Genomic DNA, 52,352 nt, shown 5'->3' with positions numbered 1-52,352 from the left:
TAGAAAGCAAAACAGGCACATGTAAAATATCTTCTACTGGAATAACCATCTCCTTTTAATCACTGTCTCCAAGAGAGTCTTGGCTTCATCCTTTCTTTAATAGTCTCCTTCTGGGTTAAAACGCACCAGTCTAGGCTGACAGTACTCCTAGACAGCACAGTGTACCCATTATTTGGGACCGATGACACTTAAAGCAGAACCAATCCTTACTAAAAAAAATTCGTAGTTCGAGTTTGCAATTGTTTTTTGTAATTAAAAAACAAAATTACCTCTCCAATAGCAGTCTTCTGTGTACCTGTCAGTGTGGGGTCAGTCACTGACTCCTTCCTAAACTGGTCCCAATCTAAAATTGCCCAACTAGGGGTAATGATCCTAGCATATCTGGCTGCTGGAAATGAATGATCTCTCATGTGCATGTGTAGGATTTTTGGCATTCCGGCTTGGCTAATCAAGGTGGCTGAGGATCCCGAACTTGGAAAAATAAAGGGTGAGTATTAGATACAGGTAAATTCTGCTTAAAGTGAAACAGATTCCACAAAAAAAAAAAATTGTGATCAGGCATCGCTGCCCTCTATTTACAAAATGCATGAGGGGCTCAATGTACAGCGCCTGGATATGCTGGGAATGCCACCACCCACAGGGCTGCTGGGACTTAACAAATGTTCCTTATCCTTGTCTGGCCAATCAAGATGACCGAAGATTGGAACCAGGAGGAATAAGAGAAGAAACTGGCGGCACATGCACCGCAATGGGGACAGCTGGGGGGTTCCTTTGTAGAAAAATCTGATCATATGCCCAAAAGAAGAAATGCTTTCTCTTGCATGCAACAAGCTGAAGATGCTTTCTTAGCTAAGGCAAACTAATTGGACTGGGGCTCGAGGTCTGCTCTATAAAAGCATTTTTGAAAAAGGATTACGGTATATTGTGACATGTCAATGATATATGCAAACATATAAAGTTATTGAAAGGTCCATTTTAATACCCATGCATATGTACCTAGTAGTTGATATTGGGGCCATTTGTACACATCTGATGGGCCAGATACTATATGCCAACTATGACTTGTGTCATGTCAAAGAACAAGAATTAAAAATCTGAACCTTCCCCGGAGTTGTTACATTTTTGCTGTAGAGGAGGTTTTGCAGTTTCAGAAAACATACTAAAATGTTATCTATAAATGAATGTAAATGACTTTCATTTAAGGGGCCTAGAATACAAAGATAAGCAGAAATTGCCCTGGGCACAATTATGAACAAGAGGAAAACCACCATAACCATGGACAATTACAGGGTCCGCAAGGTCATTATGGCTACTGTAACCCACAGTTATCTGACAAAGTAATTTATGATGCAGGCTATCTTCAGTCATCTGTACATAGAAGTTCAGTCCACCCCTGTAGTCCAAAGTCTTTATAAAGATTTCTTGCCCCAGGGCAAATTGCCCTGACTGTATAAATGGCCATTTAGAATTATTATAGAAGGCATTGGTATATGTACCATTTCCCTACATTACATTTTCATTTTATAAATTACAAATAGCACTGTATTTTATTTACTCAGAATCGTCTTTATAGAAAGGAAAAACCGTTTTGTGTTTATTACATCACACTGATGAGAAAACTGCAGCATGGGGATCCCAGGTGCGAATTGAAGATATATATAACTTTTTTTTCGGTGCCTTTAATGCACTTGAGCTGGAAATAAAGAAATTGCATAGAAATACTCCAGACTGTTAAGCATATGGTAAATAAGCTAAAAGTGGAATTATGCTCTTGGCCCCGGTCCTATTCAGGATCAGTGCTGCATAAGTACAAGAACCTGAAATGGTAAGTGCTAGGATAAAACCACACTGCTCATCACCTCCCACTCTATGGATTTAAACAGTAGGGATCATTCCTCTCCTTAATTACCAGCTGAAAGAAGAATTTCTCAAGTTACAACTAATACTGCATTTGCAAAATTGACCCCAGTCATGGACGTAGAAAAGTGTAAATAGGCTATACATTTTCTAACAATCACTACACACACAAACTTATTCCCTTTTCTTCTTAAAAATGAAAGGTTACATACAAAATAAGAGACATACAGACTGTTTTAAGAAGAATCATTGTTACAATGGGATACCACTGACCCATGTATCTGTGCACTGTATATTTCGTACCTCCACCAGGTGAGGATTACTAAACAGTATTTGTCACATTGGGAGAACATGATCTTTGCACTCAAACAGGACTGAAAAAGATTATTTACTACAATGTTTTGTAGGTCAAGCTTTTAGCAATCTTATATTGGAAAGTGATAGTTAAAAAAAAAAAGTGCGTCACGGTGCCTGTGCTTGGCCATGGCCTTTTATGTCAATAGATAGTTGTACATGATATATTCAGTCTTAACCCGTATCCATTCCTCGCTTTCCTTGATGAAATTGGTAAACAGAAAAATAAAGAAAAGTTCAAGTAAGGTTATCGGTCACATGCCACTGTTGTAAACAAGAACACTAACTTCTACGTAAACTTCTCCCATGCTTCTTTTGGTAAAATTTCTCATGAAACCTCTAGTTAAAGCTAAAATACGATTTATGCATTGTTCCTTTTTAAGAACCAGTGATTCAATGTTTTTCCCTGTAAAAGACCGTGGGAAAAGTTATTTAGTCAGGCATTCTGATGGTTAATAAAGCGTATGGCTTGTGGGATAAGGACATGTGGGCAGAACCAAGTTTCCATAACTCAGCCCACCCCTGGCTTTTATGAATAGACAAAATGGTGTGATTAGTATGGTGTGATTTTACTCATTGCTGACCACCCCTAAGACGAGCAAGCCCCCTCCCTCACACTTCACAACAGACTTTGTCCTGGAAAAGCACACTGCATTCCCGCAATCCTGCATTTTTCATCACAGATTATATTTAGAAGTAGACATTGGGAACTTTCCTGACTTACAAACAAAAAAAATGTGTTCAAATAAATCAGTGATCAATTTTACAAAGCAATATATATATATAAATCAATCAAACACCATGTTGCACAGGTATAATATTAATATATTAATTTGTACCAGTAATGATTATTTCTATTATTCTGTTTACTGCACTTTTTTCTCTTTTAAAAAATAAAATAAAGAAAGCAATGTTCACAAACCAAAAGCATTAACTTAGCTGTACTCTGCAGAAACATTGCCTAATTAATTATACCTACAGATTTAAATTTTAATTGAACTTTCCGTTTTATTGAACTAAGTTCATTACAAGGTACATCAAAGAAAACATGTTCAAAGTCTTACAGCTTGTCTTCTTTAACAAAACGTAAAGCTTGTCACCTGCTAGAAAATGGTACAGAAAGACATTTGCATTGTTTCAAAGCAGAGCTCTTTCTACAGAAGTTTTTGACACCCCTCGTGCTTAGCAAGGTGCATATAGCTTATCCTTCTTGGAGATCGGAGAGCACTAACTCTGAATGGCCAACAATGGGCATATTGGATCTATGCTATGTTTCTATACAGAGATCAAGGGTCCTTCCCTTCAAGATACTGGAAAAAGATAGGCGTTTCTACGGTGTTTTCTAATGAAATGATTTGTATGACCTTAAACACCTTTCATTTTAATAAAACGCAATCTGTTTAGCTTTAGCTCAAATTTTAGTTGGGTTTTAGGTGGCATTGTCTGGGGAGAAAATTGGATCAGTTTTAATAATTCTAACTAGACAATTCATTAATCAGGAGGGCCTGAAGAACACAGCCAGATTTACCTATAAACAGAGATGTGGTGCAAATTCTACTATATCTAATAGAACCTTAAGCTCTGCTATTTGTGACCAATTAAACTTTGTCTAAGGTTGTTCATGGATCAATTGGATTAACATTCTCTACAATGAGTTGGACTGCAGAAACTGAAATTATAAAAATACACACCCCCACTCTAAAGAGATATATATATAGTCTATTTTGTAGACCCCACATCCGCTGCCCAAATGGCATTGACCTGTCAAGCCATGGAACTTAGATCTTAAGGGGCATCCATAAATTTGATTTGTTTTTCAGGATGTCCCACAGATGTTTGATCAAGTTAAGAAAAACATTGTTAACCAGAATCCATAACCAGAATGGTTATGATGGTAAGAATAAAAAACAGACTACAATTCTTATTTTGTGCCGCTAATGATAGACATTTCAGTCTGAATAATATTCAGCAACATCATGTGGATTGATACAAAGGTACTTACATAGCACATCACCCCTTTTTGGCAAGTCCTTAATATAACCTATGGTAGATAACACCCAGGCACTAAAGCTCATGTGAAAACATTAAAGATCACCTATGGATGGCTGTTGTGATTTCTGTTAAAAAAAAAAAAAAATGTGCTAAAGTACATATTGAACAGGTCTGGTTGCTAAGGGTCACAAATTCCATTTTAGTAAATCATACCTTTTTCTTTTAACAAGGACAGAACACTGTATGTGCCTTGTACTCATTCAAGACATTTCTCTTTCTGCTGCAATCAAGGATTTTTTTTATTACATGAGAATTTAAGAAGTGATTTAGACCTGCTTCAAAATGATAACTTTCATGGCCATTTATTTAATTGTGGAAAAAGAACAAGTGATTTTTGATGATGAGTGAAAAATAGATTATAGACTTCATTGGCACTTATGATAACATTACCTTCCATTCTATAATGAAGTCTGAAAAATGATGTATGGTGCTGGCTTTTAAAGATACATTTTTAATGCAGAACCTCGATTGGGACCAATACTTAAGCTACGTACACACTTCCAATTATTATCGTTGGAAAACGAACGACGAACGATCCTGCACGATATCTACGAACGATCGTATAGCACCGATCCTGCACATAGAGTTAACGACACGATCGTTAGTAGATATTGTACACACAATAGATACGATCGTTTGAGCGATAGAGGAACTATGTGCACGACAGGAAAGTGAACGAACGTTCGTTCATTACGCATGCTCAGGCCATGGACGATCAACGAACGACCGTACACACGAACGATGTTCAACGATCGTCGTCCAATCCGATCCGCCGGTCCGGTCGTTCGTTTCCAACGACTTTCCTCGTTCGTCGGCGTCGTTGGTTACTTTTTTACGAACCATTTTTTGCCCAATCGATCGTTCGTTTTGAACGATAAAAATTGGAAGTGTGTACGCACCTTTAGTTTGGCTATCAATATATCTTAGGGAAACAAAACCCCTTAAAGTGTTTCTAAGCCAAAGTAGCGATGACCTGTTCTATTCCAAACACCCTAATGTTTAATTTGTTTTGGGTTTGAATGGTTCAGTTCTTGCCCAGGCAACCACAAGCTCATGGGAATGTTCCCACGGTTTACCTTAATAATGAATTTCCAACACTCTACCCCTCATCTTGACATATGAGCTTTCAATGGCAACTACACATGACAGTCTCAGCACACACAGCACAGACATGGTTCACTTTTGTGAGACCTACCTAAAGAGAGCCACATAGCCAGCGCTGGAGTATATGAATGGAAAGACAAAATGTCTACAAACTGGTGTTTAGTTTACATTACAAAGAAAGAAAAATAGTGACCTACCACTGCTGATCTTTCCAGAAAATGCTACTTACCTAGCATGACATGCCGATGCTTGTAATAACCATACAGATCACACACTAAAAACTTTACCTGCTGCACACTTCTTTTGGGTGATTCACACAGCAATTGCCAGGCATTTTACTTTTCCAGGAACTTAGTAATGTCACCCAACATAGCGATGGGATTTTTTACTAGCATCTTAGAATGGGTTTCTATCCTCTTGCTGGTCATTCTACATAATTTCCCTACTGTCCTATTCGTAATCTCTAACATTTTAAAAGTCTATTCTTAAATTTCAGCCTATACAGCTGTCACACTGGAAGCAGACATTTAAAATTCACACAGGATCTTTAAGTAAAATTAAACCTGCATAACATGTCAAACTTGGGGCTCCAGAATTTGCATATAGGTAATAAACATTTGTGATAGTCTAAAAGCTAACGCATTGTCTTGTGCACAATTTGTTAGTCCTTTTTTATTCCACCAAAAACAGTCACCGATGTGGTATACATAGATATGCATGAAACCTTTGTCATGGTAGCACAGGTAGCAGAATGTATTTTAAACTGAGCATTATAGATGCCATACATGTCTCAGTAGACATATTGCAGAAAACATGATGGAAAATTACTTCCAAACCAATGGCCCTCATGCAGAGGCATAGTGAACACTTTGTAGGTCACCATCATTTTTAGGTTTTTTACATATTTCCTTTAAACACTATGTGCCTAAAAGGTTGAAAGTACCCAGTGAGACACTCCCCAGTCTGAGGGAGGGTGGGCATGAAGCCTCAAAACACCAGGATATAACTACAATTAATTACACAGGGTGCTCTGCTGAAAGACAAATATTTGGACATTTTGGAATGATCGTGTGTGTGTGACAAAGCTGCCGAAATACAGCCAAGAAATTACATTATGGCACAGAAGAAAGCCTCTTTGCACAATGTTGTGTCAGCACAAAAACAAATTAATTACAGAATTTGTATTATTAAAACGAAAAAGTAGAAACTGGAAACCAGCTTTTAACATCACAAAAGTTTAATAGAGCAGGCAGGCACAACTGTAAAAACTCTTCGCAACCTCTTCTATGGTTTTTACAATAAAAGAAGTTATTTTTCAACATCACAATTTGCAACAATTTGACAAATGCACAAATCTGTAATACTGAGCACAGGAAAGCACATAACAGTAATCCAATGCTACAGACTAACAGCAAAGCAAATTGTATACAGTATATATATATCTAGAGTTCATCAGCTGAAACATCCACCAAGTTATGTAATGTTCTCCACATATGAATGACAGTCCTAAAAAAGAATAGCGATATTGTATCTTTTAGCGGAGAGAAAGCTTTATGAGTTATTTTAGGACAATGTGGTCCTGAGAAAAAAAAAATTGCCCCCTTCCTCTTCCAAATAATCTATCACCAATGGGGATACCCCAAAGACAACGGATTCAATAAATCGATTTGCTCCCTGCAGAAAGGGGCTTAAAGCTATGTCAGATGATTGTTGCCCCGTGTGTACAGCAGTTCCCAGAGTTACTCATCTGTCACTGGAAGTGATATTTGAAAGAAAAAAAAATAATGGTATGGTGATTTGATGTCTGTACAGACTTTAAAATGTTTACAGGGATTCAGGATGTCCTTAAATTTCCTTCCCAAACACAGACCCTAAAAGCTCTATAGAGTGTTAAAGATACAGTAATATACAAAATGCCATTTACCAAAAAACAAATCTGTCATTTTTATGTTCATTGGGAAAATACGACTATTATGGCAAAGAAAATCCTTACCTACTGCATACAATTCTTAAGAATACAATGTTGGTCAAATATAGTATTCAAGGACTGTAGCATCATTTCATTTCCCTTTGGTGAAGCTGCAGGACTGTCTGAAGGTGGATTAAGATGCCCATTACAGACCTCTATGTATAAACCACAAAAACACTGCAGAAGACAATCTCTTAACATCATATGTAAATGATTAACCCCCCCAGCGGTATTCCCGAGTGTGACTCGGGGTGGATTTTTCATTTCAAAAAGCGCTAATCCTGAGTCACACTCGGGGGGTTGCCAAAAACAAAAAAAAAAAAAAAAAACACCTTGTTCCTTTGGAGTCCCCTGGCATCCTGCTCCTCCATGCAGGTCCTGGGGACACGTCCTTCTCCTCCGATCTTCAGCCGGATACTGCAGAGGCGTTCACCAGGGTTTCCTGGTGACGTCAGTGCGGGCGGATTATTCAAGCACCCTTGTTTTAACAGATTTTTTAAAGGTAACTATATTTATTGTTTCCTTACAAGAAATTTGTGCACTTGTCACATAGGTGACAACGAAAGGTAGTTTCTATGCATGCTGAGAAAAAAGTCGAAATATTTTCACCAAAACACTTTAATTACTGTTCAAAGCTACATAGCTATGTGGAATATGGAAGGTCTCAAAGAACAAAAATAAACATTAACCATTAAACAATTGGACGTTGACTATACAATCCGAAAAGGTTTATTCACATAAAACCACTATAGAGAAAAAAAGTTCCAGTTAGAAAACCAGAATCCTGTTACTGAATGTAAAAAATTCCACTTGTTTGGCCACAATTTGTTAAATGTTGATGACATTTTCCTATATACTGGCAATGAAAGCCTAGTGTCAGTGTCATCACTATCCCCCCTCAACCCGCCTCCAAATATTTCATAGCCATTTGATCAAATCATAACAAATACACTTGTAAACTGCTATATTATTCATAACATCCTAAAGATGTCTCATAACAATGAATAAATCTACTTGGTAGATTTCAGGTTTTTGGGTACAAAGGTTCCCCCGTGTCCCAGCTTTGCTATGGGGAAAAAAAAAAAAAAAAAAGCACATGAAGGCCAAGGTGTACTACACTTCCTATGAGATTCACTTTCACAAATACTTGCTCCTTAGGGGCAGAAATCTAGTGGGGGTCTCTTGCTTCCCCCCCAATAATCTTCCTACTGCTTGATTAGTAATCTGTTTCCAGTCTAGGTCTCAATTGTTTGAAGTTTTAAAGGGCTATCGTTGTAAGAATCACAGAAAATGGCCCCAAAAGGACAAATTAAAACCGCCTAATTAAATGTTCCTGGTTGTAGAAGAACATAGCTCCATTTCTGAAAGACCCTAATAAAAACTTTTACATTTATTTGTAAATAACACTGGTAACCAAATACTTGGTAACCACAGGATATCGGACTGTGATGCACTGTTAAGAACAGAAATGTTATCTTAAGTAGTTAATATTTAGGAAGCTGAACAAAAAAGAAAAATGCAATCTGTCCTTCATGTACCTGAAGCAAGTTAAAAACTCATCCATATTCTACCCTTGTGGTGCAAGGAAAAATTGAGAACATTATTGTCAGGGCCAAATCGTATCCGAGTTCGGCCTTATATCAGATACACAATGGCCAGTATGTGGTACACAAAGAGTATCTGAAAGCTTCAATCTCATAAAATTACATACACATTTTTCTCCTTTGTACAATGTTGCCATTTTAAAAGTCTATATTACAAAGAAATGTAAATAAATACCAGGCCAATACAAAAGCTCTTATTTACAGTTTTACAAACTAACTGTATTCAGTGTAAATATTGTGTTTTAAAAGACACAATTTCAGTAATGTGAGTTTGCTAATTTCTTCTCTTTACAGGATTTATAATGAATGCAGTTAGATGCTTAAACATGATGTATTAAAAAAAAAAAAAAAAAAAATTTAAAATTCAAGTTAACGCAATATGTTTCTTTGTGTAGAGTTAAATATAGACAAACCCATTTTTATATCAAGAATGGTGTCTGTTAAAGTGCTGATAAAGTATTTTGTGAATGTTCAGGAAATACACTAAACATTTTAAAGCTTTAGTCTCTGAAAATATCACAATGTATTCACATTGCTTATCAAAGTCTCTCCAATTAGTCATCACAGAGATGTAGGTTCCACATATTAAGTCCGTGTGCTTCAAGGCTGTGTGCTTATCCTTCTGCAGCAGTGTCTGGCTTCACTATCTGATACGTTATAAGGTATTCCGGGTATGCCTATAGAAACATTGGAGATGTACATTGTTAGTCAACTTATTAAAGTCTACTAAAAAAAAAATAGTTGAAAATGCTCAGTAGTAAAGAAAGGGTCCTTGGTGGGATAAAAGAGAACTTTTGTTCGCCCACAGCTTTCATTGGTTCCTCCTGCTGACATTACAAAATTCAAAAGTAACATGCAGGTCATCAAGTGTATTTTGCAGCAAACTTCAGAGACCACTATAAATCAAAGTAAGCAGGAAAGGATTATTTAAAACACTATTCAAAGGTTAACAGGTGAACAAGTATTCACCTGTTATGTAGGAAAGGAATGGTCACTTCAAGCAACCAAACAATTTTAACAAAAATATATGTTACACAAAGCCCATATACATGTCAAACTATATAATACTGTTAATAAAAAAAATGGCATGACTAATTCTGCACATTTTAAAAAGGCACTAGACGAATATAAGTTTCATGTAGGGGATCGTTGGGGGGGGGGGGGGGGGGGGGGTTCTCTTTATGCTCCACTATTTCCTGTCCCTGTGAGAAAAATGAACACGTGCTTTCTTGAGATGTGAAATGTTTATGGCGAATATATTTAATTAAAGGGTAAAATAGGTGAATAAAGATGTTAGGGGTTTTGATTTTAGGAGCTCACTTTAAAGGAATATTGGATTTTTTGAAAATATTTGCAGTATTTTAAAGTGAGCTGTTGCTTAAACTCCTATCTCAATATGCTGAGCTCCTGAAAGCTGTCCTCCTCTTTCCTATGAGAAGTACTGGTGATCTTTGTCAGTAATTTATAAATTGGCTTTGGATTGTTTTGTGACTGTGCATATGATTGTGATGTTTGTGTATATGATTTTAGATCCTAATACGGCTCCTAATGAAGTGGACTTTGTCTACAAAACGCATCGAGAAACAATTGAGAACAGTGTTTGGAATCACTTTATTTCCTGTATTCAAGGTTTTTTTAATCTTTTTTGTGGGTATTAAAATATTGTCCTATTTACAGACTAATGGAGTAATAAATCGATTGTTAACTAGTGCCTTGAAGATCCCCCTTTTTCTTTTTGTCTCATTCTGTATTGTATATTGGGATGCAGAACTTTTATGAAGTATGCAATCACCTTACTTCAGAACAAACATTTTGACAAAAATGATGTGAATGTCAATAGGGCAACTTTGGCTCTTTTCTTCTTGCATACTCACACATCTGAAAAATCACTGTAGCACACGGCAGTAAAACAGTAAAAGCAGAATTCAAAATAGGCAAAAAAGGAATCTTAACATTTAAGGCAAAGGAAACCATGCAAGTTGTGAAAATAAAATAAAAGTATCTTAAATACCTGCTCTCCACGGTAGATGACATATTCTGCTAGAGCAAGTCCATTAACACTAGGCCGCCCAGTTACCGAATGATGACCTGGAGGGGAGTGTGCCATCTTCATAGCACTAAACTGCAAGAACGATTTCCCCAATGTCACTCGACAAAACAGTAGCTGCCTGTAGCAGAAGAATGAATAAACTGTTGATTGTGAACAAAAAGCATCAAGTAATAAATACTAAAACTAAAAAGCATGCAAAAGTTAGTCATGTCCTGTTCAGAAAGCATCTTTACAGGAGACAAATTATGCTACATAATATTGTCAATTCTTTGTTTATATATTTCAAGTCTTGGTCTTGCAAGTTTTAAGAAAAACACAAGAAGACTGCCATCTGCTGGTAAAACGTACACCCCATCTCTTTCACTGATCTCCACTCATTCCAAATAAAAGTGTATACTATGTAGTAGAGATTTCCATATGTAATAGAGATCACGGCTCACACAGATGCAGATTTTTGTAACGAAAACAGCCATTGGTCCCAGGAAGAGGTAATAAACAGCAAATGGAAACCATGATCAATAAAGGTCATCCTGTCTAGTCTGGCAGTTTTACTTTTTGACAGCTTTCTGCAGTGCTTTCTAGATATAAACAAATCATTTTTACCTGAAATGTGGGTTACTTTTTAGAAGCATTAGGGAATACTTTTTGATATTTCTGAGTTAACAGCAAACATTCATACCTGTGGCAAATGTAACAAGATCGGTCTTTGTGCACTGGGCAGCCTGTTCCGCCTCCTATGCCATAGACATATTGGTTGCTTTTTGAAGAGTTTTCAGCAAAGTATATACCAGCTCCAAACATTCCACCAATGTATGCATGCCTTTCATCAAACCCTTTGTGAATTATTGCATTAACAAATGGAGAACCTGTGACGAAAAAAAAAAAGTGAATTATCCACATACAACAGGCAATACCACATTCTGTTAAATGGTACGAAAACTATCCGTGATGGTATGAAAACTATTGCAGTATCTGACTTTCACTACAGGGCCAATATTTTAAATGTCCAAAAAGGATAAAACGGAAGCAGCCAATCACTGCTGTCTGCAGAAATTCAAGTGAATGAACTTTTATTCTGGCACTGTAGTATGCTCTCTGTTTAAACAGAAGTAAAGTGCTATATGTGAAGTCCTTGCCCTCAAGCCATATTTTGAGGCTTACCATGAAATAGCATCCTTTCATTGGCATGATTATGGTTTTCCTCTGTAACTTCTTTTCGCCGGTGTGTATATCTTTCCCAGAGTTTCTTATTGCACACCTTTTGAATCTGTAGCAACATTGAAATGTATTATTAGGTAAAGGTTTCTTTCATAAAACAAGCTTGAACATGAGCAAAACCTCAAGGATAGCTATCAGCAGATACAAACCTTAAGAATATTATATCTGTTAAAGACTCCACCTGCATGTCCTCCATCCCTGTGCTCTCTGACTGTACTCTGCATCTAAAAAAAATAAAGGAAAGTAAAAGGAATAAACATTACACTTGAGGTCAGGCATCACAACACATAATGACTGGTGAGCAAAAAGGGATAAGGACAATAACCTAGTTAAAATCATCAATTTTTCATTTTTTTTTTTTTTAATTGTTTTTTTTTTTAATTGTTGTTTGTTGAATTTCCCGTTGTGCCTCCCGTGTGCACCGACGTCACCGGGGAAACCCCGGGGAATGTCACTGCATTAGCTGGCTGAGGATCGGAGGAAGAAGATGCCGCCCAAGGATGAGATCCGTCGGGCGGGATGCCAGGGGATACGATGGGACAAGCCAAGTGGGGTTTTTTTTATTTTTTTTTGTTTTAGCTACCCCGAGTAGGATTAATGCTTTTTGTATGTTTTTTTTTTACTCCTAGTCACACTGGGGAATACTGCCAAGGGGGTTAACATGGTAATAATGGTATAGCAGCTTCCAGACAGCTTACAGTAGATTGCATATATATGTGGCATCATTTCTGCACATAACCTTACCTTTACAAATTCATTTATAGAATATTCATACAACATACCTGCAGTTACTGTCAGTTTGTATGATATTCTACCCCCACACCCCAGGTTAGCTTATACTAACTCAAAGGAATTGAACAATTTTGGTTATAAAATGTATACCAGGTATGGGTTATTTTAGGGCCACAAATGATTACCTCTTCATCCACGGACAGGAATTCTTTGTCGTCTGGAGCCAAGTCAATTAAAATAGTTCCACTGCCAGAGGTGTTAAGTGTCAAGTAATGATTTAAACCTAGAAATGAGCCAGAGTGAACCAAGATTAAATAAACACAAGACAACCCCAGAATATTTTTATAAAAAAATACAATACTCAGTTCTAGATGTTAGCAATAGTCACCCCCTTAATAAAACACTAACCACACAGTACAGTGATCATATTTAGAGCTTTTTTTGCACAGCAGTGTAGATTCAAATCAGTAATTTGCCCCACACATTAAGACGCAGTGTAAGCTTACAACTTCTTACAAAAACAGCTAAGTGGTTGATATAAAGTATATCTGTGCAATAATAAAATATCCCATACACCAGAGAAAATCTAAAGGGTCATTTACATCTCAGTGTTGCATTAAGCTACCGTTTAATGTGTTCTTCATTAAGATAGTCCAATCTTTTTGAAATGGCTGCAATGCAAGCCAAAGTGGTTGTGCACCATGCTATGCTTCAGTGCCGAGTCATTAAAAATTAAAAGCACTGTGGTAGTACATGCTTAAACTTACCCATGTGCTATTATTTTAAACAATAAGTGTGTGCATGTGCAAGCAAATTACTCCCATCTTTTTTATTCGCCCAGTGACAGTGTTACAAGTGACAAACTTTCTTGACATAAGATGCCATCATATCACAAAGGACCTGTGAAATTACCTTGCTGGCCTGAAATAAGCCGCTCCACACCTTTGATTATTTTATGTCTGTGACCATAAGCATTAATTCCAATTTCTTTGAACTCCTTGTGTCCCATCTCAATTAAAACATCTAGTGTGATCTATAAACAGACACAACATTGTGTTTTTTATATTAATATTGTAAATTAAAATCATACATTCCTGTGAGTAGGATGCAAATTAGGTAAAAAACATTAACACGTGTATAGAATAGCAAGTACAAAGAACACTATGAACAAAAAAAAAGTCATGGTTTTTAAACAAATTAATCCACATGTAAATATTTTAAACAAAAAAACAAAACACTAACACAAATCTTGTTAATCTAGAAAAGAGTAAAAAGCATAGTCTAATATACTAAAATATTACAATTGTATATGACCTATAACAACATATTATACCTATATTATTCTTACCTGTTCTCTCTCAAAGATGTCAATTAAATGTTCAAGTCCAAGGTTACGCAAAAACTGATTAATGCTCAGATCCACTCCAGGTACTTAGTAAAACAAAGGCAAGAGGAGAGAGGGAAACAAAAGGGATAATTTAAAAGAAGGGAAAAAAAGTTATTTGTAACTGGCAACTTTTCTGGCTCGTTCATTTTAGCCAATTACTTGTTAAACTTATTTTTGCTAGCTTTTCTGATACATATACAGCACCATTGTACATTATTTTTAATGACAGTGGAAGAAAGTTACCTTCTTCCTTTCTATCCAAAGCTATAGCTCCTTCAGCTCCACCAGCAGATGTAGACTGCGATTCTGGAAAGCTGGCAGCCAGGTTATCCAAGCTGCTGGCAGCAGACAGGGTGGGGGGACTTGAGGGCACCGAAGGTAAGACTCCTGCTGTTGAGGATGTGGGCTGAGAAACACTGATAAGCTGTGGTTTATAAAATGCTGGCAATGATGTAGGTGGCATAGCTGCTGCTAGAAGAGCACGCACGTCATCAGCCTGTTTAAAGAAATAAGGTTTAAAATTGTTTGGTTTATTATATAATAAAATATACCAATTATGACACATGTATAGTAATAGACTGATGGATGTTTTACTTCCAGATTTATTGGTTTGGTTTATCTCATTATGGAGTAGCTGTAGCAGGATAGGCGCATCACAAATTGAACAGTATACCTAAACATGAGAGCTATGCACTCCTTGTGAAAAAAAAAAAAATGGCACAGAAAGTTGCTACATTGTTTAGAGCAAGCCGGTACTGGCCCAACAAAAATCTGAGATCTAGAGAACGTTTGAAGAAAAGCATGATTCACAAAGCGGCTGGTCATGTAGGGTATTTAAAAGAACATAAATGAACAGACAGTTTTTCCCTGTAGTCTTTGGATTAACAGGACAAATACACCAGTTGAGGCATGCTTGTTAAAATAAAATTTCATCAAAGCTGCTCTAGTCATAGTTAAATATGAGAAATCAACAATGACATGAAAAAAGTTTTACACTGCAGTGGACATACTGTTAATGCTGAAGGGTTGCATTTTTTTGAACATAATGTGCTTAGGTACATTTATAATTTGTCTTATACAGTCATACTGCAAACAAGAAAATGTAAATGCAATACAGATCAACAGAAAAGGGACATTTAGTTACTTACAGTAACCAAATCTAATGGTGTCTGCCCCTCCTGATTTTTTAGCGTAGGATCAGCACCATGTGCAAGAAGCAAAGCACAAAGCTGTGTCCTTCCTTTCTGAGCGGCTTCATGCAGTGGAGTGAAAGCCCATTTATCGGTGGCATTCACACAAGCATTGAATTTGATAAGTAGAGCAGCCACATCGACATGCTGAAAAAAAATGACAAAGTTGGTTACTGCAATGTGCAATTACATTAACAAAATATACTACACTAGAGACAAAATAAAGACGGCTTTTGGCAAATAACGAACAATAGAGAACAGATCAATAAATTTATATGCAGAGTACTTCGTGCTGGCTACAGTAAAACATAACACTTGTAATGCGCTGACTGACAGGTGGTAAAAATACCTTTATTACCCACAAGGCTGAAAACAAACCATAAAGCTTTATTGGTCCTGTACAGCACCTGCTGCAGCTCTGGGCACAATTGGATTCATGCAATATTCACAAAATCACAATCCAGCTCCTAAATCTACAGAGGTACTGGAGAGAGAGATTTATCATACTATGCAGATGTCAGGACTAGCAGAAAACCGCGAGGCTTGATTAGGTGATAAAGGTATGTAAAAGTTTGCTTTCCAAATAAAACCCAACACAAACATGATAAGGCTACGGTTCAATACACACCTGTTAATCTGTTCAAAATATCACAAACTTACAAATCATGAATACATAAAAAAGGGTTAATATCATACTTCTGCATGGCAACAACTAAAAATGGAAAATAAATCTGCTATACCTGTGTCTCACCACAGCAATAATATATCTGTGATTACTTTGCCAAAATCCTAGTTTAGCATTTTTTTTACCTTTTTAACATGGAAGAACCTTTGAAATAATTTTCAAGTCTTAGGGGAACCAATGCTAAAGTTACTACATCCTCAGCTCATAGAACATTAGTGTGGTGGTCAGTGGGAAGAATGCTCTTACATTGCTGGCCAGCAGGAAGATTGTCACCCTTACAGATAGCCCAAAGGATGAGTGGTGTCTCAAATAGATCTGAGAGGCACAAAATGATCATTGCTCACGGAAACCCTAGAATCCTCTGGAAGTACCCAGGGGTTTCACAGAACTCGGGTTGAAAAACACAGACCTAGATTGTTATGGCCCAGATGACCCAACTCCTGTGCATGGGCAAAATGGTAAATTTATCCCACCCACCAGGGTAATCCAAAACATATTGTATGTCTTTTGTTGCAGTTATAAGCTATTTTGTTAGCACTTAAAGGCAAAATTAGGTTTTAATTCAATCACAAGAGTGCTCTATAAATTATTTATGTTCTCTGTTAGAATAGGTTTTTTCCAGGTGTTGAGACTTCTTACCATGAACATAATATGGTAACAGTTCTGTGATCAAACTGTCCAAACCATCTATTTGCTTTACAAGGGATTGTAGGAGTTTTACTACTTTAGAAGAATGGACCTAAGTGACAGACTCTCTGTGCTTTTATAGCATGTGAAATAGGACAGTACCTCAGTCATACTTCCAGCTATTGTACCATACATATGTTCCTCTGTTTGTCGCCTAGACACATTCAGGATTATAAAAAAAAAAAAAAGGCATAACCCACCAGACCTGTGTAACAAAATAAAATCCTTACCCCATATGATGCTGCATTGTGCAGTGGAATAAGGCCCCCTTTATCTTGAGAATTTACATCAGCACCATGTTGTAACAAGTACTCCGCAACTTCCAAGTTATTGTAACCAGCTGGGAAAAAAAATGTACAGAAATCATTTTTCAAGCACACACAATGTGATTTACTTGTAAAGTTTACCTCCATTAAAGAAGCCCAATTAAAAAAAAAAAAAAAAAAAATCTCAAACTAGGCTTCTTCTGTTTATATGGCACTCTTTATATACGACCCTACACCTGCATGCCACTCAAGCTGGAACACACAGAAGCATTGTCAGCATTTTATTCTGTGTAATACAAAGTGTTATTCTGTTTATTAAGTGTAATACAAAGTGTAAGTCTTTGATGGGTTGCTGCACTTGACAATTATTGAATAGAGCTTTGAACTTTTCACTGAATAAAATAACCACAGTAACAGCTGCAAAGCAAATCTGTGAGAAATGGCATCACACTCACCTGCTAGATGTAACGGTGTAGAATGCCGGCCTTGTGTATCCCTACAATTGACATTTTCAGGTGTGCAGAGTTTTTTGACTCGAGCTACACAACCCCTCTTGGCAGCATCTAACAATGCGGCATCTCCACGAAGAAGGTCTTGAATGTCTGTATCTCCATCTTTGACCAGGTCTAATGGTGTATTTCCTTCTCTATTCTTCTTCGTTGAATCAGCTCCATGCTGTTTGTAATAGAAGATTCATTTACAAAAACATGACCAGCTGAGCAGTGTTTTACAGCCATAGTCTTCAAACACTAATAACAATTAATTTAAGCAATTTACAAACAGGCTCACAATACTATTCCTACGCTATATATTTTATTTAGCAAGTACAAGTACAAGATTGAAATCCTGCACAAAAACAAAGTCGGTGTGTTGCCTAATCACAGCAAGTAGATAAATGCTCAGTCGTTCTTCTCTCTAGTGGTAACAAGGTGCTGTTTTTTCAGCAGAACAGCAGGAGGCAAAAACCGGAGCTAAAAAGCTGGAAGAACGCAGTGGTTTGTTTGAACATGGTACCAATTAGAGTCTGTGCAGCCTGCAGCAGAATAACAGTTAAAAGGATCTAAACTAAAAGCAATATAATGCTCGCTGGGAAGTTCATGCAATTACACCTGAAAGACACAAAGGCCAGAACCTTCAGCAAGTTCTAAGCAGGGATACTAACCACATGTATGTTAGTTGAAGATGTAATCTTTGATAACATCTTCACCTGAAATGGTAGTGGCCCTGTTTCTGAAAGAACAGAGGGGAAGCATCAGATTCCTCCTTTAACAGGTACAAAGCCAGAAGGAAGCACAAACATTTGTCAGGCAGATTCCAATTACCTCAAAGAAACTGCAAGTGCAGGAGAAAGGTCTTTTTCACCTTAGGTGTTCCAAAGGACCCAAAACAGTACTAGTGAAACAACAGGCAGCTCTTCTTGCTTTCAAGTAGCATAAACCATTACATGTGAGCAGAGATGGTCTCTTATTTCAGAAATATGGTGGAAGACTGAAATACATGAGATCCAAGCTCATCCTGTATAGACGGGATCAACTTCGTATCAGACTCTCTAGCTCAGCAGTCCCCAACGTTTTTGGTCCAACGGATGTGCGTCTCCCCGGCGGGGTCCTTCTCCGGACCACACTCGGGGGGGGGGCCCCGGACAGAGCCGCAGACCAGCGGTTGGCGACCGCTGCTCTAGCCGATAGCTCAGAAGCTGCTACAGCAATAAACAGATCAACCGTAGAAATTGCAGGGGAAGGTGTTAAAGTTCACTTTACAGAGTCCGCTAATAAGTGAGTAATCAGGGATATGAAATCCGCTTGGCAGACTGGCAACTAGGCTAAAAATACGAGGTAAGGACTTGCATAAAGCAAACAGGTTTTTAGTACTAGGTAATGGTTATAAGGCAAAACTTAGACTGGGAAGAAAAGAATATCACTAGAATGCTAGTGGTGACTAGTAAAAGGTAGGCTGGATCAGAAAGCAGTGTGGTCTGCAGAGTCTGCTACTACTTCATTGTGCAATCCACAGACTGAAAGCAAAAAGGTAACCTAGCTGTACATCTCACTTGCAGTAGGGATAAGTATTAAATTCACTGTTTTATATAATGTAAAAAATGAAGTCCATTTAAAGTGCTAATTTTGGTTTAGTGGAGGTCTTGTCTCTTTGCAGGAATATCTACAATATGCAAAAAGAACTGGCACTGGATGTACAATGGATATCACTGAATACAAATACAAAATTTCACATAAGGACTAAAATTTGAACATATGCAATTCTAAATAAATTCAAAATCATACCTGTAGGAGAAGCTTGCAAATCTCATATTTCCCTTTAGCTGCAGCCTCATGTAAGGGTGTAAATTTCCATAAATCAGCAACATTAATCACTGCACCATGCTTGACAAGCAATTCTGCTACTTCATAGTGCCCATAAGAACATGCATTGTGTAATGGAACCAAGCCACTAAAGAGAAAAAACAAATGAATAAAACATTTTAACGTTTAAGATAGGAAGCTTAGTTTGACACTACTATAAATATATTTTCTAAACTAATTTTCTTATTGAAGGGCAACTCAAAATCTAACAAATTGACTGCTTGGAACTGGGAGTTTACCTCTAACAGGTAATGATTATCGATATATGTTCCATCATCATTAACTACTTACCCTTTATCTTTAGCATGGACATCTGCTCCGTGTTCCAATAAATATTCCACCACAGCAACTCTATTATAGCCTGCAGCGAAATGTAAGGGTGTGGACTGTCGGCCTTCTATATCTCTACAGTTAACAGTTTGTGAGTTACACAGTTTCTAAGGGAAGAAAAGAAAACAATTATAAAAGATCTGACTTTAAGATGTAAAACACTGTCTACAGACTTGCAATGACAATGAGAACACAATATTTTCTGTATTTGGATATTTTACCAAAGCATATATTAGGGTGGCTGTAACACCTTTTTGCCAAATGCCCACTAAAGGAAAACACTACAAATAAAAGATTTTAAGTGTAAATGTATGTAAACAGATGTATTATCTAAGAGAGGTAAAACAAGAGCAGTGGTTTGTAGCAAGTGAGATTTTATTAATCATATATCTGGCCTTCGGTATGACTGCTCTACAAACTATTGTTTGTCTCAATAAGAGAGCCTAAGGCATATTACAGGCAAGCAGATATGCTGCCAATGTTATGCTTAACCAATCAGTTTGATGTTTATTAATTTGTAATAGCAGTCATCAGCACCACAACACAGCTCATGTGTGTATGATATCCTGGCCCTTCCAATCATTGGGGTGAGAATTAAGTAAACCAAAAGGACAATGCTGAAGTTTTTCCAACAGAAAGAAGCGCCAACCAACTGTACTTGTTCACTCTTAGATTATGGTACGATTTGCCTACAGTTATGGTAAATGTTTGCTATACAAAAAAAACTGCAACTCTACAACCAACTCACTTTCACGATTTCTAGGTCTCCAGCTTTTGCGGCCTCTAGCAGTTGGCGGTCAGCATCAGAGTTACTAAGTGGTAAGCCTTCTAATAAAAATAAGTATTAAGTATTAATACAAAGGAACATACCAATATACCCCCCAATATTGTAAAATACAACTGTTTCTTAAAAAACATGAAGAACAGTTATTATCCATACCCTGGAGAAGCTGCTGTACACTTTCATTTCCCATTTGAACAGCAGTGAAACCTTGAAGTGATATAAGGGAAGGATCACAACCCGAGTTAAGCAAAATTCTGCAGGTTTGTAATTGGCCACAATGAGCAGCACGATGGAGGCACGTTTGCCCCAAGTTATCCAAAGCATTGACCTAAACAAAAGAAACAATGTGTAAAATAACACTACAGTCTAAAATATGGGCATCATTGTTACTCATGATCATTCTTGGGAAAATATATTAAGCACTGCAAAGTTCATCTTCTGTAATAAAACAGTGATCTGTCCCAAAGCCCCGCTCCAGCCAAAACTAATTTTTAAAGAAGGAGAAAGAAACTTTGCAAACTCCTCAGGGCACACCAAATAGCACAGATAAAATGCATTTTATATGCAATGAAAAAAATTGCACTTCCCGCAAATAGTAGCGTATAAACCAGACACGTCAGAACCCAACTCATACCCAAATTTGATGTTTCAAACACACTATTACAAAACCAACGTCCTACTCGGGAAAAATTGGACAGTCTTTACTCACACTTTAGGATTTTACATCACAGCTTGTTTATATGCTACTGATCAGGTCCATTAGCTTTTGCTAACAGGAATTTTAAATTGTTGCTTTGTAAAAAGGTGTGCTATTTTCCGCTCTTTTTTCATGTATAACTTTAGGACCTTTTGGACATACACTGACTTTCTATTAAACACACCAACAGATGCTACTTTTTTTTTTTTTTTTTAAACAGATTAATATTTTCATACTTTAACTATTCTGGTATCTAATGAAAACAACTGAGGTGCCTTCCGTTTACTTTATTACTTGATAACAGAAGGGGCTTTATGCAAAATCCTCACCTTGGCTTCATGTTTAAGCAACACCTCTACAACATCATTATGGCCTTTATCTGCTGCGACATGGAGCGGCGTCAAAAAGCTTGGATTAAAAAGAAAAACATGGATGTAAGAAATTTTTAACACTGAATGATATATAAGAGGGTGGGTCTAAAAGTAGGAAAATCATACTCTTTGGTCTTTTCATTGACATTTGCTCCTTTCCTTAGAAGTAGTTCACACACTTGTTTTCGCTTGGGGTACTGAGATGTGGCAGCAAAATGCTATATTATAGGAAACAAAAAAAAGCAAAAAAAAAAAAAAAAGGAAAAAAAGTTACACAATAGTGACCATTTGAGTTTAAACAAAATGTTTCCCTATAGACCCTTGCCAAATATGTATTTTGGAAAAGCACAAGTCTTTTTTTCAAGCTTGAAACTACAGAGCTAACAGAACTCAATCCAGAGTATTCTCATCTTAGTAACTAAGGAATTCTGCAAAATAGATCGAACACAGTGGTCTTCCTGACAAGCAGCCAAGAGCTTAGGAATTTGAGAAACAACATCACTAGAATATATGTGAAATTAAAAGAAAATACATATATATGATATCAAAAAAATAATATAGACACATTTTTGATAATTGTTATTACATGTGTTGTGTTTTTTTGCTATGTCTACACAATTTTGTTTTGTACCCACCATGATGGTCTCTGTTCTTTGCTACTTTTTCTACTTTGTTTAAACAAAGTACAAAAAATAATATAAATACACATTAGTGTGTACATGTAAACATTTAAATAATCACAAATGTATTTAGTGTGTACATGTATAAATTTAAATAATCACAAATGTATTTATCCAAATGAAAAATGCTGCAAACTTTCCGTAACTAAGCTTTTTTTTTTTCTTTCAAGATAAGCAAATGCTCCCTGGAGTCTTATTTTACTGGGAAGTAGGGTCAGACAGATGACCTATGAATAGTTTCAAGCTGAAAAACATAAAGCTGTGTTTCTTCACTTTACAGTATGACATACACTGCTTTTCCGGGCTAGCGGAGGCGGTGTGCAATTCTCTCATGAGAAAGTGGAAAGCTCATCCTATATTAGAGGTACTTTAAGGGTAAGAAGTAAACTAAGAACTTTTTTTTTTTTTTTTAAGGTTAGTTTTTTAGTAAAGTCTTTATACTTAATTTGGTAAAAAGAGAACCATCATATAGTTGGTTCCCATGTGTTTAGTCTTTTTTGATTTGTGGTCTAGAAAAAAAATGATTTTTGAATGTTTTCTCATATAACTGGTTTCAACCCCATAATGTTCCAGCTGCTTTGGGGTGGAAATTTTTAAAAGCCTTACCAAGGCAGTCTCATGCGTTTGAGGATGTTTAAAGTTGACTATTTCAAGTGATAGGTGTTTTTTCACACGAGCTGCATCTGCTTCTCTAGCTGCCAGCAGCAACGAATGACCTTTGAATTCATCTATATAGGAAACAGATCAGACAAGTTTAATATTAGTAGTGTAGATTGAAACACCTGCAAAAAAAAAATATGTCAAGACATCTGTTATTATTTATCACCATCATGTAAGCACAAGAGGGATAAGCAAGAAAAAAAAAGGTCCAAAAACATGAAAGGTTTGTCAGTTCAACAACAAAATGACATTACCTGTTATAAACCAATTCTAAATTCTAAAACCTAATGGTTTCACTGCTGCAAATATTTTTCTATTGCAAAAGACCTAAAGCATTTTTACCCTCTAGGTCTTAAAATGATCCTTGCATTTAATGCAGTGATAGATGGCAAAAACAGAATTTCCAGCTGATAGGTTCAAATCACACACAGTAGTCATCTCTAAACCCAGTTGTTATACTCCTGTATATTTGTGTTTTTGCTAAATAAAAGAAATACGCTGATGCCATTCTTATACAGAAAGGTCAGCCAACTGTGTCAGTAGTGACTCTCTCGAAGAACATTGATTATTATAGCATCAATAGAAATATTTGTAAAACAGTTTAAAAAGCAATGGGGAAAAGTTGTAAATAAAAACAAAAAACTTACATGCTAAACGTTCCTTAAGCTGTGGTGTTGGGGCCAAATCTATTGCACTCTTGTTATGGCAGTTGAGCATGTTGGGATCTGCTCCATAACTTAATAAGAGGGAGCATACCTCAACACGATTCTTAGATGCGGCTTCATGAAGAGGGGTGAATTGCCAGAGATCCATTGCATTGACACAGGCACCATGCTAAAAATAAAACACAATATAAATGAAACACATTTTTATTGTTTTACATTTTAGAAATGAATACTTGGGATATGCACAAGCATACTTATTATCAAACAAAATGATCAACAATATCAAATAACATGTAGATTGCAGAAATCAGACTTCCAACCATATTTCATCTTGGTTATATTAGAAGTGCTGCTGGGATGGATAAGTAAAGAGGACAAAAGAACTTAGCTCCTGGAGAACACATTTCAGTTTATTTAAAATTATTATTAAGTGATGGCATTCCTGCCAACATTTCAACACTGGGAAGGGGAACAATTTACTGCCAGCTGCTGGGAGACTGTGGTGTTAGGTAAGTAAATAAAATTACAATTACCTTTACAAGCAACTCAGTTACTTCGTAGTGTCCATATGAGCAGGCATTGTGAAGTGGCACTAAATCGCTGAAGAAAAAAAATACAAAATATCTAAGTTAGACTGTAGATGAAATCACAATAATTCAGTACAAATCACTATTAGGTAGGTAAGTAGTCCACACAAAAACCAAGAAAGGCCATCAATACAATTTAATTACAAGCACAGCAAGACAATTTTAAGAAATGGGTGATGGGAGATGATTTTGAGTCCTGAGAATTACATCTAGACCCCAGAATCTCTCTGTGACTGCTTCCCAAGCCCCAAAAGCATGTCGTACATATGAAGGCAAATTATTATTGGCATTCCCAAATGAACAGTCTTGAAATATTTTCCTCCCCTGTAATTTTCATACACACAACCATCTATGTTTCCAGAATTGTAAATGCACTTATTCAATACAGACTTTACCATACAACATAATGACTAAAGTATTTATGATTAACTTGGTGAGGCATGTTTACCTACAACCAAGAATGCAGAAAAACAAATGCAAATGTGTGCGTTACATATATCTTGCTATCACAACAGTTTTTTTTTATCTGACCTAAATCTCAACCTCCCAGGGGAGTATTTTGAATGTTGTTTCTTCATAATTAAAGCTGTCACTGCAAAAAGATAGAATTGCCACGAAAACTGAACACTTTCACCATTTGAACATGCTGAATTTACTAAAATGTAGTTATGTTGCTTGCAAAATGTTGTACTTTGTGCAGTTTAAATAAACAAATCTGCTAAAAGGAGAGTGGAACAACTAAGACTTGTACCCAGCAGTCTGACAACTCATTCCTAAAGTGGAATGTGGGCTAGTATTAAAATTATCTGGTAGCCAGCCATGCTAAGTGCTGGTATTGAAAAAAAAAATATGTAAGAAACTATATATGACATTTAGGTTACAATTCAAAGAATTATCTGTTTCATAGCAGCTCAACCAACCTGACTGCTGCATTGGCACTTAATGAACCAGCGTATCACTAACAGATTGTGTGAGCTGTCATTGCTGGACTCATAGTAAAGAATGTCAATTACCTCAATGTAAGTCTGAGCTTTTGGTTTTAGAAGTCTCGGTCACACCTGGAATAACCATGCTGATAACAGTGTGACAATTATTGAAACCCTCAGCTGTATACTCATTCTGGGTCAGTGGTTCAGAAGTTATTAATGGCAGAGGATCAGAACACCAACCAAACAAGCTGTATTTTATAGACCCGGATCAGAAATGGCAGAATAAAGATGTCTGCTTATTTCTATGACATGGGAAATTGTTTTATACTGACAGTTTAGCTCAAATGACAAATTCCTGGCAAGATTATGAAGGAAGTGTTCGGACACAATGCAGTATCATCATCTAAGGCAGACAGGGACAAACTACAGCCAGTTAAACTCTCTCTTTACTTCAGCGGCTCCGCTGCTCTGGCTTGAACAAACCCGCCCACTCTCCCATCGCAGGCTAAGATCTGCAATGTGAATGGGCAGAGTTATGCCATAATGACGTTACGTTCAGTGGCGTCGCGGTGGCACAACGCCACCCATTCTCCAATGGGCCCGGCTGCCAAATTTTAGATCAGATTGTGGTCCCCGAGTGAAAGTTTTCCCACCCCTGATCTAAGGACTGGTAAAATAAAATGTGAAATGTTTTTTGAATTTACTTGTTTGGTAATATTACCTATTAGGAGTCTGAAGCTACTGTGGCTTCCATGCAATACAGTCATTTGGGAGGAAAAGCAGTAATAGAACATAGAGGTTAATGGAGGCGTTCATCAGGGATAGTTACAGCTGACAGGTGCATGAACAGCAGAAATGGCATCCTCTAAAGAACAGGCTAAAGGTGTTGTTCAGCCATGTATTGTAAATCATTGCAAAGGCAGTCTAGAGATATTTTCCAGAAACACCCGACTAGATCACAGCAGCAATATATTAGGAAGATGCTATTAAGACTTCAATGTTTGTATAACAAATATTTGGATAATTAGTTATTTGTGTTGTCATACCCTTTATCCTTGGCATGAACATCTGCTCCATGCTGAAGTAACAGCTGTACAATTTTGACACGGTTATAGCCTGCAGCTAAGTGAAGGGGTGTTGACTGTAGATAAAAATAAATACTATTAAAATAAAAAACACATTTTTTTTGGAAATGGTAGACAAGACGGCTGACAACAGTTGTAAAATAAGCTATCACAGCATACGGTAGGTTACCTTTCTTCCATCACTTGCATGGGAATTAACATTAAGAGGAGTAAGCAATGCCATCATTTTATCTTCATTTCCACTACTGGGGGGAAAAGAAAGAAAGAAAGAAAGAAAGAAAAAAAAAAGTTTAGAAAATTTAGAATGCATGCTTCACAGTCACACAAAATTAGTTCAATCAACAGTTTTGCTGGTTGAAAGAAGTGCATAGATCATTTTTGGATGTTAGACTCTATACTCTTCTATATATTCAATACTTCAGGTACCCCCCTCCAGTAAAAATACAAAAAACACCCTTCTTGTATTTTATAAGGATACATACCGAGCACTTTCCAAAAGTTCGTCCTTCTTGTATTCCCCTGTAGAGACAAAGAACAATTCATATTTTACACTCTTAAGAACACTCAAAAATTTGGAATGATGACCTAAAGGTAAACTACAGGCAATAAAATTTTAACAGCTATAAAGATAACAGTCATGTAGGGAGGGCATGTATTTTAGTGAGGTAATCGGAATGACTCAATCTTGCTTTGTAAGACTAAACAATATAAGCATCAGGTATCGCTGCAAAACAAGAATCAGGCTTTTGCATGTAATAGGTAATTACAGTAGCTTCCTGGAAATAGCATAGAAACATAGCATTTTGATATGTCTATTTGTATTAAGTGAATCATTCTTTTTTTTTTACATGCACTGTAAAAACAAAAAAAAAATGATACTGTTATACATTTAGATAATAAGGCAATAATAAAGGAAGTTAGATAATAAGTCATGTACAATAAACCCCCATGGGTTTCCAGTTATATACATATTATCCAGTCCTGATCTCAATAATATATTTATAAAAAAAAAAAAATCATTACCCGTCAGCACTGATTTAGCTGAAGGATCAGACAAATCCAAAGCTGTCCGGTTGTCTGTGTTACGAATAGTTGGATCTGCTCCATGCTGAAGTAGAACTTTGAAAACAGAAGACACAGTAAACAGTTATTTACCATACCCCAAAAAAAAAAAAAAAAAATTAAAAAACACAAATCTACAGAACCCACATGTTCAAACCATGTTTATATGTGCCTAGAGGGGTTGACTTGCTGGGGGACTGCTCACCTCCAGGAGCCTTTTTTTGTTCCATAGCTGGAATACACAACCTCACTGGCAAACTTAAAGCAGACCTCCCCATTTACCTGGTCTACTGTAAAATTCTCAAACATTTTTATCCAACCCACTGCATAGGACTTTCCAGCCAGCATTAAAACCCACCAAAACTCACGGGCATTAAAACTCCTCAAGTCTGAGGCATTTAGGAACAACATGGTACAGAACCCAACATCACTTTGCACATATGCAAGAACAGGTGCTGGGTCTCCAGAGAACATTTCCCCCAGCACCTGACACCCCACATGCCCAGAGCAAGATAGGTTACCAGTTTATACTGAAACCGGCAGCCCCCAGGGATAAGGGATCTAGGTATCCACCATAGCAAGAACTTGAAGTAGAGTGCAAATCAGTAACAACTTTATATAACAAAAGAATACCAGGACCACAGCATTTAAATAATTTAATATCTTTAATGTTTTTATGTTGGTCTGTCCTAATTCACCAACTGCATAACACATAATGGTAAAAAGGACTCCTTTTCTTAAAATGTGTTACAAAAACCATGGGACAAATGCATGTCAAATGCCTGCACCATCACAGGCTGCTGTCCCACAGTGGTTACATGCCTCAGGGGTTTATCAGGCAACATTTTGGAAAATGATGCAAATGTACCTAAACTGTAAAAGCCCAGGTTGCTCCCAAAAACAATTGAAACAACACTTAATAGTCTTCAGTATATTTTAAAATAAGAATATCAAACTAAACGCCATCTGCTATAGTTACAAACTTTAAGCAATTCATGCACATATAAAAGAGTGACATTGCATAATCACAAGATGATGATATGCCTACCTATGCAAACATCTATTTTGCCCTTTATAGCGGCTTCATGGAGAGGAGTATAATTCCAATTGTCACGGGCATTAGGATCAGCACCATGTCTCAGCAGGAGATTGACAACTTCAGCATGGCCAAAAGAGCAGGCATTGTGGAGAGGGATGAGGCCGCCATCATCACGCGCATGGACATTGGCACCACTCTGCAGTAAATATTCCACAACATCCTTGCGGCCAAATCCTTGAAAAGAAAACAAGATTTCCTTAAGATTTTAACAGAAGATTCGGACAGCATATGCTTCCTGAGCACTTCCAGCATACCTGGGACACAAGGGTGAACAAGGTTCTAAACTACGTGCCTACATATGTATTAGGAGAATTCTATAGCAACGTTTGTATTTACCATTAAAAAGACGCCTTTGTCATGAATCATCATTACTTTTATAGCTTTATATGTATAGGTTCATTGACATTCAAATCCTAAGTATAATGCAAATGGAAAATTGGTATTTGATGTGCCAAGAGAATTATTAGGCCTTCCACAAGGGTATAATGATATATGCAGATGTAGAGGCCTCACATCTCTGACACTAGGTCTAGGATATTTCTTCTGTGACAGCCTTTTGTCATACGTATAGCAATGTTATTTGTTTGTAGTGCTCTAAAAACTTCTCTTGATTCCCTGAGTGTAGTCCAGTTTAGCCCAATATAAAAGTCAGTGATACAGTTTACCAGTGCTGCTGACGTGACTTTGCCCATTCAGCAGAGAAACGGCCGCTGGCAATGTATTGTGAATGACCAAGCAGAGGGGGGCAGAGACATAACACCAGCCTGGGTCTAATGGAGCATTAGCACTTTTATCTGCAGCCATCCTAAAGAAACCCTAAGCTGTATTATCACAAAGGTTTTCTCTTAGTTCTTCTAAGTCTTAGAAGAAAGCTAGCGTCTAGATTACTATGAAGCCAAGTGAAGAGCTATATACAAGTAGCATCGCAGGGAAAGGTTAGTGACACAAATTGGGCTTTAGGAAAAGGGAAAAATAAAAGCAAAAGTCTGGTGGTTAGAAGCAAGCTTTACATTGTGTAAAAGCCAGTTATACAGGTCTGTGGTGTTCAGCTAAATTTGACAGGGATGGATTATGGAGACTTAAACAGAACGTAATGGTGCTGTGATAAAAGTCCATGCACAACTATAAATAGTTTTTGAAGACTTGCAAGCTTTTAGAAAGTTTGTCATGTTTTTTTTTTTGTTTTGTTTTTTATGTATTAAATTCAGAGATTTGTTAAGGACGTATTAAAGGGTGCTCCCAATGGCATACCGCAATTAGTCCCTCTCATCTGCCAAGACATTTGATCATGCAAGGTGTGCATGGTTTTCAGTTTACAGAATGAGGTGTAAGAGGGCAGAAGCCTTGCCTAGCACTACATGAAAGGAAACTGAGCCAGCAGAATTGAAATGCATAATTACAACACAAATCCCCCCAAAAGATGAAATATGAGCGGTCATTCAAAATTAGTTTGTATGCCCCAGACACCAGCAGTCCATTTTGAAATCTGTAACATGTACAGACACTGACGTTTATCCTGTGGGTAAGTGACTAGCATTGCTTTATTAAAGCGGAATTGTATTCTTATTCTCAGTCTGATGTACAGGCTTCTCTCCTGAGCAGAATTTAATTTTTCTGACTTTGTGTACACTGTGAGCTTTCGTAGATACAGCCTGCCTAGGAACCCACACTTCTCTAGACTACCATACCACCACCAATTCATTTTGCTAATTGCTTTCCTAACAAGGACCAGCCCACTGCTTTCCTGGGGGCTGTAGATATGAGTAAGGACTCAGCATCCCACTGGCCCCTTCCGCCAGCCATGATCTGCTGGCATTGCATAGATGAGTACAAAGGCCAGGTGATGATATCAACTGGTATTAAAGTGTAAAAGTTTTATTTATGAATTTAATTTGCTTGATAAGGAAGAAAAAAAATCACTTGTTGATAAGGGAGCATAAAAAAAAAAAAAAAAAAAAAATAAACAATCGCCTAACAGTATGATTAATTTTTATTCAGAACGTTTGAAGAAGGTAGTGCTCCAAATCAAACAGGGCTACCAGTATGTAATTCAATTTTTATTCATCACAGATTTTGGGAATGACTTGTGCAGAAGTATGACAAATGCTAAAATTCTGCAAGCTGGAATAATGTCCACACGAAGCAAACCTTATAGATTGAAGCTAGGAATATGTCTGTACTTGTCCGAGCAGCAATTCTAGCCACAGTTAAGCTTCACTGGGCTGGTAAACCATGCATAAAACCAGCTGTCATAGTAGTAGAGATCTATGTCATGCACCTATTGTGTACTTATATTACAAGATATAGGATATTTAGATCTATTGTGTAATAATCCTAGAAAAATAACAGGTCTAACCAGCATAAAGAAAAAAAAAAAAATACTTAAAAAGCCCAACAACTACCTAAGGAGAGGAACTTTTACTGACAAATGCTTCAGCAAAATAAAAATAGACTGGAGTTCTACTTTACCCATAGTATTTTGTCTGGGATGACGCGTCAGCAAAAATCACAGATTAGGAGACAACAGCCAATTCTCTAAGCAATTAGATGAGTAGCAAAATCAATGAAAGGCAATAAACTAAAATTGCATCTTGTAACAAAAGCCTGACAGATATTGATTTTATAACCTATAAACAAATGTCAGGACAATTTCCCTTTCATGGAGTTAATAAAAATAAACACTGTAAACCAACAACCCCAGCTGATATATATTCTACAGTAACATCATTGTTTTAATTACAGAAAATTGTTAAAACAAAACATTTATGCTCTCAGGGTAATCAACAACTAAATTACAAGTTTCTGTGTATATACAAGGCACTGTGCAAGTCTACTAAACAAAATCAATAATACCTACTGCTCTAAGTCCTAAAATGTGTCCTACTTGTAATGACTTGAGGAGCCAGGCCCAGCAATATGAACTTTGGCCAAACTTTGCACATGCTTGTTCCAGCCTAGGGACTCAGAATGGGATGAATGAAGCATGAGGAGGATGCTTCCAAAAACAGGTCAACAATAGCTGCGTTCATTTAAACTTGAAACAGTTTCATGATGCACGAGCATAGAACAGTCTACAAATCACCAGTACAATCAATTATAAACACTAAAAAGCCTCCATGAGAAATAATAAGAACCCTGTGCTATCAACAAAGACACAAAATGTAACCAGCAACTTCTTTTTACTGCTATTCAGCTGGCACCCTACTTAGGCATCATCACTTTTCCACTTCCTGTGGGAAACAAATCCATCATTCCTTCACTGTCCTTCTACAAAATGAAATCCAAAACCAACTGCACCAAAAAGGCCTTACAAAAATCCAAATGACCCCAAACAGCCATACACAAGTACAAATGTCGATGATTACCTAGCATAGCACTTAAGTGTAAATTTGCACTAAACCATAGCAACCAAGCAGACATTTGTGTTACATGTCAAATATGGGGAAGAAAAATAAACATTTGCTGCTTAGTTGCTATGGTCAGATTTAAATAACATTGAGAGCCATGTTAGGATACAATCTAAAAGGCTACTTTATTTAAAAGACAAAAAAAATTCTCAAAGAATTTTAAAATTTTACATTTTAAAATACAAGATAAAGAAAATTTTTCTATGCATTAAAAGAGATATAATGTATAATTCATCACATCAGCATATGAGAATCCAGCTAGATCACATATGAAGTGCTATAAATTGTATAAAATGTAATCCACATGCTGTTCACATTCATAGCAGACTGTGCTCATTAGATAATTCCTCAATCATATAAAGGATGGCTGAACCCTATTGCATTAAATACTGAGAAATCCACTTTTGCAAGACATAGACGCAGTGGTACCAGGTGATAATAAGGTAATGCTTTTGCATAAAGGAAATCATTGCATGCATTAAAGTTTAGACAAAGACGGACAACAAAACAGACGTTTGTACAGTAACTAGTGAGGTGTTCAATGTAAGCAACCAGCATGTTTCTAAGCTGTTGGAAACCCACAGAAACAAGAGTTTAAAGGTGAAACCCCTTACAGACATCAGATGAATGTTGCTGGAAATAATCTTTCATAATGATTTTCAGTGACAGGAGAACAAATGAATGCTGTACACATAGTTCTGTTGTTTGGAGAGAAAAAAGGGGGAGGACTGACATGACATTTTTTCGCCTAAGAAGATCATGAGGGATCATCTTGGGTGACAATCATCTGACATGCAGGAAACAACTTGAGGAAGTGAAAGACAAATTAATGTGGTTATATATATTTATATTAATATAAAGTTAAATGTATATATTTTTGACGCAATAGAAGGCCCTCAATGTGACTTAGGGTTAGTTTTATTGTAGTTCCCTGAACAGCAGAACTCAAGTGTAAGGGGATCATTCAGTTTATATACCAGCAAGGAGCATGCTGATAGCAGGAAAAAGCAGGGTGACAATCATCAGCTTATGTTTAGCTCTGCATTATTTTACTGTCCATAGCAGCCTTAGCCAAGAGCCTAAATTATGCTGGCTGTCAATTAATGACAGAAGTGACAAAATGAAGGGAAAGGGATCTCCAGATATGAACAAAATGTACACATGTAGCACAGAAAGAGGGTTAGAGTAATACCTGTATATCAAATCTTTGTGCTGTGATCTGAAGTCTTTTAGTGACAGGCAAGTATTACAAGGTAAGGATTACACTTTAGTGCTATAACTATAAAAATAAATACAAATGAGTGCAAACCTAACCATTTTGGAGTTGGTACTTACACTGCTTTTGTCATGCTTAATGGTTTACCAACACAGTGTAAGGAAGTATATTAAACACACCTATATAACACAGTAATGTACTCAAAATATGGGCTGTGAACAGGACACATTGGGCTTGCCTGTAAAATATAGAGATGAACTACAAATAACATTACATGTTACATCACTCACAAGTCTTAATAAAGTTGTATTTTTTTTGACTACTGATGAGGAAAATTTAACTTTCTGACCCTTGGTGCTCTCGTATAAGAAATCTGGCCAAGCCCTGGTGTGCAGTGTTCGAAAACTTTCCAAACAGAATGGCAAAACTTTTGTATTACAAAACAGTTCACAAGCATCATCATGCAAGAAGGGAAGAGACTTTGGGAAGGCTTCAGGCAGTGCTGCAGTGAGTCATCTACAAACAAATGCTCATGTTATCGGCTCCCTGCTACAGATGTTAGTCATTTACTTTATTTTTCCCACAGGATTTACTTTATTATGCAAGTCTGACTTTGGCCTCACCCTTTTAAAATAAGGCAATATGTTCACATATTAATCCCTAGGAAAAAGGGGACCTTTCCCCTGCCTATCATAACGGGCCAAAGCAGTTAGAGCTGAAGTTTAATCAGGAAATATTTGCCCTCCCTGGTAGCTTTTGCACCCCTCATCAACATAATACAATCTTTCTGTTATGGTGACATTCCTTTTTTGACCCAGGGAAATGCTTTTCTACACAAATAGCTGGCGGCAGAGGTGGGCTAGGTGTTGTACATAGCTTTCTGAAAATAGGATATTATGGTAACACCGAACCTTCATAGGAAAAATGTGAAAAACGGTGAATGAAAGGGAGATGGGTGGCAGGGACATTTAGCATGAAGGAAAAAACTAGATGATGCTGGATTTCTATTAGCCAGGAAATGAAACAGACATTATTTGATTTACTGGAGCTTCTACTGCTCACTGAGAGTTGTAAAGCTGCGTACACACCTGCAATTTTTCTCGTTGGAAAGGATCTTTCACGATCCTTTCCAACGAGAAAAGACTGCACGATGCATGAACTTTGCTGTACATACAGCACCGTTCATGCTCTATGGAGAGGGGAGGGGGAGAGCGACGGAGCGGCACCCTGCTGCGCGCTCTCCCCTTCCCTTTCATTAGGATCGGTCGTCGCCCATCGTCCATGGATCCGCCAGGACGGTCGTCGGACGATGGACGACGACCGACTGTACACACGGCAGATTTTCGCCCGATAATTGGCCGATAACGATTATCGGGCGAGAAAAATTTGCCGTGTGTACGCAGCTTTAGTGAAATCAGACTGAGCAATCCCAGTACAACTCTACACAATTACATGTAAAGCTGGAAATGAGCTTTAATCAGAAGGTGGGGGCCCAGCTCCAAAAGGAGGTTTTGCAAAACTGAGAAAGTTTCTGTAGAAATGCGTTGAAGAAATCCCAAGGAAAGCTGTTTAATGAATCGGAGTGGAGGGGAGATATACTCCTGATCAGGCAACACGGAGCAAATTTAAATCCAACCAAAGTTACTGCAATCTCAGGGTGCCAACAGAAACATCAAAACCAATAGTTAGCAGGGTATAATCCCCAGGCAACAACTGAGAACACCTGAAAGCCCCCAGACATGAAGAGGCTTCTCCCCAACATCCACATTGATAACAGTAATTCCAGATGTTCTAACTTTTACCCTATTATGTATACATACCAGTGCAAATTCCATGCACTTCATAGTCATCACCCCAAAAATATTGCTTGTGAACTATCGATCACAGTATAGATAATTTAAGAGGGGACAAAACAATCGCCCAAGTCTGGTATTAGGGCATTCAGCACAGTGCAATACTAAATGAGGTTAGGGAAAAGCTGGATTTGTACATTTTCACCCAAGAAATTTTTTTTTAGGGGGATTAAAGTCTTGCACTTTTGGCAAATATTAGTAAGCGCTGTCACAAGCATTGGCTACCTTGTCTCCTGCATAACACTAAATTCAAAACCTCCTCGAGTATTTGCTTTATTTGTAGGAGAAAAGATCTGCAGATACACAAACAGCAGTGAGAACTTCATTACCACAGTGTAAATTAGGAGGGTGCAGAACAGACAGTGCCATGCAAATTCAGGTTTAGAGAGTAGAAAGTCAACAGAACACCAATCAGTCCAATTGGATTATTCACAGGTCAACCTGCCAAAGATTCAATGCCTTGCAGGGTTCCCTTCCTAAATGATATACACACAGTGACTTGTTAGGGCTTGTCTTTACAGGTGACGTTAGACTCGCACCAGACTTGTACTTCAGCGTCAATAACAAAGATATCTGCACTCGGTTCTTTATAAATCCATTTACTGTGGTTCTATACCAGCCGTCACGGTTTTGTGGGCACAGTGGTCCCTTTGTCAAGGCAGTTTTAACAAATTTTCTGTTTTGTTTTGCCTGGATAAAGAGTACCACTGGAACCTACTGGGAGTTGTAAAGAGACATGAACCGAGCAGTCTACGTTAGTGCAGGACAGTATATAGGTTTGTAGCTAGATGTGACATGGCTAGGCTCAGGCCTGTAATATATAGAAGGGGAGCATTCAGACTAGTCCTTAGGAGAGACATAGATGGAGCCAGACCTAACTTTATAGAAGTCTGGCCAGACTTGTCCCTAGATACAGATAACCTGAGGCTAAAGTTTTATAGGTGGGAGGGGGCAGATTTGTCCTAGGGGCAGAATAAGACCTGCTTCTGGATTGAGAGGTTATGTTCAGTTCCCACTGCTGGCACCTTGCACCATAGGACCTTTAAAAACAAGCAGTTTGCCGTGTGCAGTACCCATCCATTCTCTATAGGGCTGCTGCAGGAGATGCTTCTTGTAGTATTTTCTCCAAGGCTGCAATTCAATGGCGATAATCACACCGCCAGTCTGAACATTGCCTTGGAGTGACATGGTTAGGCCCCGATCTAAACTATAGGAGGTATGTAAAGGGGTATTACCTATCCTTAGAAATAACATAGTTAGGCTTAACCTGGATGGGATGGGGGTCAGACTAGTCAGTGACAGGACTTGACCCATATAAAAGGACAGACTAGTATTTACATGAGACACAGCTCGGCCCAGCACTGAACTATTTAGGAGTAAGATTTAGACCAGTCCATAGGAGTGACATGGCAACACCCAGGCCTGAGCTATACAGGTACGAGAGGGTCCAGCCTGTTCTTATGGGTGACATGGCAAAGCCTAGGCTGGGTGATGGGGTCAGGCATATCACTAGGTCCAAACCGGAGCTATAAAGGTAGAAGAGGTCAGACCGGACTATAGGCGACATAGGTAGGAAGGGGTCAGACTTATCTCTAGGTAAGACATAGGTAGGTCTAGCGGGAGCCATATTTTAATCACTGGGTCAGACTTATCTCTAGGTGGCTATAGGTAAGAAGGGATCGGCCTTGTCTTTTGATGGAAATGGTTAGGTCCAGACATGAGTTATACGTTAATGACTGGATCAGACTTATCTCTAGGTGTGACATGGTTAGGCCCAGGCCTGGGATATATAGCTGGTATCAGATCAGACATGAAGCCCTTTGATATATAGAGCTGGTATCGGGTCAGACATGGATCCCTGCGATATAGAGCCGGTATCGGGTCAGACATGGATCCCTGGGATATAGAGCCATGGATCCCTGGGATATAAAGCAGTGATGGGATCCTCAGGTGTGCTGGCTAGGCCCAGGCCTGCGGTGACCAGCCAGGTATATTTAGCCGGCCCTCCTGTGATCATTACCTGCAGCGAAGTGAAGCGGTGTGGATTTCCTGCCCGCAGTGTCCCGGCTGTTTACATTGTCGGCATTGACCAGCTTCCTCACCCTCTCCACGTCACCGTTCCTACAGGCCTCGAAGAGTTCCCGGGCCGGCTCCCCGCTGGCTGTCGCATCCCCGTGGGCAGAGGCAGAACCCGAGGCCCCGGCACAGCGGCGGCCTGACATCCTCCACCAACAGTCTCCGCCTGACTGGCCGGGGCTGCCGTGCAAGGCCTGAGCTCCCAGGCCGCACTCTCCCTTGCTGCCACCCGGGCGGCTCACGGACACCCGGAGACCATCCCCCGGAGAGTCCGTCCGCCCCTGGGCCCCTCGAGTCGCCGTGTCTGCGCTGGTGATTAGACCCTGACGACGCTCTGCTTCCCACACTCCATAACAAGCCCCGATATTCCAAAAGGCAAACCGCCCCGGGGGGTACACGGACACCGAGCACTTTCGTTTCTGCCTTCGATACCGACGGGAAAAAGCCGTCCAGCCAGCGGCCAGCTCGCCCTGTCACGTGAGGTGCAGCCAGCGCAGGGAAAACACAGACTGGGCGCGTGCACGAGAGCGCATACCGACACATGGCACGCGCACGTCTCTGACGACACTCAGCCCGCAGGCTATGTCATGGGGGAAGGGGGGGGGGGGGGGTGAGCTTCCCATGGAGGGGGTGAGGAATGTCTGCCTCCTAAAAACACTGCTCCTCTATAGAGCCTGAAATGTGCAGCTAATACACTACATTTATTATATTTCTACCTCTTTTACAATACATCTCATTATGTTATTTTAGGAGTATGTAAACCCTACTTCTGGCCTTTTAAATATACCCCAAAAAATAATTTTAATATATATCTGTCTAGTAAATGCAAAAGTGCGCTAATAACTTCCTGCGCTCGTTGCCTGTTGTGAGTGCTATCACCTGCACCATGCTATCGCTAAGGACTACAGTGCTGCACCATTCTGTGCTATGGAGGGGCAGAGTCCCCTGGCCCTGTACTTCTGATCCAGCAGGGTTCACAAAAATTCTTACATTCACATACCTTCCTTACTATATAGTAATATATAACAAGAAATCAGTGGCCCCCTGTGATACTTTGAATGGGGCCCTCAGCTTCTGTAATTCAGTAGAGCAGCCGCAATTGCCTGTACTGTATCTGCTATCCCTTCCCCCTCCACCCCAATGTGACCCCTGCAGTGCTAGTTCCATGGCTGCAGACATACAATAAGCACCCATTACCTACCGCAGATCTCTGGAATCCTCAAGCAGTTTATCTCCTGTGATTCCCTTGTGATCCCCATATAACTACTGCTCATGGGCCACAGGATTGTCTGGGCTGCAAACCAGAACTTCTTCCAGCTCTCAGTCCTATTTTACCGCTCCATGCATCAGGGGATGGGGTTAAAGAGGAAGTGAACTGAAAAAACCAAAAACAAAAAAAAATACACTTACCTTCAATCTCACAGAGCAGTTGATCCATCCGGAGATGTCTTCCATCAGGTCCCACGTCGTCCCGGCATTTGTCTCCTAGCCGGCGCGCTGGACGCCACCATCTTCTCTTCTTCCGGGTTCTTCTTCCTACATCACCCGACCCAGGTGCGAGATCGGGTGATGTAGGTTAGAAAAAAAATGCCGATCTCACTGCGCATTCGTGACATCCGCAAATTTTTCACGTAAAGGCTCCATCTGGGCATGCCTGAGATGCGCGGGCATGTGCAGAAAGAGTACGCAAGAAAAAATAATTTTTACTTTTCATCGAAGGGTTGTCTTCCTTTTTATGTAAAAAGTTTAGGTACACTTTGAATCTGGTGAAAGTGGTCACAATCTTCCTTGATCTCCAAAGCCATGGGGGCAGTCAAAGCGGAAGCCCCTTAAAAGCAGCAACACAGGCTAACCTTCCCTGGTGATAGTTAGGCCCCCCAATTGTCATCCTTGGGCTGAAAATGTGTTACTGGCAGAATTACAAGGTATATGGCAGCGGTCGCCAACCACAAGAAAATTTTGGTGGTCTGCAGAAAAATTTGGACACCGGTAAAACACATTTTCATCTCTCACGGCAATCAAAACTCAGTACCAGTCTCGGCTTAAAATAAAAACAGCTCTCAGTCTTGCAGTAATGTCATTGGAGCCAAAAATCCTCCAAAAAACTTCTTTCAAACAAGCAGAAACAAATTTCACACTAAAATGTTTTATACTTAAATAATACTTATATAAGCTTCAATTATTTTGCAATAATTAAACTAACTTTAATAATTTTGCTACAATTAAACAAGCTTTAAAGATATTGTTACATAAACATTTATAACTTTGTTATATTTATTAGGTTCATTTTATATTATAAAATGGAAGTTCTCTGATCATTATTTTACAAATGTATTTATTTAAAAAAAAAAATTATAATTTTGGTCCGTGAGATTTAAAATTTTGAATTTATTGGTCGGTGAGATCTGAAAAGTTGGCAACCACTGCTATAGGGGATACCCAGTGGCTGCCATTGCTGCCCTTATACCATCAGTTGCCTGGCTTTTATACCTTTTTTGACTTCAGAATATTCTGAGCCACTGACCTAAAACAAGCAATAAAGTCAGGATGATGTCCAAACTCCTGATCTGGACAGAGAATAGAATAGGAAGGGGCTATGAAGAAGCTAATATCTAATGGCAGAAATAAATCAGGCCAAAAGTCAAACATTGTAAAATTTATTTGGACTGCCTTTATCTTAGATTATGGCACACATTTACCATGGTATGCTTTCAATAAGCCTATGCAAAATCACACTATGTATTTCCATGTAAATTTGCATTCATTTTTTCATCAAGATGGTGTATTGATGATGGGAGAGTCGGGTCACTGCGTAAAGTCTTCTCCAGAACACCCCAAAGGTTCTCAATGGGGCTAAGGTTTGGACTCTGTGGTGGTTAGTCCATGTGTGAAAATGATGTCTCCTGAACCATTCTTTCACATCTTTAATCCTTGTCCTCTTGGAGTATACCTGTTCCATCAAGAAAGAAAAAATCAATTGGTAAAAAACCTCTATTCAGGTAGTCAGCTGACTTTATTTTATGGCCACATAACATTGCAGAGCCTAGACCTGATCAACTGAAGCAAACCCAGATCATAATGCAACCAAACCAACGTGCAATAACAAAATACCTAATTTTGAAACATTAAGGCTTAATTGTTAATTAATTGTTTTCACTTGCAATCAGGTTTTAGGTATATGCCTTCAAAATATCAAATGAACCGTGGATAAAAAATATTCGGGCCTTTGAACCCATAACTGGTAATTATGACCTCTAATAATTTTAATGCTCAATATCACAAAAATGTAAACATACAGAGTCAGAAAGCAGAGCAGTGAATTTTCCAATCGGACGCTTTTATGAATTTCTATTTTGCATGATCAAATTACATTTTTTCAATGTTGTGATCAATTAGGCAAACCATGAGCAAGTTCAACATCTGTAGTTTCAAAGACCCAAATTACCGACATCCTCAAATATGGAGTCAGGGATAGATTGTGATGTAGTCAGTGATGAATGTAGCCAACAGTTGGCTTATTAGGATACACCTAAGGCTATGTACACACGTCAGATGATTCTCGTCGAATAATAATAATAATGAAAGCGAAGGGGAGAGAGCACAGCAGGGTGCTGCTTGGTTATTCCCCCCTCTCCATAGAGCAGAACCGCCCTGTATGTACAGAAGTCGTTCATGCATTGTGTAGTCTTTTGTTGTTGGAAAAGATCATGAAAGATCCTTTCCAACGACAATTATTGCACGTTTGTACATAGCCTAAGAAAGTTTTCATTATCTTTTTTCTTTTAAATGTCTATCCAAAGAAGGTCTTTGGTAAATCTCTCCTCTGGGCTCTATAAATATTATTATTTTTATAAAATGTATTTATAATATATCTGTATGCTACTGTATGCTTAATATATAATAATCTGTATGCTACAGATGTTCCATAATGGGCAGAAGTAGCTTGCCTACTATGGAGTGGCATTTATAATTGTTGTTTTTCATATGAAGCCTCTTTAGGATTGTAGAGCTGCAGATGGCCACTGGAAATTTACATATAGATGTTGACAAAGCTTCCAGGGGAAAATACTGATTTGCGAGCATGTGTTGTTACTCATACCAAGAAGAACTCTATTGCTTCTTTGATAGTGGTTTTGGTGATGGAATAGTTGGATGAGGGGAAACAGGTCACCATGTTTGTGATGGTTGTGTAGAAGAGGGAACAGATGATTACTGGAAATAATGGAAAGATATAAAGAAAATCAAACCACCATATCAAAAAATTAATCCAATACTACCAAAAATCCCACCCATCACTACAACAGCACCTGGTAGCCCTTAAATATACAGCCAGAACCCTGGCAATAATAAATTTATCTTTTAAATCTAAACCTCCCACAATTCCAATTTACAAGTTCCACCAACAAATTTATACCCCTACACCCCCCATGAGAATTCACCAACTTCCACAATACTCCATTACAGATACTTTTCTTCTCTCTCTCTGACCCAATTGGCCATGATAGTCTGGAGAAAGTAGACTATCATGAGTGAACCTGGGTGATGGATTTTTTTGTTTAAGTTCAATTGATATTAGTTGGCAAATATTTTAATTCCTAGACCAGATACATTCCAGGTTTGCTGAATCGCTCAAGTTCTTCCATTAAACTTTTAATTAATCACACCCAATAGGAGAAGGGGACCCTGTCAAAAAGTGCCTATAATCTTTGAGATAACAGGTTTTATTCTGGGCCATTTAAGGGGAAGGCAAACTGGTCAACTGCACAGGCCCCCCACCTTCTCCAGAACCCCAAATGCCAGAATGGCACAGGTGCCAGAAGATAGAAAGCTGTGCATTTAGGGCACCCAATAATTTGTCCTGGGTCCCATTCTGTCTAAAACTGATCCTGACCTGATGTACTTTTTTTTTTCCTTTTGCATACATTTAAAACTTTATATCTCCATCAAGACTACCCTGACAACATCATTATGGTATTGCTCTGCAGAATAGTGTATTGAATAGTGTAGTCACCCAGAAAGAGAAAAATACAGATTTCAAACTGTAATTAAACTATATAAGGACAAAAACATCTTGGTTATTTTACAGACAGGCTGAATCCTATATGTAATTTTGTATTTGCCCAAAGTTCATCCTAATAGTTCCCAGATGTAGCCTTAAGGCACATGTATCCCTTGCTATTGGTTGGAATTCTGTATTTTAAATTGTACACACACCTTCTGACCACTAGAAGTCACTGTCTCCCACAAAAGCTGTAAAATCATTTTAACCAGAGTATAATTTTTATTTTGTGTGTTCTCAGTATAATTTGAGATATACTATGCATATTTATTTTATATTAGTATTTTAAAATTTTACTATGCAATTTAAAAAAAAAAAAAACATATGGTGCAATAATGTTTTTGTTTTAGCTACTAGTATACCTAAATGGCTGCTACAATAAAAAATAATGAATTTTAATTTAATTAATAACTGTATGCCATTATACTTGTAATAATTTGTTATTCCATTTATGATTTATTTATATTCACATGCCATTATTTGTATTTTCTTACAATGGTCTATTGTTATAGTTTAAATTTCACCACTTTATATAAAAAATGCAGATGATGAAGCATCCCTGCCAGTGGTATGGTTTGCTGTGACACAATACTGTTACTTTACCTGGACCGTGTGTAAGGGTTTTGCTTCAGATTTGCCTCTAAAAACCTTAAAAATGCTCCTGGATGGATGCCTACTCTGTGTCCAGGATCTTTTTTAGGCAAAAAACTTCAAAAGCCTGTACAGGTATTTATAGACGATTGTTCTGGCTTTTTAAACTCCTGACTTTTCCAAAAACACCTACAGAAACAATTATGAGCAGGTAAATGCAAGTCTATGGAGGTATTTGTAAAGCAAAACAGCCCTAGAAGCTGCATGGAGCTTTGGAACAAACAATTGTAAAAGCCCAAAGTCTGCAAACTTCTGTACAAAAATTCATTTTCTTTGAAACTATTTTTTAGAAGGCAATTTCCGTCATTTATAGGCCGTAAAAATGCTTGAAAAAATGGAGGACTGAACATAAAATGTTCTAAAAGCCTAAATGTGAATTATCAAAAATAGTTTATTAACGTCCCTAGCGGTATTCCCGAGTGTGGCTCGGGGTTAATTTTCAGTACCAAAAGCGGTAACCCCGAGCCACACTCGGAGTGGAATTGCAAGGGAGTTTTGAAACTTACCTGGTCCCAACGTGCCAGCGGCGTCCTCCAGCGATGCCCACTCGGCCTCTGTGCTCCTGGCCTGTGAACATTGGGGACCCAATGCTAGGGGACGCAGATCCCCTAATAGGTCACTAAATATTCAAGTCCTCAATGCAGAGCTTTGTAAAGCTGCGTAAACACGTCAGATTTTTCTCGCCCGATAATCGGCATCGGCCAGATATCGGGCGAGAATCTGGCGTGTGTACAGTCGGCGTCGTTCATCGTCAGTGGATCCGTCCTTCCGCTCCGTCGCTCTCCCCCTCCCCTCTCCATAGAGCAGGACGGTGCTGTATGTACAGCACCGTTCATGCATCGTGCTGTCCTTTGTCATTGGAAAGGATCATGAAAGATCCTTTCCAACGACAAAAATTGCACGTGTGTACGCAGCTTTAATCTTAGGTATGGATAGAAAGAAAGAAATCCTTTGCAAACAGCTCCCATGAGGCTATATTCAGATTGAAATTGAGAAAGGAAATTGTGTTTCCCTTTTGGTTAAGGCTGCATTTCCAGTTTCTTAAATTTCTGTAAAATTTAAAATTGTGTGATTTATATAGAAGGAAATGTCATTCTTCTCAAACTCAACTGTGAATAGGCTTGCCGACCTCATCAGTCTACACAGTTCCTGTTTCACATCTTCTTTTACTGTGACTGCACACTAAATCCTTTAAATATATCATGAATGTGCTGAGGCAATAGTACTTGTATTAGATATACTAGTATTTTTATACCAGTTTAAATACTTACAACGCAAATACAAATAAAATACAAAAATACAAGGAATATACAAATAATTATTATATTAATCTTTATTGTACAGGGATGCAAAATATGTTGGTGCTACATAGGATTAGGACATTTTCCTTTGTAAATGCTTTACCTAGCATGGTGTCTAGAGCTTTTAAGCTAAAGTCAAATGAAAAAAATGATAAACACTTTATTAGGTACACCTTGTCTATAATGGGTTGGACTCCCCTTTACTTTCAGAAATGCCATAATTCTTTATGGCATAGATTCAGGATGAAGTCCTCAGGGATAAACCGGTGTACCTAATAAAGTGGCCGATGGGTGTATCTTATAGAATTCAATGGGCCTGATTTATTAAAGCGTTCCAAGCCTGAAGAAGATAGACTATCATGGGTAACCCTGGATGATCCTGCAAACCTAGCCTGGATTTCCTAAAATCATTTGAATTTTTTAGCAAATGTTTTCAATCGTGGACCAGATTCATTTTAGGTTTATTGGATTACCCAGGTTCACCCATGATAGTCTATCATCTCCAGCCTTGGAGAGCTTTAATAATAAATCAGGCCCATTGCTGGGACCCGGTGTTCATTTAATCAGCTATAATGGAACAGTTTGGAATGACTATTTATGGAGAATATACTCCTATTGCTGGTATTCTTTAAGGTGTGCATGGGTAAAATCAAATAATAGTCATTGTAAGCTTACACATAATTTTTTATACTGTACTTTGTGCTCTCCAAACAAAAACCAAAAGCTAATAAAAACCATAATAATTTTTTCACATATATTTTACGGTTACGTTTTTAGTTTTAGATTTTCCTAGTGTGAGGTTAGGTTAGAAACTGTCAGATTTAATGTTTCTATATTTACTGGAGTTATACTCTCACTTCCTAAAAAAACCCTAGCCAGACTTTTGTTGTTGTCGATGTTCCCATAAGTGCAGGTGCGGTGCGCTGCGGTTGCACAATGATTTTAAATAGACTGCCGATTGCTTGGCATACAGGAAAATAGATGCAAGGCATATCCAATATCTAGGTGTATCGGTTGCTGTTCAGAATGAATGTCATGGTACCAAAATGCCACCATTTATAACGATGGTACCATGGTAATCTGTTGGTCAGAGAAAATGAAAATAAGGGAAGATCTCCCCCGTAGGGACACAAAAAAAATGAAATTCTCAGGAGCTTAAAAATAAACTGCAGCTTTGGATTTTCCAATGTGTCTAGTGCATACTAAATTTTACAGTTCACTAAAGGGAAAAAGATAAAATATTCATTATTGATAGCTTTTATTTGATTCAGTATATTCCTACCTCAGTAAAACAGATATTTATAAAGAATGAAAAGATTGTCTTGTTAGCAGAATACTTGAGTGAAATGAAATACCGAAAATATATGGAAATAGATGCAAAGAATTAATATGTAGATACATAAAATGAATTTATCTTTAGCCCTTTGAAAGAGTTACATTTAAAAATAATGTGGTCTTGTCATGCTATGGGGTTTTGGACTTCCCTACAGAAAGATTATAGCCTATAAGATCAAGTGGGACCCAACATGATTCCGTATGCAGCCAGTTACTGCCTAGTTTTTTCATTGGCGGTATAAGATGTGCACTACTGTATGGGCAGCTTTATCCTGAAGCAAACTATATTTGTGCCTTTACCAATATTGCACCTTGTTAAAATAGAAAACCACAATTAAACAAAGCTGCAAGACTGAAAAAAACACCTTCAACACCTTTGCATGGCCCTTGCCTCTTGCCCAGTATGAATATTTCATTTGTTCTTAGACAGACTAAACAATTAACTCACTAATTAATTTAGCAAACAATCAATGTTAAGACATATGACATTTGTCAGCTACCTCAAAGAGTTTGGTTTTGAAAAGGTGTCACATTTTCAGCCCTAAATAAGGCATCTAAGTAGAACAATACCTTGGCTTTGTGATACACCACAAAGATTACACAATCCCATTCATGAAAATGTGTACAGACACCATTAAAGAGCGGTGATTATACAATTACTAATATATATATACAGAGTTGACATTTATTGCTTTAGAAATCAAAAGTTTTAAAGGCTTGTACTTTCCACTTAGATGGAATCAAGAAACTAGGTGTGTACCTGACCCAAACAAGGCTATCTTTGGCCAAGAAAAGTCTTCATCAGAAAGTCTTTTGGTGGATGGCCCAATCATTTGGAATTACTCAAACCTCCAGACATTTGTAAAAAGGCATCCACACATGGCTTCTCACATCTTGAAAAATGTCATTTAAAGCGGAACTAAACTAAAAACAAAACAAAATAACACTTGCCTTTAATCCCACAGGCCCCTTGATGTGACTGGTCCTTCCAAAAATCTGGTCCCACGTCATGCTGGGATTCCTCATTGTTGTGGCGAAGAGGAAGCGATGGGCACCACCATCTTTAGTCTTCTTTCTTTGCCACCCAATCTCGCACTGCGCAGGTGATTATGATTGGGTGATGTAGCCAATGTGAAGGGGGAAGAAAAGAGACGATCACTCTGCACATGCGCAAGACCGGCATCTCTTTCACCTAGAAGGAAAAATGCCCCTTCTGCACATGCCTGATATTAGGGCAAAGGATGTTGCAAAGAAAAACACCAACATTTTTACAGTATATAGAAGGGTTGTCTACCCTTCTATGTAAAGTAAAAATGTTCAGTTTAGGTACGCTTTAATAGAAACACTAGGATAACTTACCCAGCTGAAACATTTGCGGCAGCAGAGATCAAAAACACTAGAGCCTGGGATCATCTTAAATGTAAACAAACTTACCTCTGGGAAGGAACAAAATTTTTTTTACCTCTTACACTTTGATGAAGAATGAGACAAAAGACAGATTTGTATATAGTGTCAAATTTATTGAGGGTGGGGCATTTGTGAGCAAATAATAAGTCAGACGGACAGGGGAGGGGAACAGTGGGAGAAAGGGGGAGAAGACAAAGAAAACCTATGGGAACAGTGAAAAAATAATGTGCGGTTTGGGAAAGTGCATGTTGTGGAGTTAATTGTGGATGGGTGTAAGGCATTTGGGAGGATGGAGGTGGGGATAAGGGTTGTATGAAAAGTTGAGAGTTGTGACTCCTGTGTCAGTCTTGTGAGGAGGGACCATGAAAAGTTAGGAAGGGTGTATGAAAAGTGTTAACTGGTTGGTGTGAGTCTCAGAGGATAGAGAAAGGGAAGCAAGAGGGTTGTGAGTAAGGTGGAGTATGTAGAAGACAGCAGTTCAAGATGGAGCAGCTTGAGAGGAGGGGACAGTATGAGAGGGGGCAGCTTGGGAGGAGGGGACAGGATGTGGTGAATGTTGGTGCGCCCTAAAGGTGTCTCTTCTTTGTGCTTGTGGAATCTGCAAGCATAGACTGTGAAGATAGGCCTTCCAGAAGAGATATTGTAGGCCCAGTGATTCACTGATTGTGTTACATAGACGATCAACCGGCAACATGTGCTCCATTGTTTGTTTAAACACTGTCGAAAATTGTTTTTGAACCACCTCTAAGAAAGGCTGCAGGTCACAACATCTTTGTTGTTGTTCCTGATGGAAAAAACTGTACATGCTAGTCATACATTGGTTTTGTAGCATGATTGTCATGTAGGAGTGTTAGGACTGGCCCCAAATCAGTAGAGCCAGTGCCACCCATCCTTGGCTCCATTATTCTGTAACAGTATTATAACAGTTGTCATCTAGTCTTTCACTAGGACTTAAAAGCTGGCTGGTCATCCTAGGACTGACTGGTATATCCACTTGCATCCAATATGGGCTAAAAGTTCATTAGAAAACATTATTAAGACAGTCTAACATTTCAAGCAAACACCAATTTTGACCAATACAATACATTTATGCCCACAAGGAGGACACTATATCAAACCTGTTTTGTGAAAAAAGAAAAGAGCACCCCAATGATACCCCACAGCATCTGGTAGACAGGAATAGGTCCAGACACGAGAGCAATGAGAATGGTATTACACATATCATACCATCATTGATAATGTAAAATAATGACAACTGTAATACATCTTGGATGAGACACCCAACACATGAGATCCACAGTAAAATGGTAAATGTTTGAAAAATTGTCAATTCAAAATGACAGTGAGGAATTGGAAAACAAACCTACATGCTACATCCATCTCAGGGAAATTTTCCAACTTTGGGATGGTTAGGTTCGTGTGCTAGTGTAGCAATATTGTGGTTTGTAATACTCCACATTGAAGTAAATAACCATTTACCTCTATAGAGCTTTTTTCTTTGGTCTTAAAAATTGATTTTGCTGTGACCTTAGACTGTACTTTAGACTGGCCATTCCAATATGCAAATGTATCGTCATAGTGCCACCATCACACCAAATGAAAAGGCCAGGAAGCAACCACGAAAACCACAAATAAAAGAAAAAGAAAACAAAAAAAAAATAAGAAAAGAATAAATGATAAAAAATGAAAAACTGTTAACTTGACATTGACAACATCTTACAGAAATAGTACAATTGATATAATAGGATCGCACCACTAAAATATTTGGGGGTCTATCTAATCCCGCGAACCTGTTCACCTCCGGAACCACCCTTCGCCACTGCATGCCTGGAATCCCGATCCAACGCACTTGTGCTGTTGCCTTCCGCAATCCTAACTGCCGACCATCTTTGCGAACATCTGCTCGCCTGGCCCCCCAGCAGACAAAGGAGTGACCCAAAATCCAAATCAAACTCGCCGTCCCGTCTGAAACAAAGAAAGAAACATATGCCACCACTAACAAACAGTCTACAATACAATCCACCCCAACACCCTAGAACATTCTTTCCCCCGTAGCCTACAACCACTGAGGGCGAATATACAAACGGAAACGCTGAGATTCCCATCGTCCAATCCTTTTGATCACCTCCGAACCAAGGCCCCAGCGTGCTGCTTCCGTGGCTGCGCCTATCCGAAAGGAATGAGCTGAATACTCACCAGCTCGCCGCCCCGAGGCCACCACACATTTCCGAAATACTGATATGAATTGAAAACGGGAAACAAATGACCCATCCTCATGTATAAAGAATGGACCAGCCCCTTGCGGCCTGAGCGCCAGATACTCACCCACCGCCTTCACTGGGCACAAGTCAGCCCCACCCAGGCCCCGAAGTTCCAAATGCACGCCCCTTCCCAATTGATCTGTTTTCGATCTGCGGATAAAAATCCACACCGACCAAGTATCTTCCACTGTATATCATTCCACATCAAACCCCCGGCTTGATTCCGTGTTTGCCCTACTACTTCGCCCACCCGCAGAGCTCCAAAAAATGTGACCACGAACATTGCCCGAAAAAGTACTGCCTCAAATGTGTTAAAACAAATGGACCCAAGGTTAACACACAATTCCCTCAACATATCAAACGATACTGGTCGTCTCCGATCCAACCTGCCCTCCCCCCTTTTATAACCCTTCATTGCCTGTCGAATTAAAAAACATTTTGTTACATCTTGACAGCCATATATTTTAAACAAAAAGGCCAATGCTGCCAATTTTTTACCCATCAAACCAGCTGAGACCCCTTTTGAAAACAGCACAACAAGAACCGTAACACCGACACCTCCCCCGCATGAGGCAGCCTGCCCAAACCCTCCTCCTGCAAAAATAAAACCCATTCCTTCCAAACCTTCTCGTACGCTGACCAACACACACTGATCTTCTGATCAATCCTGCAAGAACCCCCATATCACTTGCCACAGACCTTCTGGACACGGGGTCCCGTCTGCTTCTGCCTCTGGAGCCACTTCTCTGAACCGCGTCCACTGGAAACGAGAAAGGGAATCCGCTATTACATTCTCGCACCCTGGTACATGCCTGGCCCGTACACAAATATTCATTCGCAAACACTCAAGCACCAAATATTGCAATAAACAGATGACCGGAGGAGAAGACGCAGAATTGTTGTTAATCACTTCGACCACACCCAAATTATCGCAGTAAAATCTTACCTTACGATTCTGTAGCAAGCCTCCCCATAGCTTCAATGCAACCACTATAGGAAACAACTCCAGTAAAACTAAATTGGTACATAAACCCTTATCCCGCCACTCTGCTGGCCAACGTTCCGCACTCCACCTGCCACCAAAATAGGCACCATAACCCGATCCCCCCGCTGCATCAGTCCACAAATCCAAGACACTATTATCTACCATAGCTCCCATCAGCAAAGACCTCCCATTATACTGCTCCAAAAAACGCTTCCAAACCAGCAAATCACTCTTTAAAACCTTTGTTAAACCAATAAAATGACCAGGGCGGACAACTCCCGCCATGGCAGCCGACAATCTCCTGCAAAATATCCTGCCCATAGGCATAATCCTACAAGCAAACTGGAGCCTGCCCAACAATGACTGTAATTCTTGCAGCCTAATTTTTTTTAAACCACTGACCCTCGCAACAGCTTCCTTCAACTCACGTAATTTGTCCTGTGGCAGTCTACATTCCATGTTCCCCGACTCCAACTCTATTCCCAAAAAGGAAATCACAGTCCCTGGACCTACCGTTTTTTCTGCAGCTAACGGCAATCCCAACTGCTTAGACACATGATGTAAAGTCCCCAGCAACTGAGCACACACTAAGGACCCTGCTGGGCCAACACAAAAGAAGTCATCTAAATAGTGAATAATGGAAGTAAGCCCAGACACATCACGGACCACCCATTCAAGAAAGGTACTAAAAAGTTCAAACAGCGAACATGATATGGCGCACCCAGCCGGCTAATGGGAGGGTCCCGCCGCAGTCGAGGATTCCCCCCGTCTCCCTCTCCACGCTTTGCAGCCCGTCTCTTAGGTGGAGGAGGCAGAGGGTCCCGTGCGGGGCTCATATCTGAGCCAAGCTACTCCACCATAAACTCTGTGAGCCTCACTAATAGCATCTAGATAGCAAAACAAAGCTGAACAATTATCAGGCGCCCTCTCACCCACTATGCTGGCAAAAATGGCAAAAGCCTGTAGCCAGTTCTGGAAAGACCTGGGAATCAAATGCCATAAGCCTTTTTCCTCCCCAATCCGCCTGTTATCACCCGCTTTTAAATCCCTGCTCCCAAAACGCTCCACAGGCAGCAGGGAAAAAAGCTCCACGTATTCTCCCCTCCAAATTTTTTCTCTCACTTCCTGAGGCAAATGAGCCCCTAACGGGCCCTCAAAACAAACATATACTTCACCTCTGGCACCGTCCGCCACTCCGGCCACAGTGTGATCTCCCTCGCTTGTCCGTCGGGCCTCCTTCTCCTTGCTAGCACCTTCTACCAGCATCCCAGCTGCCTGAGGAGTAGACACTCCGCACCCCCCTAATGGCCCAGCTCTTACCTCTCCTTGCCCCGGAACCCGGCTTGCATCCGCTGTCTCACAAACATTCTTATCCAATTCACACCACGGCCCACTGCCCCCTGTGTCACCAAACTGAACCAACAAATCCCGCAGCCCCTTTAACAAATTATCAGCCCTTCCATGTTCCCCCCTGCTGTTTTCCCCTGCACCCCTACTGCACGCCATCCCCCACTGCCTCTCAGTACAACTACCATCATGCACAGACACTGGAACACCCCCCCCCAGCACCCTGTTCCCATACACCCAGGTACTCACCGGGCTGCCGGGCTTCACCCGGTCCCTCAGCCGCTGTACCGCTCCGCCCATCACGCGTTGCTGCTGCATCAACCGGCGACATCTCCTCACCGGATCCGCCATCATCTCCAGTCTCCTGTTCCGGAAATGAGCGCTCTTCCGGGCGCCGAGTGAAGACGTCATTTCCGGGTGCCGCTGTCAAACCGGAACAACGTCTGCTGATCTCCTCCCTTTCCGCCGTCAGCCTCCGTCCGTGACAACTAGGCCCGGAGCCCGCCACCTCGGACCGGACGCCTGTCTTCATCCCTCCGGAGGACCTGGAACACACCTTTCTGCTTGGCCTGGGATCTTCTCCTGCCGACATCGCCCGGATGGACTCCGCTCCTTCCTCTGGACTGCTTCTCCGCCCAGCAGCGCCCCGACCGGTAAGTGTTCCCGGCAGGCCTGCGATCCGTCCTCGGGTCCCGCGATGCGCTGACCGGCCCCGTCGCTCCTCTTCCTCCAGCCGGCCAACGGAAGGGTCCCGCCGCAGTCGAGGATTCCACCCGTCTCCCTCTCCACGCTTTGCAGCCCGTCTCTTAGGTGGAGGAGGCAGAGGGTCCCGTGCGGGGCTCCTGTGCCAGCGCTGAACCCTGGGGGTCACACTCGGGCTCAAACGCTCCAGCGGCCTTGACCGCCGAGCGCGTCTAGGGCGAGGGGACACTGGCGTCGTCTCCTCACCGACCCCCCGCCGCAGCAATGCCACTTGGGCCTCCAGCCATT

The 52,352-nt window shown here is 39.2% G+C and overlaps 1 protein-coding gene across 3 annotated transcripts; it reads right to left on the bottom strand.

Moving 5' to 3' along the window:
• Positions 1-6,586: 6,586 nt before the first annotated feature.
• TNKS2 (tankyrase 2) lies at positions 6,587-37,527 on the bottom strand. Of its 3 annotated transcripts, none has more exons than XM_072425206.1 (27): positions 36,961-37,527; positions 28,414-28,638; positions 27,327-27,422; positions 26,786-26,822; positions 26,473-26,548; positions 26,265-26,359; positions 24,236-24,302; positions 23,685-23,871; positions 22,984-23,105; positions 21,824-21,915; positions 21,656-21,734; positions 20,786-20,957; positions 20,594-20,673; positions 19,807-19,952; positions 19,438-19,603; positions 17,611-17,830; positions 17,120-17,229; positions 15,476-15,664; positions 14,571-14,823; positions 14,289-14,371; positions 13,853-13,973; positions 13,126-13,223; positions 12,358-12,432; positions 12,152-12,257; positions 11,670-11,856; positions 10,952-11,108; positions 6,587-9,617 (listed from the first exon to the last, which is right to left on the bottom strand). In XM_072425206.1, exons 1-27 carry the CDS (start codon positions 37,160-37,162, stop codon positions 9,555-9,557), a joined length of 3,504 nt encoding a protein of 1,167 aa, XP_072281307.1. In that variant the 5' UTR covers positions 37,163-37,527; the 3' UTR covers positions 6,587-9,554. The 3 variants fall into 3 exon arrangements, with proteins under 3 accessions (XP_072281307.1, XP_072281308.1, XP_072281309.1); XM_072425207.1 differs by having other exon boundaries at positions 20,594-20,670; XM_072425208.1 differs by having other exon boundaries at positions 26,473-26,545.
• Between the last annotated feature and the right edge of the window lie 14,825 nt (positions 37,528-52,352).

The sequence above is a fragment of the Pyxicephalus adspersus genome, chromosome 10 (assembly GCF_032062135.1).
Source record: "Pyxicephalus adspersus chromosome 10, UCB_Pads_2.0, whole genome shotgun sequence".
Taxonomy (NCBI): domain Eukaryota; kingdom Metazoa; phylum Chordata; class Amphibia; order Anura; family Pyxicephalidae; genus Pyxicephalus; species Pyxicephalus adspersus.
The sequence above is the reverse complement of the archived record's forward strand: the minus strand, read 5'-3'. Positions and strand labels throughout refer to the sequence as shown.

Coding starts and splice junctions, on each gene's coding strand:
- TNKS2 (XM_072425206.1), bottom strand. CDS start 37,162: ATGTCAGGCCGCCGCTGTGCCGGGGCCTCGGGTTCTGCCTCTGCCCAC. Junction 24,303..26,264: donor GTTCATGCCAAGGATAAAGG/GTATGACAACAC, acceptor TTTTTTCTTCAG/CGATTTAGTGCCACTTCACA. Junction 21,735..21,823: donor GTCAATGAAAAGACCAAAGA/GTATGATTTTCC, acceptor TTTTAATCCAAG/CTTTTTGACGCCGCTCCATG.